The sequence below is a fragment of the Mixophyes fleayi genome, chromosome 7 (genome assembly GCF_038048845.1).
Source record: "Mixophyes fleayi isolate aMixFle1 chromosome 7, aMixFle1.hap1, whole genome shotgun sequence".
Lineage (NCBI taxonomy): Eukaryota > Metazoa > Chordata > Amphibia > Anura > Limnodynastidae > Mixophyes > Mixophyes fleayi.
The window spans coordinates 7,313,271-7,385,359 of record NC_134408.1 but is presented as its reverse complement, the minus strand read 5'-3'; the positions used below and the strand labels follow the sequence as shown (position 1 = coordinate 7,385,359).

At 40.9% G+C, this 72,089-nt stretch overlaps 2 protein-coding genes and 1 long non-coding RNA gene across 5 annotated transcripts; 2 read left to right on the top strand and 1 right to left on the bottom strand.

Annotated features, from left to right (window-relative positions):
- Positions 1-13,010: 13,010 nt before the first annotated feature.
- FUS (FUS RNA binding protein) lies at positions 13,011-19,810 on the bottom strand. Of its 2 annotated transcripts, none has more exons than XM_075178854.1 (15): positions 19,694-19,810; positions 18,902-18,926; positions 18,318-18,475; positions 18,010-18,160; positions 17,647-17,909; positions 17,372-17,549; positions 16,071-16,105; positions 15,131-15,169; positions 14,925-15,031; positions 14,518-14,647; positions 14,179-14,289; positions 13,781-13,922; positions 13,594-13,691; positions 13,366-13,513; positions 13,011-13,249 (listed from the first exon to the last, which is right to left on the bottom strand). In XM_075178854.1, exons 1-15 carry the CDS (start codon positions 19,704-19,706, stop codon positions 13,210-13,212), a joined length of 1,638 nt encoding a protein of 545 aa, XP_075034955.1. In that variant the 5' UTR covers positions 19,707-19,810; the 3' UTR covers positions 13,011-13,209. The 2 variants fall into 2 exon arrangements, with proteins under 2 accessions (XP_075034955.1, XP_075034956.1); XM_075178855.1 differs by having other exon boundaries at positions 17,647-17,903.
- A 10,006-nt stretch (positions 19,811-29,816) lies between these two features.
- On the top strand, positions 29,817-32,459 carry LOC142097204 (uncharacterized). Its single transcript, XR_012678143.1, has 2 exons — positions 29,817-30,455; positions 31,997-32,459. It is a non-coding gene; the product is annotated as an uncharacterized LOC142097204 (long non-coding RNA).
- A 17,225-nt stretch (positions 32,460-49,684) lies between these two features.
- LOC142097203 (up-regulator of cell proliferation-like) lies at positions 49,685-60,854 on the top strand. Of its 2 annotated transcripts, none has more exons than XM_075178853.1 (2): positions 49,685-49,782; positions 54,300-60,854. In XM_075178853.1, exon 2 carries the CDS (start codon positions 54,313-54,315, stop codon positions 59,008-59,010), a length of 4,698 nt encoding a protein of 1,565 aa, XP_075034954.1. In that variant the 5' UTR covers positions 49,685-49,782; positions 54,300-54,312; the 3' UTR covers positions 59,011-60,854. The 2 variants fall into 2 exon arrangements, with proteins under 2 accessions (XP_075034954.1, XP_075034953.1); XM_075178852.1 differs by lacking the exon at positions 49,685-49,782 and adding an exon at positions 51,268-51,348.
- The last annotated feature ends 11,235 nt before the right edge of the window (positions 60,855-72,089 follow it).

Below are 72,089 nucleotides of genomic sequence, written 5' to 3'. Positions count from 1 at the left end.
TACGGGTCTAGTGAGCCTGGAGCTGAGAATTATGATGGACCTGTTGTGCGCTTCGCCTGCATATGGGGTTGGCTGTCTGGAAGTGGTACACGATAGTGGTAGATACAAAACCTGGCAGATTTTTCTGCCGTTTGGGCTGATCCGCGGTTTCTACCATTACTCGTCTAATTAGCCCGATGACTGTGCAAAATTCACACAGGTTTGCTCACGTCACGCTTCACGTTTGGAACATCGCACAAGCAAATGTCTAATCTCCTTTATAACGTGTCTGCTTCTAATGCTCCCCGTAGTATGTTATCCGTGGAAAGCACTTAGGGGTAGATTTATCAAACCTTCTGAAAAAAAGGAAAAGTGGAAGTGTTGCCCCTAATAAGAACAGAACTTTTGTCCTTGGAAGAGCAAATAAGAAGACAAAAATAACCTATATTTAGATTAACTGCTCAGTGCTACTTCTCTTGTTCTGTACGCTGGTGGGGAAACAAAGCGACGCCGGGGAGGGAGGATAGTCCAATTTGGGTGACAGGTGGACCTCTCCTTAGAAAAATGCAAATCAAAGTCAGGCTATATAGGTAATTACAGAGTCCTAGTAACATCCATGGCAGAAATTCCCCTCTGGTAAGCTGGATGTCAGTCTCTGTATCTGTGTTATTCTGTACAGATGCATAATGTCGCTTTTCTTGTTTTGTTAGCTGGATGTCAGTAAGGGTTTTACACTAGATGTATAGACAACCGCACAGTACCACTTCTGCTTTCCTGGCTGTAACGCCCATCTATGTATTTAGGGTAAGGGTCATTTAAACTAGTTGTGTGCCCATTCAGCACAAGCCTTCTCCAGCACCAGAAGAGGAAGGAGATTGGGCTGTGATAAATGGTGAAGAACAATCAGGGTCGCCAACAGCTGCCAGTCTTGCGGCTAATGACTGGCTCATACTTACCATCTTCTAAAACCTCCCCTCCAGGAGCAACGGGATGGCCAGGGGCCGAAATGGCACAATGTGCAGCAAATGCCACCTTTGAAACCGCTGTCTGTTTGGGCTGCCCTGCGGTATCTACCATTACTCGTCTAATTATCCCGCAGAGGATTGCTCACGTCATGTTTGGAACATCGCAGGAGCACATGGCTAATGTCCTTTATAACGTATACTTATAATGCTCCTCCGTGGTATGTTATCTGTGGAAAGCACTTAGGGGTAGATTTATCAAGCCTTCAAAAAAAAGGAAAAGTGGAAGTGTTGCCCATAGCAACCAATCGGATTATATCTATCATGTTCTAGAATGTACTAGATAAACAATAACTAGAATCTGATTGGTTGCTATAGGCAACACCTCAACAGACCAAACCTCATCATTGACAACAATGACAACAGCTCCACCTACAGGTTATAAGTGAAAGAACATCCAGGACCCCCGATGAGAGGGTGCATCAAAGTAAACCCCACAGACTTAAATATGCAAGAATAGTAAACCAAGTTTAATTCAGCCAAAATAGTGTCTAAATCAGGTCTGTGGACGATACGTATGTCATCAGCACGTTGCACATGAGAAATGTATTCTGTGTCATGGGCAGGATGCAAATCATCCCTGCTATCCTCAGCAAGACTCAGCACACATCACATACAGGGAGACATTAGTAGAAAATATATGAATAATATTGCTATATATACATCACAGTTTCAGCAGTTTAGCTGAATTGATATTTGAGCTGTGATGGGGGGGGGGGGGGATATTTTCCCTATGCAGAGCAGACATACTGTCAGTATTTACATTTACATTAGACTGTTGTCAGTTTCCTTGTCTGAAATGGCTGATAACAGAGAATGACAGAGAACAATAGCTTGCACTATGCACAGCCCGTACATGATTGCTAATAACTGATTTAGGTTCAATTAATTCATAATACATCCCACACACAGCCCTGTAGTCTGGATATCTCAGAATAGATCCCATTTAACCCCTGTGCTCCCCGGCAGGCAGTAACACTGGCCTCAGTGTGTGCAGTGGTTGTGTATATTTCTCTTTGACAATGTTCTCTGTGTTCTTTGGCTGAATGACAAAGCAAAGTGACACATAATCCTCATTATCGGTGCACACACAATGCTGGCAAACAGCAACCGTCAGATGCCTTTCTAGGACAACAGTATTCATCCAGAATGTCCAGCACAGACCATTCCACCTGCTCCACACTATCATGTGTTTTATATTACTGTAAGCACTGAGTATCGGCTGTATGTCACTGCAATAACCCATCCACTGCATTACTGAGTATCAGCTGTATGTCACTGTAATAACCCATCCAGTGCATTACTGAGTATCATCTGTATGTCACTGTAATACCCCATCCACTGCATTACTGAGTAACAGCTGTATGACACTGCAATAACCCATCCACTGCATTACTGAGTATCAGCTGCATGTCACTGTAATACCCCATCCACTGCATTACTGAGTATCAGCTGTATGTCACTGTAATACACCAACCACTGCATTACTGAGTATCAGCTGTATGTCACTGTAATAACACATCCACTGCATTACTGGGTATCAGCTGTATGTCACTGTAATAACCCATCCAGTGCATTACTGAGTATCAGCTGTATGACACTGCAATACCCCAACCACTGCATTACTGAGTATCAGCTGTATGTCACTGTAATAACACATCCACTGCATTACTGGGTATCAGCTGTATGTCACTGTAATAACCCATCCAGTGCATTACTGAGTATCAGCTGTATGTCACTGTAATAACCCATCCAGTGCATTACTGAGTATCAGCTGTATGACACTGCAATACCCCAACCACTGCATTACTGAGTATCAGCTGTATGACACTGTAATACCCATCCACTGCATTACTGAGTATCAGCTGTATGTCACTGCAATAACTCATCCAGTGCATTACTGAGTATCAGCTGTATGTCCCTGCAATAACCTATCCACTACATTACTGAGTATCAGCTGTATGTCACTGTAATAACCCATCCAGTGCATTACTGAGTATCAGCTGTATGTCCCTGCAATAACCTATCCACTACATTACTGAGTATCAGCTGTATGTCACTGCAATAACTCATCCAGTGCATTACTGAGTATCAGCTGTATGTCCCTGCAATAACCTATCCACTACATTACTGAGTATCAGCTGTATGTCACTGCAATACCCAAACCACTGCATTACTGAGTATCAGCTGTATGTCACTGCAATAACTCATCCAGTGCATTACTGAGTATCAGCTGTATGTCCCTGCAATAACCTATCCACTACATTACTGAGTATCATCTGTATGTCACTGTAATAACCCATCCAGTGCATTACTGAGTATCAGCTGTATGTCACTGCAATAACCCATCCACTGCATTACTGAGTATCAGCTGTATGTCACTGCAATAACCCATCCACTGCATTACTGAGTATCAGCTGTATGTCACTGCAATAACCCATCCACTGCATTACTGACAATCAGCTGTATGACACTGCAATACCCCAACCACTGCATTACTGAGTATCAGCTGTATGTCACTGTAATACCCCATCCACTGCATTACTGAGTATCAGCTGTATGTCACTGTAATACCCCATCCACTGCATTACTGAGTATCAGCTGTATGTCACTGTAATACCCCATCCACTGCATTACTGAGTATCAGCTGTATGTCACTGTAATACCCCATCCACTGCATTACTGGGTATCAGCTGTATGTCACTGTAATACCCCATCCACTGCATTACTGAGTATCAGCTGTATGTCACTGTAATACCCCATCCACTGCATTACTGAGTATCAGCTGTATGTCACTGTAATACCCATCCACTGCATTACTGAGTATCAGCTGTATGTCACTGTAATACCCCATCCACTGCATTACTGGGTATCAGCTGTATGTCACTGTAATACCCCATCCACTGCATTACTGAGTATCAGCTGTATGTCCCTGCAATAACCCATCCACTGCATTACTGAGTATCAGCTGTATGTCACTGTAATACCCCATCCACTGCATTACTGAGTATCAGCTGTATGTCCCTGCAATAACCCATCCACTGCATTACTGAGTATCAGCTGTATGTCACTGTAATACCCCATCCACTGCATTACTGAGTATCATCTGTATGTCACTGTAATAACCCATCCAGTGCATTACTGAGTATCAGCTGTATGTCACTGTAATACCCCAACCACTGCATTACTGAGTATCAGCTGTATGTCACTGTAATACCCCAACCACTGCATTACTGAGTATCAGCTGTATGTCACTGCAATAACCCATCCAGTGCATCACCGAGTATCGGCTGCATGTCACTGTAATACCCCATCCACTGCATTACTGAGTATCAGCTGTATGTCACTGCAATAACCCATCCACTGCATTACTGAGTATCAGCTGTATGTCACTGTAATACCCAATCCACTGCATTACTGAGTATCAGCTGTATGTCACTGTAATACCCCAACCACTGCATTACTGAGTATCAGCTGTATGTCACTGCAATAACCCATCCACTGCATTACTGAGTATCAGCTGTATGTCACTGTAATACCCAATCCACTGCATTACTGAGTATCAGCTGTATGTCACTGTAATACCCCAACCACTGCATTACTGAGAATCAGCTGTATGTCACTGTAATACCCCAACCACTGCATTACTGAGTATCAGCTGTATGTCACTGTAATAACCCAATCCACTGCATTACTGAGTATCAGCTGTATGTCACTGTAATACCCAATCCACTGCATTACTGACAATCAGCTGTATGTCACTGTAATACCCCATCCACTGCATTACTGAGTATCAGCTGTATGTCACTGTAAGAACCTGCCTGGTGCTTTACTGGATATCAGCTCTGCTTGACCTGATGTAACCTATTCCAAAGAGCTTCTTATAAAGTTGCTTTATTAACCCTTTCCTGTCCTTTTCTGGAGGACTCCTGTGTATGTGCAGTGTACAGTTCGCCCACAGTACTGCAGCACATATGTATCTGTGTACAAGTATTAGTTACAGTGCATTACACAACTCACACCCACAATGTTATATCACAAGCTCGCGCCAGCTGGATTTAATGGTATTTCAGAAGTCACAAACATTTCTGCAGAAATCTCCGCTGTCAGACTGACACAAGGTCCCAGCACCAGCTCATACATGTATCCCAGGCCGCTCCCATGTAAAGTCATTGTTATATCATCATCATCGTCCACGTATGACGTCTGCACATAATTGCAACAGTCAAACTCGAATCACTGAACCCAGAAACCGACACACCTTCTGGTTACACAACTCCTGAGTGCCATCCTGACGGCATTCCTGAGCCGTGAGCACTGCTGGAGGTGACACATGGCTCCTACATCAGTGCAAGCTTAGGCATTCCACCTGTTGTAGAACTACAAATCCCAGCATGCCCTGCCAGAAGATGGCTGACTGACTAAAGGACCTGCACACTTGAGATTACAGCAGACCTTGCCATCACTGCAGCGAGCCACAGTCAACTATACTAATTCCACTAATTGTGCATGTGACCCTAACGGGTTCTGTACACTTCAACGATGACGAGAAATCCGACACAGAGAAGACCTACCAAAAAAAAAACCATTTCAGGAAAAAACGACTGCAATATACACAGACTTACCTGAAAACCGACTCCGCAGATATCCGATGGCAGCGGAAGGCTGACCGGACCTCCTTCCGAATGGCCAGCTCTCCGGCTGACCTGAATGAATTTTAATTTAAAGCAGCAATGTCGGGACAAACAGTTTAAACAGTTAAACTGCGGGGAGTGAAAGGAGTAAGGAGGGGAAATAGTCTGTGCCACTGTTAATTAGAGGGTCCTGGGCATGGATGTAAATGACCAGAGGGTCCCTGCACATGCAGGTTTTCGGCAACATCTCTTTAAGGTGTTGGGACGCCGGTGAGGTAATGTAGAGTGCAGTGCAAACAGATGCCTCAATGATTTGGGCACCAGACCATCTCTATAGAAATAAACTATTTACACTTCTCTTCACTCCTGCATGATACTTAAGTTGGAAACAATAGTAAAATAAATATGTACATCTCCTTTCTACTCCAACAAGGATCTTAATTGATTAGCAAGAATATCGTTGCATCAGAAATACTTCTCCTATAACTCCTAATTCACAAACTCTTAAACATGTGATTAGATGATAATAGGACAGTCACATATTTTAAACTAGTGGTTACATTTGACTTGTAGTTTACAGGTAGGTTGCATGTAGGTTGCATGTAGGTTACATGTAGGTTGCATGTAGGTTACATGTAGGTTGCATGGTTTTACTCCATTACTCCATTGCCAACCGTTAAACATTTCCCACATCCAGGGACAGCTTCTGACACACACACTGTGGTCTCTTGCTTCTCATACAGGCCAGCTCACTTTTCCTCTAGTGATCGTGGTTACTGAACCCTCCTCTGGGGAGATGACATCACATGACTGGACTCTACGCAGACTCTGACCCCCTCTCTGTGCAGTGCACTCTCAGCCTTACCTGGGAGGTCTGACGCTCTCACTAGTGTCCACTTGTAGCTTCTTCACTAACACCTTGGACTATAACACCCTCTCTGGTGTCCTCTCTGCCCCTCTGGGTCACATTAAATACTGCAGCAACCCTCTCCATAGGGTCTCTTCATGCTCTCCCTTCTCTGTACATAGGGACTCTATATGACAGATCCTCAATTCAGCCACTATTAATTGTTTCCTCCGGGTGCTCCGGTTTCCTCCCGTACTCCAATAAAATACCAGTAGGTTATTTGGCTGCTATCAAAAATTGACCCTAGTGTCTATCTGTGTGTGTATATATTAGGGAATTTAGACTGTAAGCTCCAATGCGGCAGGGACTGATGTGAGTTCTCTGTACAGCGCTGCGGAATCAGTGGCGCTATATAAATAAATGGTGATGATGATGATACTTTGGCAATGACCCCCTAACTTTATTGAGGTCCCCCTTTTTTTGTCAGGGGCTCTTCTTTATTATTATTTGAACTCATTTCCTCCTTGTGTCTCTCTGAACCTGGGGACCCCTTCCCCTTTTTATATGCAGCCACGTTCTGAGGTCATTTCTCCCTCAAATCTGTGCCATGTCATTCATATTCTCCCAGTTATGATGTACTTTGCCCCCTAGTGGCAGCGAGCCACAGATACAGTCCCACATTTCCTGGGGGTCCCGGGACCTTCTCCCCTCCGTCACAGGTCCCTGGCTGTCACTGTTCCTGGTGTGTCTTCTCTGGGTCGTAGTGCTGGGCCTACACAGTCAGTCACCAGGAGGTGTGAATAACCACACTGAAGGGGGCGTTACAAATATAGAAACAGGTAGATAAAGGGCAACTTTTTTATTGAATAAAGTGATGTGTAATGTTGAACTTATAAATTAATACATTAAGTGGTAGTGTGCTTTGTGCGATCTTTGCCTAGGACTATAGTTTTATGATTAAAAACAAGGACACCCATGCAATCTAGTGTGCCTTCAAGCCATAAAATTCCCCTAAACCTTAAGTTTACCTTTGCTACAACATGTTAAAACATTTTTCATTTTTAGTGCAACTTTAAAACAGCAATCCTATGAAAATTAAATCACTGTGGCAGGGTATAAGCTTGGTAATAACCCTTTTCCTTTGCTTGTTTTTTTCAGGCTGCTATCAATACTTTAGAATTCTGCAGTTTCCACAGTGTAATGTGGCTATCATGGCAACCACAGTCGTATGGCACATGATGTAGTATGATGATTTGAAATACCCGTCTGAGTTCTGTCTGCACCCCCCTTTGTCTTCACATGAGATGCTGAAAGCCTGAGTCTATGTTTGACTGGAAGCCTTCCACATAGATTTTGAAAACAAGCTAATTTGTAACTAAAAAATAAATCAGATGTTTTCTTAAAAGGTACTTAAACAGCTCTTTATAAAAAAAAATACTATAATCATCATCATTTATTTATATAGTGCCACTAATTCCGCAGCACTCTACAGAGAACACCCTTGCGCTTTTCCATTTGTAGAACTCCCCCCTTCAATGTCGATAACCGACATCAACAGTATATAGTGTGGGCTGGTTTCCAATAAAATAGGGGGGAATGCCTTAATCTCAATTGACCAGGAGGGTTAAGAGCCACTCATCAACCATTTTCCTACACTAGCTACGCATGACTGGGTGGCACGCGGGCTGGTTATAGATTTTTAAAGGGGGCTGTTCCCCTGTTTTTAAATGAAAAGAAGCGCAAGTTCTCACCATCAACATGCAAAGTTATACAAGCCTTATGGAAGCAAAAAAAGATATACCTCTTGGTGTATGTAAAGATACTATCAAAATAGGACATAACTCTAATGGGCACCTTTTATGTACTCTACTTGCAGATGAAGGCTCTCAATCCGCCTTTCCACGCACAAGGGGTAGCAAGGTCTAGACAGCTAACTTTAAATATGAATATAAGTCTTGGTGTTGTGAGACCCTGAGCTCAGGACAACACTTGGGGGGGGTGGGGGGGGGGGGTGGGGGTAGATTTACTAAACTGCGGGTTTGAAAAAGTGGAGATGTTGTCTATAGCAACCAATCAGATTCTAGCTGTCATTTTGTAGAATGTACTAAATAAGTGATAGCTAGAATCTGATTGGTTGCTATAGACAACATCTCCATTTTTTTCAAACCCGCCGTTTAGTAAATATGCCCCATGGTCTAAAACGATGGACTTGATTTTCTGAATCCGCTTCTCATAAATCTCACTGCTAGAGGGATGGCTGGTACTATTTCTGGAAGAAATATCTCAATTCTGTATAGAGTCTTGAGATTGAATCCTTACTGGAATACAGTAGCATTGTTAAGATTCTGGGGAGCTTAGTAGGATCTTGTCAGCTTCCGAAATATCAGTTTCAGCCAGTCCAGATGTTCACAATACTGGCTGCTTGGGAGCATCAAATAGTTGGGCCAGATGGGCAATGCATGCAGAGTAAAAGGGTAATGCTCCGTAGACAGGGAGCAGGACATATGCACCTTGGACTTCTATTGGGCCAGCATCAAATCTGAATGAAAACCTGATTGTTGAAGATCACTCACCTGTATATTAGTTGCATGCCGAATTTGTTAGTCAATGTGTTGTTGTTCCCCTTGATAAAAACAGCTAGATCCTGACAGTGTTCCAAGAAGTCTACAATCACAATAGCTGATTTTCTGAGCACAACCGACATCAGTTAAGGTCAGTAGAAATAGTATTAGGACAAAGCTCAGATAGATTTCAGGTAATACCACCAGTATCGATACACAATGTTTTTCCTCTTCACTTTTGTGAAGACTGGTGGCACTAATGAAATTCCAAATTGTAGTGTAGGAAATTTGTGTTATAAATACAATTTGGATAAATAAAAACATTGAGAAACTCATTCTTCAAGGAAAATGTTGCCAGATAATCCTCTTTACTTGTATCTACTGAAACGTTTTGAAGTCTATGTTCCTGAACATTCTGTCCACCTTGGGAAATTGGATGTATGACCCGTGAACCATATAGAGGTGATTTTATACCACAAACTTCCTGCATTCATTTGACAGGAGCTTCAAGACCCCATTCTCTACCTCTATAACTCTACCTCTAATCTCCTGATCTTTCCCTTCCCTCCTCTCTGGGGTGTCCAGTTGCCTCTCCGCCATCTCCTCCTGGATGTCCTTATGCTTTCTCAAACTTAACATGGCCAAATCTGAACTCATTGTCTCCCCCCACCTGACCTATCACTGTTGACAACACCACTATCTCCTCAGTTCCCCAACTCCGCTGCCTGGGTGTCATTCTTGACTCCTTCCTTTCCTTTGCCCCTCACAGTCAATCTCTTGCCCAATCGCTTCCAGGTCTGAAGCATCAACCGTATCAGACCCTACCTCTCCCAGGATGCCACCAAAACGCTTATCCACTCACTGATCATTTCTCGTCTTGGCTACTGCAACCTTCTCCTTACTGACCTCCCGAGGTCCCATCTCACTACTCTTTGATCTATACTTGATGCTGCAGCTAGACTTATCTTCCTCTCTCTCACACTTAGCTGCTTTCTCCTTTGCTTGACTACTGCTTGTTTTCCGGATTTGGTATTTATCTCGACCTGCCGTGATCTTGGCCCGATTATCAGATTTGCAATTGAACTCCACCAGCTCTGACCTTAGCTTGATTTCCGGTATTGCAATTGAACTAACTTTAACATAATTACCAGTACTGCGACTGATCTCTGCTCTTCCTGGACTTGTCCTTTCTGTTCCTTCACATTCTGACTTCAGCCTGTGAACATTTATCACAGCCTCCCTCCATATCCTGTCCACCCCATTCAACATTATTGTGATTTATTAAGCCTCTACCACAAGCTAAGACCTGGAGGCTACCAAGTACTCTGGACCACATCAAGTTTCTTGGCAAGGGATTGCTATAGGCGAATACCTCATGAAGAGGTTCTATTATCTAATCACATACTGTTATAACATTATCACCAGCCATACCTTTTGGACCAGATACCCATGGAGGATGTCCACCTTTGTCTGCTCAAATCTTGGCAAATTAGCTGTAAGCCTTCTCAAAGATCGTCCAGGATTTATCTCTTCAGCTCAGTGACTGCAAACTATTCCGGAACTTCCAGAAAAACAGCAAGCTATATTTCAAACTCATGCCAACCTAGTCTGGTTCAGAGGAACACAAGTTGGAATTATGACATCACTACTGCAAGATGATCCACAGACTTGGGCCTTTGGACAGAACACAAGTACTCCAGTTCCTTCTGTAGTGAGCCATTTTATTTTTAACCTCAGGCCACCTTTATGTTGGCCCTTAAAGGGTGTCCTCAGCAGAGTCACGTTTGATCCCTCAAACAAGGGCGTAGTTCAGCGGAGGAATAATGTAGTTTCAGAGGTAGTGCTCTGAATGTAAGTGGTGGGGGGCTTCATTCAAATTAAACATGCGCAAGTTCGATACTCGGTGTTAGAAACATTGGAAGCTCGGATACATTTATCAAAATTGATAACTGCTATAAAGGAACAGCACCAAGAACAGGATTCTACTCCAGTGGGCTCTTTACCCTTCTAGCACAGCCTAACAAAGACGTTTCTGATCCATTGCAAATTGGTACCTTCCGCCTTACCCCTTGAGACAACCAGGAGACGTAGTTCTTGGGAAAGTTGTGTCATCTATTTAGATGATATACTTATTAAGTCATCTCTCCCACACCTCGGGAGCATGTCCATTCAGTCCTCCAGAAAGCGAGAGAAAACCAACTATTTGCAAAAGTGAGTTTGAGGTAGGTAACCCAGGTGTCATTCTTGGGATACAAAACTGCTGCAGAAGGGTTTACCATGGATCTGGCCAAACTCCAAGCTATACAAAATTAGCGCAAAGCCACAAAATTTCAAAGCCCTTTTAAAGGTCTATAAATAAATGGTAATGATGAAAGGTTCCTTGGTTTCTGAAATTACTAGTAAAGAGTTCTGTCCCTCTTACTGGCAGGACCCATAAAGGAGATCAATTTATTGCATATTGTTGGAAGTCATTCTGTTCTATCCTAGGTATCATCTTGTCTTTTTCTTCAGCAAACCTTCCACAAACCAACAAGCAGACATCACTACCTGCCCTCAGATCTCCCTGTCAACACCACCACAATATTTTCCTCAGTCACCCAAACCCACTGCCTTGGTGTCACACTTGACACCGCTATCTGCTTTATTCCTCACATCCAAACACTCTCCTGGTCCTGTCAACTCCACCTTAAAACATTGCCAAAATACACTCTTTTCTTACTCAACATGCTACCAAAACTCATCCATTCTCTCATCATCTCCCATCTTGACTGTTTTAACATCCTGCTAGCTGGCATTCCTGTCACCCATATATCCACCCTAAATTCTGCTGCAAGACTGATCTTCCTCTCTCACCGCTCCACCACTTTGCAAAACCCTACACTGGCTCCGCGTCCTCCAGAATCAAATTCAAATTAATTACTCACCCTTACCTACAATGCCCTCAACAACACCCCTTCATACATCTCAAATCTCATCAAAATACTCTCCCTCCTGTTCTTAGATCTACCTCTGACCTTCACCTTGTCTTGGTCTTTGATCACCACCTGACTCCCACCTACATAACTTCTCCTGTGCTGCTCCCCACTTATAGATTCCCTACCACTGACTTTCCCACAGCCTGCAAATCTTTAGCCCTTTGAAAACCCCATCACTTTTTTAGGTGACCTTACCCTCAATAACACTATTCACACTAATGCACCCTCACAACTCCCCCAATCTCCACTCTAACTCCTCATTTCAGCTGTGCCCTCTTCCATTTAGAAGATACACTCTAATTAGGAGGGTTCTCCATACCCTTTGTTTTCATATCTGTATTTATTTTGTGTACCATGTCAGTTCTGTGGTTCCCATCATTCATGTACAGCGAGGTGCAAAACATCTTCATTTAAACTTTTGTTCGGAGGAAATTTGAGCAAATAATTTATATGGAAAACTAACTCCCCTATTCTAGGCATTATTATCACTTACTTTTCTTTTGATGGCCAGTTTACTTCATAATCTAGTAATCCCTAGTTTAATCATCCCAAGAATCAGTCTGCATCTGAGGAACCAGTCACTCAGCTTACAAAACAGATCAGTGCAACGTAATACCCCAGTGACGCTCAGATTATACATTGGAATCTGTACACAACATATGACTAATGCGCTGTCACCTCCAGTCAGTCACTGAGGACAGTAACAAGTACCTGTGTACAAGGACAATGCAGACTGACGACCAATAAACTCCAGCAGTGTTTTACATACACTTGTAAACAGATTACACATTAGATTATTCATAAATTAATGGAGCTTAAGGCATTCTATTTGTATTTTTACAACACATGTTGAAAATATTATTTAGTTTACATTTAAGAATTTATATTTAAATTAAATCCATGAAGTGAACGTTTGATGCAAATGGAGATTGTAAATGGCCTCATTCCCAAACCAGATAGACATTAGTACAAACACTGCATATCACACCATGTAAGAAATTTACACACAAGGTCATTGTTTAATGAGCAAGGACTTTACAAAGACGGGTAAAATTCACAGCGCACTGCGGAGGTAATACAAAGTGTACATAAATTTAGAACAATTCAGCAAGAATCCATAGGACACATCTTCATATGTATAAAAAACAAAAGAAACAAACAAAAACCGTAGAAATAATGTGCGTATCACAGCTAGTATGGCCGCTCACGTCTGTCCTGCCGATGGTCACCCCTGAAACAAGCGATAAGACATTACATACAAGGACTTGACCCTGCTGCCACATACAGTCCCTTCAGAGGGAGACACAGACTATGTACACATCACTACATTCATTAACTTCAACTCACCGGGAATCCATTTTGCCTGGTCCAAAGCCCCCACGGTCACCCCCTCTTCCGCCCCGGAATCCTCCTCTGTCGCCTCCTCTTCCTCTGAAGCCGCCTCGATCAAAGCCACCACGTCCTCCACCCCTCCTGTCATCACCGAAACCTCCCCCTGAAAGAGTGATGTACGATTTAGTACAGTGATCAGAGGTACGACCATTACACATTAAAGGGTTAAGAAGGAATCCTCACCCATGTGAGCACCGCCCGGCCCTCCGGGGCCGTCAGGCTTAGGAGCCTTGCACTGGTTACACTCGTTTCGCCAGGAGAAATTCATGTTCTCACAAGTCCTGCAGGAAGGAGTCAGAACATGGGGTGAGACAACACCCTACAGGGAAAACATGACTCCACATGGAAACCCTGAACGGCTACAACTTACGGGTTTGGGCACTTCCAGTCTCCGGCTCTCTGCTGTCCTCCACCACCACTGGGGTAGCCACCACCGCCGCCACCACCACCACCAGCTCCACGGCTATTGTTACCTCCACTAGGACCACCAAACCCACCACGTACCATGGGTCCTTTCAGACAAAACAAGCCGATTAGAAACTGTACAGTGTCATTATGCAAAGCACTAAACCATTTCCAAGAAGCACACAGTACACTACACTACAGACTCCGATTTAAAGGGCATGAACACCAAATATTCACTTATCCCTCCTAAGGCTATATAAACATATAAAGACATCAGAGAACCTGTCACAAACATTGTATTGTACAAGGACCATTACATATGCTACATATTTTCTATGAGACTGAACATTGACCACTACACACCTCCACGCCCTCTGCCGGCAGCCCTGCCATTAGCTCCACCTCCACGGCTGGTGAAGTCAGCCCTCCGTGTGGCAAAAGAGACCTTAATTGGGTTACCAGAGAACTCTTTCCCTAAAAAAAGAAGGCAGAGGTTAGTAACCAAACAGAAGATAGGAGCACCTAGGCTGGTGAAAGGCAATCTGACACTTCAGGGGCCGCAAGGGCCAAATATGACTGTCAAATTAAAAAATACCACAAAAGACATGATTAACATTAGCAGACATTGTAAACAAGTGTTCAAAGTTATAATGAGCAAACCTGACAAAGCAGGAAGGAGCTGGGGCAGTCTGCTGTACTCACCATCAAACCAATCAATAGCAGCCTTCGCAGACGGGGGGTCATCGAAGGACACGGTAGCTTCTCCCTTCAGCTTGCCAGTCTCCCGGTCTGTGTACAGGTTGATCATTGGCTGACCAGTTTTTTTGTTAGTCTGTTTTCAAACAAAAACATTGTCATTCTAAATCTCAGGATGCCTAAAGTGGGTGCAGAATGTTTTCCAACCTCTTACCAACTGTACAGAACAATGTACAGCAATGCAGCAAGTAATAAGTCATTTATTCAATAGTTTGTACCAAGCAACTCCATGGGCTCTATACTTATTTACTTCTCCATGAACACTGCATTAGACTGTTCCCATACTGGGATATATATGCAGAGCACACGAGAATAGCCACCCACTAAGGACCCATAATACTGAACACACCAACCTTAATGATTCCAATCTGCTTGAAGTACTCAGCGACTGACTCCACCGTTACATTCTCGCCCAGGCCTTGCACAAAGATTGTGTTGTTGTCGGAGTTGTCTTGCTCAGCTGTAACACAACATCAGGGTCTTATTGATTGAACACAGCACCAGGTTGGGGGGGGGGGGGGGGGGTGAGATAGACAAACGAGCACTGAGTAACACTTACCATCCATGTCGTGTCTGGGAGGGCCGCCTTCACGGGGTCCTTTAAGAGCAGAGAACAGCCATATCAAAGGTGTGCCATTGACAACACAGTAATACATACACACCCACAGCCCTCCATACGCAACACCTATGTTATTCATTCTCAGTGCCTGGGCAACACATGGACACTTTCCAGTCTGTTGCTAATTATGAGCCTGTTGGACCAAACAAGCCCTTTCCTGGAGCAGACAACCAACCTTACAAAGCACACCAAGTGTTGTACCCTACGACACACTATGGACGTACAATGTCAGACATTTGTAATGTTATACCATGAAAGTACTGGAGTCTTTTGCCCTGTTTAGCCCAATCATCACACCTTAGACCCATGTCAGGTTTCTGTAATGACACTTGCATTTTTTTTTTCCAGGTTCCAGTGGATTTTCCTTAATACATTATACCAGTGTTTTAAATGTGACAAACTACCCGATGACAAAGTATAACCACCATACCATGTAATTTTGTGCCGTACACTTTTTAATAGCCGTGGATTTGGTCAAACATGACTACTTCGTTTTAAACCTTTGTCAGTCTTACACTCTTGCAAGAGGTTATTTTTTTTTTTATACCATGTTGAGGTTTAATGGACCTGTCAGTACCAACAATACACATGCATTTACCAAATTCTGCTGCCCAAACCTTAACCAGAGTTCCCCTGAGGGTTACTGTAACACTTCAAACCAAATGAGCAATTGCATTGTAAATTGTGTTTACTTGACCAAAACAAAAAAAAAAAAAGAAAAGACTGAACATAAAATAAAGTGCACGGGCACCGCCAGTGGAATGGAGCCGGCCTCACCCCCCACACAGGACCCCCTCCCATCCAGCTCTTGGTATGAATGACCGTAAATAAAATGAACAGTACAAGAATTTGTGTTGGAGATTTTCAACTCTTCACTTACCAAGAAATTTACCGAATGTTCCCCGTTCACCACCGCTGAGAAGACAATTAGGAGAAATTGAAGTGTTTGATTTGAGATTCCCGAGGCTACAGAAGATCTTATTCCGCGACAACACACAAGGTCTAAGTGTGCGAGTTACTCTCTTACAACTAACACACTTGCGTCTTGTTTGTACATGAAGCTTCTTTCTCACTTTCAGCCACTTTGCGGCATTTTAAGGACACTCGATCTGAACGTTTTGCCTCCTAAGACTAATCACCACTTATCTCACAGCAGTGCAGATACCTTTCTATGAGAGATCTTAGACCAATGTTTTGCATATAATTGTGAGCAGTGTAACCAAGCACCAGAGAGTAAAGTGAGTGCTTCATGCACATCAGTAGTTCTGTAACGCTAAGCTTATGGCTATATTGTGCTGATAAATAGCTAGTGTGAAAGCTGACGACACCTTGAAAACCTGTAGCACATAAAATGCAGAATTTGTTAACACAAAGCAGAGCAACACAGCAAACATGATTTGTCAGTTTATTCCTAAGTCTGTAGCGGCCGCTTCTATACTTACCTCATGCGGCGTATCCAGCACCCCCCCATGTAATAATCACACACTAGCAGTATATACACGTAGTCACACAGACCCCCCCCTCATCTATTACACATGGAGAGACCCCTCTTATCTTATAGTGGAAGCTTATATACCGGCTTCTCAAAACCAAGATATGTTCTAACACAATTTAATACCTTAAGATAATTCCAGACTCTTCATTTACCCCAGATTAGACGTCTTATGTACTTATAGCACCTTTGAGCAATAACTTAAACACTTTATCTTAAACACAGTAATTCATACACATCTATACCAAGTAATGGATATAAAGAGAATCCTACGTATTACACACATATATGCTAAGTTCAGTAATTGTGATACTCCATACAGTAGTTTATTACTCATGTCAACCTTGTCAGAGGTTTTACCCACAATCATGTTTATCCATTGATTGGAAGGAGTTGTGTCGTACAGCGATGTACCCCTACACCTGCCTACCAAGGAGCACATGGCTCTATAGACCCTTGTTGGAGACCCCGTCCTGTCACATACAGCTGGAAACCACATTCCTCTCTTTACAGCCACAGGTCGAGTTGTCAGTGCTTAGGAATCAGTTTGTAACCACCATACATGGCTTGTGCTCAGTCACTCAGCGCTGGTTTATACTGCTCCCCCCCCCCCCCGACTCACATCACCTCACTGCGGCTATATTCCGCCATTCTCCACCCTCGCACACCTCCCAAAGTCAGACACCTACCCCATACCGCCTCTTGCTCCACGGGTTCCTCGTCCACCTCGGTCAAAGCCACCGCCGCGACCACCGAACACTCCACGCCCTCTGCCTCTACCGTCAGGTCCACCATAGCTGCCCTGATCAGAGCCACCATAGCCGCCTCCACCACCTATGGAGGGAGAGTCCTGGTTGTAGCCGCCAGCTACAAAAAAAAAAAACAAGAGGGCAAAATATTATTACTGGGGTCTTTAAATGAAACGTAAAGGAGAAAATCTACAATGAATCTAGGCTGGACTCACCTCCTCCACTGCTGTACTGGGACGACTGCTGCTGGCCGTAGCCCCCCTGAGGAGCGTTGTAGCTGGACTGCTGCCCGTAGGAGCTCGGCTGCTGACCGCCGTAACCACCTTGGCTCTGCTGTCCCCCAAAGCTGGATTGGTGCTGACTTCCGTAGCTGCTCTGTTGGCTCCCATAGCCCCCACCACCACCACCCCCCTGCTGTCCATAGCCGCTGCCCTGCTGTTCTGACTGGTAGGAAGAGGGCTGAGAGCTGCTGCTGTAGCTGGCAAAAAAAAAGACCAGTCAGGGGAGCATCCAATAACCATTAAATGTTATCCTGGAGCAATAAAGATTAATACATATCAGATGGGACTGGAGCTCACCTGCCGGTATTGCTGCTGGCGGGAGGCTGCTGAGAGTAGCTGGAATAAGACGACTGGGATGACTGCTGCTGACCACCGCTGTATGGGGGCTGTGAGCTGCTGTAGTTACTAGCGCCGTAGCTTTGAGGAGCCGACTGGGAGCTGTATCCAGCTGTACAAAACACACAAATCAATGGACTGAAACTGAGAAATCCCACTAACTACACTGAAGACGTACAAGCTGGTAAATAAAGAAGGGTTCGGGTAATTTCTGCAGTGTGAGACTAACAGCATAAACACTTTTACTTGCTAATGAATGGGAAACTTACAGCCCTGCTCCTGTCCATAGGATGACCCATATCCGCCACTCTGGCCATAGGACGAGGAACCAGCAGATTGGCCGTAGCCACTGTAACCCTGCTGGCCATAGGACTGGCTGCCCTGCTGAGAGAAGCTTTGTGCTGGTTGGGAAGGGTATGTGCCATATCTGAAATCAGAGCAAGAACATGAAGATTAAAAGATTATACAACCCTCCCCCACAACATAAACACACCCCTCTACAGAGACACACACATATATATAACCCAACTACACAGATCCATATACACATCCTCATTAAACAGACCCACATATGTATAACATACCTATACAGAACCTCACAACCCATATAACCCCCTATACAAACATATCTACACACATACATATGTAATCCTCAATAAGAACCACACATACTGCCTATAGAGACCAACATACATGTAGAACGCTTCTATAGACCCAGATACCTATACAACTCCGTATACAGACCCACATACATGTTGCTCATCTATATAGACCCACATACATTTAAAACACCACTTTAAAAACACACATACACCTGATACATGCTATAACACATTGATATAGACAAACTTACCCTTGGCTTGCTTGTTGGGTGTAATCTGTAGGAAAAAATACATTAAGATTATTTAAACTGCAATAGTAACTGTGGAGCATCTAATAAAGCAGAGTATACAGTAATATCTAGCTAAATATTACATAAATTTACTTTGTTCTAGTTGTAGCATTTCTAACAGAGCCTCCCTGCAGTATTACCCTATGCAATGTGATGATGGGGCAGATTGTGGTGCATTGCGCCCAGATAGGCACTAATATAACCAGGGGGGATCCAAACAATGGGGAGGGAGATAACCCATCACCAGCATAGGAAAAGGGGAGGAACATTAAATATTCCCTTACGCTTTATTCCCATATAATCATGTTGGTTACATAACCCTATAGCAGGAGATAGGAGCAAGGGGAAAATCAAAGCATCTCGGTTGCCATCACCCCCAGGAGCATCTCACTAGGGGGGGAAATCTCACTATGGGGCATCTATGGAGACTGGTGCAGAGGAAATCTGTGTTGCCCCCAATAAATCCCAATTTGCACCAATGAGTCAAGGTCTGTGATCACCATCTTTCCTCATTGTAACAATTATATATATATATATAAATATATATCCCCTCTCACGGGGGGGGCCTCATCTGAGCCCACCATGCCGCGAAATGGCGCCGCCCTGCACCACAAGATGGCCGCCATGCCGCAGTGTGCATCCAGGACAATGGCAGGAGGTGATCCGGGCACCGGGTGCTCGGCGGACACACCGCCCGGGTCACACACACACAGATAACACCCTCTGGGGGTGCCAGGCCCCGCGCGCTCTTACCGTTGGCCGCCATGTTGTCCCTCGCGCTGACTCTCACAGATTCCCGCTCGCTGACTCCTCGCGCCGCACTGACTGGGGCGGGGCCGCCGCGGCCCTTTTATATGCACTCGGAATGTACCACTGTGCCGGCGTGGCGGGGGTGGAGCTAGGGCGCCGGGGGGGGGGGGGGGCGGCTGTGTGTGATGTGCTGAGTGATACCGGACTGGATAACGATGTAAATGAGATCTAGTAGCGGCAGCGGGACGTAGCCCGGGGTTTTATCGTTATGTTATACACAATAGTGCCATGAACACATGGTATGGCCCGATGTATTATATAACGATGTCTGAGCCGGGTAATATGATATTACATATAAACAATTTCCTTAATTTCCAGTAGAAACCGGCACCATGTCCTGTCCTTGTACTGAGGCTTCAGGGGAGGCGGCTGTGCTGCTGGCAGCCATATTGTGCATTGTTCAAACTCCATTGCACACAGGCCAATAATCTGCATTTAGTTATTCTATTTAATTTATATTCAAGTTTTCTCATTATTGCTTCACTATCTCCATTTGTTATTACTTATCAGTACATGTAATGTTATATATATGTCCATTGTAATCTCTGATGACTGGTACAGATTAGGGACTGCAATGTGAGACGATGGCAATAACATCATCACCATTTATTTATATAGCGCCACTGATTCCGTAGCGCTGTACAGAGAACTCACATCAGTCCCTGCCCCAGTGGAGCTTACAGTCTAAATTCCCTAATATAGACACAGACAACAGAGAGACGGACTAAGAGCAATTTGATAGCAGTCAACTAACCTACTAGTATGTTTTTGGAGTGTGGGAGGAAACCGGAGCACCAGGAGGAAACCCAGGCAAACACGGGGAGAACATACAAACTCCACACAGATAAGCCCATGGTCGCGAATTGAACTCATGACCCCAGTGCTGTGAGGCAGAAGTGCTAACCACTACGCCACCCCGTTGCAATAACATGGTGTCCGTCCCTCACCGTTTACAGACGAGGCTTTGTCCCCCTCCGTCTACACGTTCTATATGTGGTGTCGCTGTGGGTAATTGCAATATGGTAAAACGCGCACAGACAGACCAATGGGCTGTAAGAAAAACATGTCTGTCGGGCAGGCGGCATCGGCCCCCCCCAGTCTTGCCCCATACTGGGCGACCGTGGCCTGGCATACTGAGATATCTGCATTATTTTCCCTTTAAAATATTCCTAATAGGCTCCTGAGCCGAGTTCACCCCCTAAAAATTTGCCAGCCAGCCATTGACATCCGTCCTAAGGTTATATAGGTTTGGATGACTATATATCCTCTGTACAGCGCCACTTGGTGTGATCTGCGTTCTATCAGTGAACTAATAATATGCGTCAAGTTCCGGTGCACCGGGTGGCACCTTTAGCCTGCGGTATAAAGGGTACTTATGGGCATCTGTGGATCACTGGTGAAATATTGAACGTACTGATCACTAATGACAGTCTGCCCCTTAGACGCACTTATTATCGTCTGTTCTCATTTCCTTGGCTTTATCACCGGATGTTTATTGGATTAAAAGGCAGGAAACCTGCTATAATCAGATTGAGAAAGTGTGATATGACGAGGAAGATACGATGGAGGCTGTTTTTACAGGGTCTCTGTCGGTTATGTGATACGTAACCAGCAAATCTGCGCCGTTCGCCGCTTTAAAATTGCGGCGTAGAATGCAGTGCGAGCCTGAGGACCAATCAGAAGCCGCAATCTGTTCATTCAGGAGGCCTGATTTATTAAAAATGCAAAAAAAGGAGTACAATTGATGATGCTGGACAACCCATGTTACAATACAAGGGGTGCAAATTAGGCCTATTGTGTTCACACTGCAAACAGGGGTCATGTTGTAGTTATGGTATTAAAAGTATATAACTCCCAACCATAACTCACTATTAATGCCATCATTCCTCCAATGTATTATATTTTTGATAGCTCTTTTGAGTCTGGTTAACCAGGGAAGATAAGATATTGGAATTTATGTAGTAAAATCTCTGTTGATTTGTATGTTTGCATCTGAGGTTTGTCCTGAGCTGGAAGCTGTTATTGTGGATACACTTTGCACACACCCTCTGTTTACAGTAAGCTGGTGCTTTCTGTTAGGTTGGGGACGTGTTACACACATGTAAATGAGTTTGTAGTATTACAATGGCTGCTAGTGGGGGGGGGGGGTTGTCCCAGCCATTGTACTAGGGGGGGACTCAGGAACTGACTCCAATCTGATATCAGCATAATTTCTGAATGCATCAGGTTATACTGATACTGGAAACCTTTGCAAACAAATGTGACTATATCTCATTTACAACCAAGTGAACCCCAGCTAACTGCTACAAGTATAGTATATGGGTCTCATTTTCGAAGCTAGTTTTACTCAATGCAATTAGCAAATTCGCAGAGACAGAAAATCTTCATATTGGAAGAATATTGTTAAATACACCCTATAATGTAAGAAATAAGATAATGCTCTTTGCATGTGTCCCTGGTATATGCATCCTGCTCTGCAAGTAATTCAGTTACCTCCTAGCTAATTGCTTCATCTGTCTCCCCCTCCGTGTAAATGGTTTCCTCTGTACTGGCTCAGTCCTGTCTAGTCTCCCTTAAAGGACAAAGCCAGGGGGAGGGGGGGGGGGGGATTGTACTGCAGCAGAAGATGTAGGTCAGGGGGTAATAATACAGAAGTGAAAGCACAATACAGGCAGAGAGGGTTCCACTAAATGTCTGGGGTTATTATGTGTGCTCTGTAAATAATCACTGAATGATCAAACATTATTCTAATTATGATTTACTGCTTATTTAGATAGTACCAGCATATTTTGCATCTGTGTAGAATTGGGAGATAAAACACACACTGGTTACTGTATACGGACATAACATGGGACTCACTAGAGCTTACAATCTACACTGCAGGAGATTTACTAGGTGGTCAATGTATCAAGCTGCGAGTTTCCGACGGGTTTGAAAAGTGGAGACGTTACCTATAATTCTCACCTGGGAGAATTATATAAGAAATCATAAATACATCCCTTTGAGCGTAGGGCATTATTTGCGCTGTTCATCCCCCCTCCCCCACGGGTATGGACATGGACCAGGCTTCGACGGACATGCGAGCAGGTTGTGTCCATCACAAATGTAATTTTTAATACTATTTTCCTGTGGATGAGTTCAGGAACAAAGATTCCCTATAGATTTAAGAGTGTATAAGAGGGTTGGGAGTGTTTGCAGTTCCACAAGTTTCAGCATTCCCATGCAGTCAATATCTGCCAGGGCTTGCTGGGACTTGTAGTTCCACAATTTCATTTTTTTTTTTTTACTTATAACTATTACTCTGGCACCCAGCGTACCAGAGCTGCCAGGCAAAACCCCCGTGATATTCATGTTTTTTGAAGGACGGATTCCCTAGCGGTTAGTTTCCTAGTTACAGTGTGACCGGGGCAGTCTGGCAAAGTCTGTTGCTGGTTACCACTTTTGTTTGGTTGCATTTGCTAAATCAGTCCATGATGTCCCAGTTTCACACTTGGGGGGTGGAATTCAATTCTCGGCTGTCATTTTTTAACGCCGCGTTAAGGGATTTTAACACCATTAACATAGGCAAACCGAGGGTGGGGGGGGGGGGGGTTGCTAGTGCCTGGAAACCCCCTCCAAGCCTTGGCACTATATAATTGAGGTGGCTGGACCCTGCACCCGCTTCACACGGCTCTGCTTGAAAAGGGAAATCTGCGTGCACCTAACAGTAGTGCACACAGCATTGCCCATGTATATTATTAGGGATAGGAAGAGTTGGAGAGCAGCCAAGCACTGTCTAATATTATAGCCACGCCCCCATGTATGCTGGTCACGCCCACTGGTGGAGTGGTGTGGAAAGCTCCCTCTACAAATCCTGCCTTTGCCCCTGGTTAAATTTGCCCAGTGTTCAATTCAGCTTTTAATGCACCGTTTTTTTCCTCGCTATAACGCTCTCATCGCAGTCAAGTAGAAGCTCCTAGTGAAAGTATAGAGAGAAGCGTTAAAAGCGATTCAATATTGTTTTTTAACACGGCGCTGTAAACTGTCAAAATCAGCAGTTTTATCTCGCACCTCTTCCTGGCCATGATAAAAATTGGAAACATAAAAAAAATTATGAAATCATGTAATAATGATATAAAAAAAACATACAAATGATGTTTCTCATTAATGCATTACATGGAAAAGAGCAAAAAATATTGCAAAAGCATAGAAAAAAAAAAGGCAAAAGTTTAGTTATCCCCCTATGATAAAGAGCATAATGGTGCAGTCCATTGCTTGCTATAGAACAGGGAGTTGTTTTTGTGTTCTGTTCACTCCCTGGATCTAGCGAAGGAGAGAACTTTTGCAAAGAGCTGTTTCCGTCCTTTACTTGAAAGGAATTCTGCCGGACTATCGAGTAGTCACAAGGAAACGTATCGTTACTGTTTGTTTTGTCTTGTCTGTCTTTTAATTGCATTAAATACATATAAAATTAGTCACTGCCACTAAACTAATATCCTAAGTAAACTAGTGCTGCTCACAGATCCGTTCTTCCCCTGCACCCACACACCCGGCACACACATTGCCTTAAAGGAATAGTTAATCTTTTAGTTTAGTTAAATTATCCCAAATCTTTTTTTGTTAGTGTCTCTTTTGCACTGGAGCCGTGCGTGGACACTGTGTTGCTGTACACGTAAGCTGCATGCATGGAGGAGACTGCTTTGGATGCAATGCAAGGCCGTGCACATGTGGGGGTGGCTGGAGGGAATGTTGATGCATCTGTGGATGTGAGGACGGAAGAGGGCGAGAATGAGGGAGAGAATGGTGGACAGGCGTTGGCGATTGAGGCAAGTAGGACTAGAATCCCCAGGCCGCGTCTGTACCGCAACAGGCGTTTGCTTGATGGATTGTCCGAGGAGGAGGTGATAAAACTGTATCGCCTATCCTCCTCAGCAATTTACGATCTGTATGAGATTGTAAAAGAGGACCTGGAACCTCGTGCCCCTACTAACCGAGCAGTCCCTGGACTTGCCAAACTGCTGGGTGCTTTGCATTTTTTAGCTTCAGGCACATTCCAGTCCACCTTGGCACTTACTGCCGGGTTTTCCCAACCCACCTTTTCTAGGATCCTGTTCCAGGTCCTAAAAGCCCTCAAAAAGCACACTGCACGTTTTATTAATTTCCCGCGATGCGCCAGTGAGTGGCGTGAGCTGAAAGCAGATTTTTATGCTTTGGCTCAGATGCCCCATGTGCTGGGGGTAATTGATTGCACCCACATTGCACTCACATCGCCCCGCACCAGGGAAGAAAGTTTTCGTAACCGAAAAGACTTCCATTCCCTGAATGTGCAGATGGTCTGTGATGCCAAACAAAAAATCACCAATGTTTTCGTTGGTTTTCCAGGTTCATCACATGACTCCTTCGTCCTGCAGAAGTCGGCGTTGTCAAGAAAATTTGAGTACAGAGCTTTCCCTTATGGCTGGCTGCTTGGTAAGTGAAATGGTGATCGTTTTATTAAAATGTAATAATTATCGTATAAAAGTAAAAATAGAGAATGATAAAATCAAAAGGTAAGATCACAGTGTTAACACAATATATATTAACGTGTAATATATGTTTTTTTTAGGAGACGCCGGATATGGAAGCCGTCCCTGGTTGCTGACTCCGTTAAGTAACCCCGTGTCTGCCGCAGAGAGGAGGTTCCAAGCGGCACACATTGGCACCAGGGGGGTTATAGAAAAAACCTTTGGTGCCCTAAAGAGCCGGTTTCGCTGTTTAGACAGGGCCGGCGGTGCGCTTCAATATTCACCCTCGAGAGTTTGTGATATAGTTATTGGTTGCGCTATTCTGCACAATATCTGTATCGCAAACAGCTTGGAGGTTGATATAGATCCGGAGATTTCTTTGGATTTGGACCTTTCTACTGAGGTAGTAGAGACGGTGGAGCTCGGTACCCCGTTACGCCAGCGCGTTATATCGGAATTCTTTTCATGTAAGTTATAATTATTGTGACATACATCCTTATATGTGATTTATAGATGAAAGTAATACCAATATATAATGTCCTCTCACCACAGGAATGATGGACAGCAGGATATCCGTGGACAAGGATGATATTAGAAGATGATCACTGGATATGGGGAAGAAATGAAGAAATCGCAGCGCAGTCTATACACACGGGTGAGTTTGTTCCTTTTTTATTTTTACATAATGTACATTTTTCCTAGGAAGTGGAGTCCGATATATGGAAGGGAATGATGTCACCCCGTTTGTCAAATGATTTGTATTGTGTTTGACAATATAACTGACCCTTTCGTAATTTGTTTTTTTGGTATATTTGAAAAAATATGTAACGCAAAAGCATCTATTACCGACATGTTTATTTTCTCTTTTCTATGAGATACTCAACAATCAAAACGATCAGGACGGAGCCGAACAGTGAGGAAGATACACAGATATGAGAAGAGTAAACTAATAAACATATAATAACTGTATAAGAAGAAAAAAACCAGTAAAATAATCATATTTAATGACTCGACTCAACAGCAGAAAAAAAAAAGATTTTTTACTGAGACAGACACTGAAGATGGGACGGGGAAAAATAAATGGGGAAAAGAGAAAGGCTGCGCTGTGGAGAAGCCGTAACAAAAAACTAATTGATGCGTTATTATTTATTTGGAATTGTTTTGATCTAAATACAAGGTTCTGTTTTTGCTTGGTGTTTTGTTTCTATATGGAGAATAATCTAATAATGAAATAATAATAATGAGATCATTTGTATACATTTGATGAAAGGTTTCACCTGTGCTCATTGAGCTCTATTTAATGGATACTCTCAGACCCATCATTAGCTTTGGAAAAGTGCTTAGTAGAGCACGAAACGCGTCAGCTGGTTCTGCTCCACTGTTGTGCCACTATCATCTATGGATTGAATTTTCCTTATACTGACCGATTAGACGGAACGCACTTATTGTGAACTTTGTTTCGTCAAACCTCAAAGGAGGTCACACATTATCGGGAGCAGTGAGACTTGTGAACGGATGTCCTGACGAAGCAGTGACACCGCTTAAGTGATCGTCCCTTTGGAATCCCCTCCGGAGGGTAGCGCCGGTACCGGTAGGAGTTATACTATTCGTGTTAAAGTCTGGAGTATATCGGGGGAATTTTCCTAGCAGCTGAACAACAGGCAACAAACGGGGATTTGGCGAAACGCCGGATTATCATTACTTGTATCAAGTTGAGCCTCGGATGCTTGTGGAATTTATATGATCTCCGCACTCCCTCACTATGATCATCAGTTGGAACAATTATTCAATATATGGAAGGTGTTCGATGGACATTTCTTTTTACCGCATACTAATTGGTCAGAGCTTTATTCGGAGCATCACTATATATTTTTTAATAATTTTGGTCTAGTGGGTATGTTACCTCGATACTAAAGGTTTTTTATGTGTTTATGTTGATGTTTAGGTACATTTTATGTACATTTTTGACTATTATATGTTATTCATTTTACTAATTTACCTATAGAGTTTAACCTCTTGGGAGGTTCTCCAGTTTTTTGTTACCACTTCTCCACAGCGCAGACTTTCTCTTTTTCTCTTTTTCGCTTTTATTGCTTTTGTCAGCTTTGCAACAGGCCACAGGCTTGCTGCAGGGGAGTCTGTTGGTTAATTATATTTTGCATATTTTTGTTTATTTGGAGAATTATTCTTCCTCTTTAACTTTGATCTCTGTGAGCGCCGGTTAACCCTCTTGGGGTACTTTTTTGTTTTGTCTGTTTTGGAGAAAAATAAATGAAAAATAAATATTAAAGAAGAAATGCAATTTTTTTTTAAATGATTTTTACCACCTTTGACAGACACACAATTTGTGATGGAGAAATAGGTTTAGTCTTCTGTCTCCATCAAGAATCTGATGGGTTGTAAAGTGTTGATATTAACATTTTTTTTCCCACTGGTGAAATAGCTTTACATATCTACTACACCTCCAATCAGATTCTAGCTGAAGATAGAGGGGGTTATGCAAGAAAGCGAGGGGCTAGCCAGTATTAGAAGCTGTCGGCTGTGTAATGAAAAAAAACATGCAGAAGAAGTAAAACACAATTGTGTTTGAGAATGGTGAAACAGAGAATAAAAAATTGGGGTTCCCCCATATGTCAACACCACCAGCACTAGGCCAACCAGCCGGGGTGGGTGGCACCATACCAGAGGGACATGTGGTAGGGGGTTCCCCTGCCATAATGACAAACCAACCACCAGGCTGTTCAGCACTGGGCTGGATTCCCTAGGGCAGTGTTGTCTAACCTGTGACACTCCAGGTGTTGTGAAACTACAAGTCCCAGCATACCCTTCCAGCAATAAGCTACTATATATTGGCAAAGCATGCTGGGACTTGTAGTTCCTCAAACACCTGAAGTGTCACAGGTTAGCCAACACTGGCCTAGGGAGTGGGGTCTGCAAAAATAACAAATTGTGCAAACCCCCCACTAGGAATAACCAGCCCAGTGCTGAAAGCACTAGCGCTCTTCCTGCACCTCTGGAGCAGTGGGGGTAGGGTAATAACGGCGCTAGAGTGTTTAAAAAAAAGAAAACACCATTATTGTTTGTGGAACTACAAATCCCAACCAGGAAGGGCTGCCGTTAACAGTCTGGGTATGCTGATGCTTGTAGAACTACAAGCACCAGCATACCCATGGCAGCCAGGGCATGCTGGTACTCGGAGAACCACAAGTGTCAACATACCCTGACACCCATGGCTGGCTGCGACCTGTAGTACCACAAAGAAAAATGTTAAATAAACCACAACATCCTCATTGATACCACATTTAATAAAAATAATACGACCCCTAAAATTACAAGCAACACCCTCTTTAAAACCACATCTATTTATTTCAAATAAAAACATCCCAGATACCCACCAATCTGATGTGTTCATCTGTACTGCAAAGCTTGCACTCCAATGCTTGAAACCATGTCCCAAATAAAACCATATCATAGGATACTGGAACAGTCCCAAAATAGTTTGTAATACCACATTGGATCATTGAATATAAATTTTCATGTTTTCTTCTTTTCTTCGGTCAAAAGACCCCATTGTGTAATTCCGATGTGCTTGAATCTTCTTCCTCCCATAAGGACCCCATATTAATCCACCGTAACATGCCTGAATAATAAAATAAACCAATAACAGTCGACGTGACTTGTGCTTCCTTCTGCACCGCAACGCTAATGAAAATATAAACAGACGCTATTTCTATTTATAGTATAAGGGGTTTCTTGTGACTACTTGGGGGGTCTCCTATGACTATATGAGAAACCCCTTATACATAAAGGAACAAACTCACCGTGTATATATTGCTGTATAGATCCTTTGTATTCTTCCCCTGTGATGGGTCTTCACCTCCAGCAAAACAAATGTATTTCTTTACATATATTTGGTTATATCTGTTGTCATTACATTATATAAATAGTAAAATATTTATTACCTTCTTATTAACGGTCTCTTGTGATTTGTTAACGTTAATGCTATGATCAATCTAACGGTCCATGCAGGGTTGGGTCATCTTTATGACAAGTCTCAGAGGGAAATAAAATAAAGAAATATATTGGCAAGTTTTCCTCTGGCTTAATTTACAAACATATATCATGTTTCCTTAGTCTTCATTTCTTCAGGGACAGCCTTCTTCTTCTTCTGACACTGATTGGATGTCTTCCTCTTCTTCCTCTTCTCCCAGTTATCTTCTTCTTGCTCCTTCAGATCTTCTTACTTCCATAACTGGAGTGTTCAGTCCCGTTGACTTCCTCAGCAGTGGTGTTGGGGGAACCAGTCCAGAAATATTCCATTCGGGGAAAAAGAGTGAAACATTCCCCAGGGGCTCGCCGACCCCTCAACTTTTCCAAAATTGATTGCAGAGTCATTGATATTACTTGGAAATTGGCTGTTTGTGCGAGGAGAGATGAGAGGAGATTTTTACCGTAGTAACGGTAAAAATGCGCAGCCGCGATGTTCTGAGGAACAAGGCGCCTAATTGAATCCCCCCAATGTGTTTCTGCACAGCATGTCTGCAAAACTGTCACTCAAACTCTGCCTGCTTAATGGGAGAAGCTCCTCCCTCCTAGTATGGCGGCAGAGGAGTAAAAGAGAGTGTGGTGGACTTATTTAGTTATATATAAACACTCCAGTTATTTCATGTCTTTTATTCTGCTCAATACTACACAGACCTTAATCTATAGTAATGTCAAATAGTGGCTTTAAATGTTATTTACGAGACACCAGTCTGTTCCCAGCACTGAAATATAAACAATATAGTGAGATCTATTCAGCTTCTGTCGTTGGTAAGTGTTACACTTGGTCATATTTGGTGTAGTTGCTGCTGTAGTGGAGATGCTGGAGGTCTTCTACAGGAAAGATACTGTCTGGCCTGACCAGCTCTCCTCTCTATGGTGAGCGGAATTCTCATTGTTGTGTCACAGACCCCTATGATGTGGTCATCACATGGACAGGTATAAAGATCGGAGAACCAGCTGCTGCCTCACTTCATCCCAGCTCTTCATACTGAGCAGAGTGTGGCTGGGTCAGTACAGCCGGATATCACATCTCCATCGCATCTGGTGCTGGTGGACTTGGTGAGAAATGGATCGTCCTCAGCCTAATGTAGGACAAATACTGGATATATCCCAGCTAGGACTATATCTGCCATTAGTGGGACAGACTGTAGATGGCGCTGAGCTGGCCAGGAGCCAAGGTAAGTCACATTTAATACATTTGTAGAAGATGTGATTTTTTTTAATGTGTTTTAAAAAAATTTAAACCAAACATCGTATTGGTTGCTATGACAACACCACATTTTTATTGGCAGTTGCAGCATTAGTAGTTCAGCAATGGTTTTGACTTTTACCTGACCATATAGATGCAATGTGTATATCCCCAGATAGATTAACAGGGGCAGGGGTGTCAGTGTAGCCATGAGACCTTTCATTTTGAGGCGTGACATTATTATAATGAGATAAAGGGGAAGACGGGCATTTTTAGGGGCGTTCCTTCTGTATTTGTCCTTTTAAAGGGACACATTGAGCTCCCCCTCGTCTCACTACGGCGATCAAGCGTATTTCCAGATGCACTCCCCAGCAGTGTAATAAGATATTACACACACTCACTCAACACGTGTCATAAGGATAGTGCTGATGTCTGCACCAAGTGGATCATCAAGGCGTTTTGTTCTGTGCAGCGGGTGTTCTTCTTAAATGACCATACACAGCACGGTGGCTCAGTGGTTAGCACTTCTGCCTCTCAGCACTGGGGTCATGAGGTCAATTCCAGACCATGGCCTTATCTGTGAGGAGTTTGTATGTTCTCCCCGTGTTTGCGTGGGTTTCCTCCGGGTGCTCTGGTTTCCTCCCACACTCCAAAAACATACTGGTAGGTTAACTGGCTGCAATCAAATTGACCCTAGTGTCTCTCTCTCTCTCTCTGTCTCTGTCTGTGTCTGTCTCTGTGTGTGTGTGTATATTAGGGAATTTAGACTGTAAGCTCCAGTGGGGCAGGGACTGATGTGAGTGAGTTCTCTGTACAGCGCTGCGGAATTAGTACCGCTATATAAATAAATGGTAATAATAATAAATACAATCAGAATGTGTGTATTTTACCTGACAGTAACAATCTTATTTTACAAATTAGTGTAGAGGAGAGAAGGGACAAGAGGTGACATGATAGAAACATTCCAGTATATGAAGGGTATTTTTAGAGTCCGGGAAGGAAGTGCATAAGAAGCACAAGGCGATCGCTAGAACTCGAGTCGATGTACTGGAACTGGAGGAAGATGGAAACACAATATGTCCCACACCTTCCCCAGGTCATAAAAAATACAAGTATACAAAGCTGAAACACATATAAAGTAGGCATTTAAATGGGAACACTGCATCATACCTTTTGGAGGTCCAAGGGGGAGTGCAGGGGTTGTATTGACGCATTTCGCCTGTTTATGGCCTCCACTACGCAATGATGTGATTGGCACCACCGTACCGGTGGAGGTGCTGGTTCATGGTGACATTCATATCCCCCGTCACCACTGCTTGATAATGCCGATCACAGCGGAGGCTTTGCTCCCATTACAAGAAAGAGAAGCGGGATCCTGGAGGGCGGCCTATTCTCGCAGGAGTCTGGGAGGAATCTCCAAAATTCAGGGGTCTCCTGGACATCAGGAGAGTTGGCAGCATGCGTGCACGGAACAATCAATTATTTTCTGTTCTTTATTTAACCTCTTGACTCTTTCTCTCTACATATCAGGTAGAAGACAGAATAATGTTCGGAAAGTAGAGACTGTCGATCATTTTGGCACAGCACCTTCCACCATGCTAGACATCGACCACCAAAAAGTGATAGAGAACAGAGGACAACACACTCCTCCTATGTCACCTAAGTCTTCTGCGTTGTCCCCTCCTCGAACACCAGAGGGTCAAAGAACCAGCCCATCTATGGGTCTCAAACCTTTAAAAAGATTATATAATTCAAGGCATCGTATAGCATTGGCTCAGGAGAGAACCAAAAGCAAATCAGAAGGTAATCGCCATTACCAAGAAGAATACAGAACCTGGAAGATTGTGGTCACCAACCCTTACCTCAACCCGAAAACTATTTCCAATCTCCAGAGCGTTGAAAACAAGATGACAATTGAAAAGAGGACATCTGCAAAACATTCTTAGAATAATAACTCATCCCACCAATCACCAAATAAAATATTACAATCATCTTTCAGTCTAAATTATTTTTGGCAAGTCTAAACTACCTTAACACAATGTTTACTATGTACACGTTTTATTCATAGGACTTATAGATGATTTAGAGTCAAGTACTGAATAATACACCTGTAGTCCCTCCTGAAAGGGGATTTGTGAAATATTCACTGTTGGCGATGCCTAAGGACAGGGTAAGGAACCACTGGTGAGAAGTGTAGATTTTATACCACACATGCTACTTACATGCCGGTGATATATCTGGGGAAAATTGTTGTTAAATACATATGGTACAGTACACCAGCAAAATCTGCGTGGGGCTGTTGTGGTTTTCAGGGGAGCTCTGGTAATATTTTGATTGAGATTCAAGCACAAGTAAGTGATAAGATAATACCGCAAACCGTTTATAATAACAGGCTAGTCAGGGGCAAACACAGGATTTGTAGAGGGGGGTTTCCACACCGCTTGTATGGGGAGGGTTGTAGCAATTCAATATGAGCGACTCACTGGCACCTCCTGCTGGACAATCATGGCTATGACTATTCCTCTGAAGCTTTGGGGAGATTTTGGGCCTCATTCATCTTCTGTAAGTCCTTTTATGTGCCGTATCTTGTGTAAAATAGCTCAGAAATGGACCTTGCGCCAATAAACGCAATTGTGGGCAATTCATGCCCCGAACGGAAATGACATGACTGACTACGACTTGAAGGGCACGGTGGCCTAGTGGTTAGCACTTCTGCCTCACAGCACTGGGGTCATGAGTTCAATTCCCGACCATGGCCTTATCTGTGTGGAGTTTGTATGTTCTCCCCATGTTTGCGTGGGTTTCCTCCGGGTGCTCCGGTTTCCTTCCACACTCCAAAAACATACTGGTAGATTAATTGGCTGCTATCAAAATTGACCCTAGTCTCTGTCTCTCTGTCTGTGTGTATGTTAGGGAATTTAGACTGTAAGCCCCAATGGGGTAGGGACTGATGTGAGTGAGTTCACTGTACAGCGCTGCGGAATTAGCGGTCGCTATATAAATAAATGGTGATGATGATGAAGGGACGGATGAACCTACACAATGTACAGTAATGCCATACTGAGGGTGCACCAATATAGATGCGGCTGATTAAGTCCTGAGTTTCTTTTCAGTTTTTTAGCCGTATCATTTGCACCAGCTACAAGGCAGGTGTCAGTGCTGACGGATAGTGATGACTAACTTGGCATATAGTGTTTTAAGAACTAGACGTATATGTGCCACTCGCTAGCACAAACCATGTGTATGCAAGTAAGATAGACCATACAAATGCATTGTACGTACAGCACACATTAAGAACATCTTGATTTATGTATTTGCTATTAGAAAAAAATTAAATAAATGTAATTTTTTTTACAAATATTTTTTCATTAATGAATATAGTCTTAAGAGTTATGCGTTTATTTTATAAAATATTTTTTTGTCATGCTGTCTGATAGAACCTTATATTGCACATATTCATGTCCATATTCTGCTGCCTGTTCTGCCTGTCTGCATACGGCAAATAACATTTAGCCAGCGCGTACTTACACTAGAGATGCTCTGGCTCGGTTTCCCGAGAACCAAATAAACCCGAACTTAGCAGATCAGAGTACCACTTCGTGCTTTTTCGGATTTGAAAACGAGACAAAACGTCATCGTGACGTTGTCAGATCTCGTGATTTTTGTATTCCTTTTTAAGATCCAACATCACCGTGGGTGGGAGGAAGGGCAGACCCCATTTTACATTTCTGCCACTGCTGTGTACCAATGTGTCCTAGATGGGGTAGGAACTGCCGTGTGTTTGTGTCATTGCTCTGTCGCTTACCATCCAGCCAGGTCGCTGCAGTATTTGTCTGAATGTGTATGAAAACAATATTGTGACCTGTGAGGTGGTCAAAATTTACTTGAAATTACTGGAAATTAGTGTTATTGAGGTTAATAATAATAATAATAATAATGTAGGCACAAAAAAGAGCAAAATGATGTGATTTTAGCATATTTTGGGATTTTTTCTAAAAAATCCAAAACCAAAACACACGAGGGCGGTTTTGCCAAAACCAAAACACGAAGCTAATCCAGATCCAAAACCAGTTCACGGGGGTCAATGTGCATCTCTAACTTACACCCAGACTTAAATGGAAATGTATATTGAGATGAACTTGTACTTTAATATATTTGGAACTATGTTCAAGTTACGTGCTCGTTTTGTAAACACAAGTTGCGTGCAGATTATGTACAGCCCAGCCGGAGGCCTGCAGCCAATCAGCAGGACGGAGAATCCTGATGTCATAAGCCTTAACATCTATAATCATCATCATCAACATCATCATCCATTTATATCGATGCCGGGTAGCGTTGCCTGGGCAACCTCTAACAACAATAGAATACTGTGAACAAACGGTGGTGATTATGATCAGAGGGTCGGAGAGCCCATCAGACCAAATATGAACAGAAAACTATGTATCAATAATGTAAATGAATGATAACCTAAAAGTGACCTAAGAACGTGTGTATATAATGTACGTAATTAAACCAGTCTATTTACAAACCACTCGACCATCTCAGAACGGCCCAGGTACAAGTTAAATGAAAACAAACAGTAATGTTTGAACATATGGGGGGGACCGAGGTAATGAAAGCTCTATCTAAATATTAAGAGGCATGTATAAAAATTTAATAAATATATCAGAGCTTTTTAAGCAGCACTAGCCAAAATAGTGACAAAGTAGCCAAATGCCTACACCAGAATTAGAGTAACCCTGGTAACACCCCCTACGCAGGGATATATATTGTGTATGAGCTACTAATGACATCAGTGGACTATTAGGACACATAAATCAGAAATAAAAAGAAGTAACCTGTCCCTTCTAAATTAAATATATCTATTCAAATTACCACCATTAATCACAATAATTGTTATATAAAAGTGTATTATTCCAATGTAAATTATTAGCCCAAACTTAATAAAGCAATAAGAAATAGGTAAAGAATAACCAAAGTATATATACACAAACTAGACGGTCCGGAGACACTTCATGGGTAATTGAATCTTCCCCTAAGGTTGATAATTAACACCGCCACCTGGTGGTGAATCTGTGGAACAGACATTCATGACTACAAATAATGAACTGAAAAATATTGTTTGCATATGATTTTAAAGACAATGACCATTGAGTCTAATCTGTCAATTAAACCTAATGGGAGGTATGCACCCTATTTGCATATATATATATATATATATATATATATATATATATAAATATTTCTAGTTTGTATTAATATATTTTGGTGTTTTTTTTTTAACTATTTGTTATTGTTTTATTGGGTTTGGGCTAATAATTTACATTGGATTCATAAACTTTTATATAATAATTATTGTGATAAGTAATGGTAATTTGGATGGCTATATCTCAATTTAGAAGGTGCAGTTTATGCTTTTTTATTTCTGATTTGTTTATTATTATTTATCTTTTGGGATTATTGCACAATAATCCTACAGGAGGAGCATTTTTTGTCCTGTTACGACGTGAGAGTTCTTGATATAATTTGTGGATTGATATGCTGATATTTTATAGACATTATATCATTACATACAAAGGTGTAATCTTTAGTGGCTATTTGTTGGCCCCTGAGTATTATCCTTATGGATAAGAATTATATAGAGAGGTATTATAACACACCACATCATACAATTCCCTACTGGAAAAAGTAGGTCTCACCAAAAAAATGGGTTTGTCTGAAAATGATTGAATGTCAAATATAGAGGATGATGTTGAATCCTATATAATGATCTATTTTGACAAATATGGGTAATTAAATAGAGTTTTATACAATGCTATACAAAAACTTCATACACGTAGTAGTTGGCATATATTGAGATCAACAAACCACGACCATCTACTGAGTACTACTAGATGTAAGCAAATAATTGATCTTATATTGCTTTCCAAAGCGTGGATGTTTCAGGTACTTCCAGTTTCAAGGTATCTGCATGTGATGCAGTTTAAACATCTGAAACATCCTTTTCTAACCTTCATAAACATACTGTTACTTGCTTCATCTTTAATGTTTCGTCCTCTCTTATACCACGGTGAGATAGGCCTGTGTTTCCAAAAAGATAATTTAGGATAAGGCCCTGGTCGATTTAGCAATATATTGACTGTTGGTTCTGTAGGATTGAACCCATGGTAATCTTTTTAGTATTGTCCTTTTATCTTTTTTATCTAGGGTTTCAGCTTTTGGGTATTTTCAAAACCTTTGCCTTGATTTTTTTCCAAAAGCTGTTTAGAAGATCCTGGTCAGACAAACTTATTAATCATCAAAGTTATGACTACTTCAGATTCCTCCGTTGAACTTGTTATACGATGAACATGTAATAACTGTGAATATGGTAAACCTTGCTTAAGGGCAAGAGGGTGATGGCTGTTAGCTTGAAGAATAATATTTCTATCAGTGGACTTATGGTATATACTGTCTATTCACACGTACATCTAGATAATTAATTTCTTCCATTTCCCATTCATGGTTGAATTTGATGGTAGTACTGGAGGCATTTATGGAATTAAATAGCGCCATAAAATCAGGTTGCCCAGACAACGCTACCCGACGTAGACGTTGAGTCTTATAACACTAGGAGCCTCCGTCCTCCTGATTGGTTGCATGCATCCGGCTGGGCTTGGCCAGAGCTGCTGCGTATGCCGAGTGTGTCTTCGAGGGAAGCGGGACACCAGGGTACATACATGTGCAGGGTAAGTAATTTACTACACTATATAAAGCGGGCACTTTGATTATAGAGTATCATGTCCTTGAGGGAAGTTATACTTTTGTAACTGAAACGTTGGAATCTTCCAATAAACATCTATTGCTGAAAATACTGTGTAAGAAAATCCTTGAGTGCCACCTCTTACGGACTATTTTCACATGGGCAGCACGGTGGCTCAGTGGTTAGCACTTCTGCCTCACAGCACTGGGGTCATGAGTTCGATTCCCGACCATAGCCTCATTTGGGTTTCATCCAGGTGCTCCGTTTTCTCCCACACTCCAAGAACATACTGGTAGGTTAATTGGCTGCTATTGCATTGACCCTAGTCTATCTTTCTCTCTGTGTGTATGTTTGTGTGTGTATGTTAGGGAATTTAGACTATAAACTCCAATGGTGCAGGGACTGATGTGACTGAGTTCTCTGTACAGAGCTGCGGAATTAGTGACGCTATATAAATAGATGATGATGATGATGATTCTTCTACTTCCCTGCCACCCACTGCATTACTCTGGCCCCAGTCAGTCAACTATAGTGACATCTATTCGTCTGTCATTGGTAAGTGTTACACTCGGTCATATTTGGTGTAGCTGCTGCTGTAGTGGAGATGCTGGAGGTCTTCTACAGGAAAGATACTGTCTGGCCTGACCAGCTCTCCTCTCTATGGTGAGCGGAATTCTCATTGTTGTGTCACAGACCCCTATGATGTGGTCATCACATGGACAGGTATAAAGATCGGAGAACCAGCTGCGGCCTCACTTCATCCCAGCTCTTCATACTGAGCAGAGTGTGGCTGGGTCAGTACAGCCGGATATCACATCTCCATCGCATCTGGTGCTGGTGGACTTAGTGAGAAATGGATCGTCCTCAGCCTAATGTAGGACAAATACTGGATATTTCCCAGCTTGGACTATATCTACCGTCAGTGGGGCAGACTGTAGATGGCGCTGAGCTGGCCAGGAGCCAAGGTAAGTCCTTTATTGGTAGAACTGTATGACATCATCAGTGCCGCAGAGCCGAGGCAGTAACTGTTTGTGATATCACTTTCATTATCTCAGTAGATAGATATATGTGATGAGAAGCAGATGGTTTGGTGATTAGTTGGGACCATTTACAAATAATTGGCAGAGGAGGGTGATATTTTTCCAGTAAAGTGTAAAACTATGAAAACAAACGTCTTATTGGTTGCTATGATAATACCACCTTGTTTCTTTGCACTAGTTTTAGAGGTAGTAAATCAGAAACAGTTTGACTTTCACCTGTTGAAATCTGTATGTCCCCAGTTAGATTGAGCAGGACAGGGGCGTCAGTTTTTCTCACAGGTGCAATATCTGTTCTAATAAAATTACATTTAGTAAGTAACCAGTTGGATATCACTTAATTCTCTGAGTCTCATGCTGATGTCACACAGGCTGTGATGTCACACATTCTGTGATGTCACAATACACTCTAGATGCTGACATACAGATAGGGAAACAGACAATATACAGGTCTGGTTGAGGCGCACAGATCTATGTAACAAGAAGGTGACTCTCCCGGAGGGGCTGATATTTGTGCAGACAGAGGAGAGGAATCGGGGGAAGTGAGGATGTTAATAGCAGAGTATGGAGTAAGGATGCTCCTTGTTTTGTGCATCAGGCAGAAATGAGATTTCGTTTTCAGGTGTGAGATTATTATAATAAAATAAAGGGTGGAGATGGAGCATATTTAGGGGTGTTCGTTACCCTGTGAGAGTCCTTCGTCCATTTCCACTCCACAAAAGGACTTCACGTTTGCACCAGCTCAGAGCCCGGGGTGTTCCGTATTTGTCCTACTCTTTTAAAAGGACCCATTGAGCTTCTCCATGTTGCACTTCAGCAGACAAGCGTATTTCCAGACACACTCCCCAGAGGTGTAATAAGACGTTTCGCACACAATCAACACATGTAATGAAGACAGCCCTGATGTCTAAACCAAGCAGTATTTAAGGTGAAAAATAGAAAAGTAGAATGAAGAGTGTTGGTAGTAAAGTGGTTTGATATTGGATGTTCGTATAACGTTTTGCCCAGTGAGCTTCTTCAGAATGTTCCTGTGCACACTTCTAAGCTGGGAAAACGTCTAGCGAGAGCAGAGGGGTAACTATGGACCTTGAAATGCGTGGGGGGAACATGAAGGAATTTTGTTATGCACAATGGGTTCTTAAATGACCTTCAGTTAAGCATTGAAATACTAGGGGCAGTACAATTAGAATATGTGGCATTAGAAGGGACAAGAGGTGACATGATAGAAACATTCCAATATATGAAGGGTATTTACTAGAGACCAGGAAGGAAGTGTATAAGAAGCACAAGGCGATCGGTAGAACATAGAACGGCGTACTGGAACTGGAGGAAGATGGAAAGATAACACATCTCACACCTCCCCCAGCCCATAACAAAATTACATTTATACAAAGCTGAAACACAGAACAAGTAGGCATTTAAATGAGAACACTGCATCATTCTTACCTACATTTCCGACCTTCACTCAGGTAGATCCTGGAGGGAAGATACAAGGGGCAAGTGCAGGGGGATCTAGTCATCACAACCACACCCTCCTCTGTGGAATGATGGGAATCTCAACACTGCACTGGAAAGGGTGCTAATTCATGAAGACCACCTTACGATGATGTGAATCTCAGTGGAGACCTTGCCCCCTTTACAAGAAAGATGGTGATGGTAGCCTACTCTACTGGCAGACCGAGGGGACTCCCTGAAATTCTTCATGACATCTCGGGAGAGTCGGCAAGTGTACATGCATGGACCTTTATTGTCTGTTCTGTATTTAACCTCTGGACTTTTTGTCTCTACTTATCAGGTAGAAGATTTAATAATGTTCGGAAAGTAGAGATCGTCGATTACTTCTTCTCAACACCTTCCAGCGCGTCAGCCATCGACCACAACAAAGTGATAGAGAACGGAGGACAAAGTACTCCTCCTAAATCTTTTGCGTTGGTCCCTCTTCGTACACCAGATGGTCAAAGAACCAGCCCATCGATGGGTCTCAAACCTTTAAAAAGATTATGTAAGTCAAAGCATCGTATAGCATTGGCTCAGGAGAGAACCAAAAACAAAGAAGAAGGTAACTGCCACACCCAAGAAGAATACCGAACCTGGAAGATAGTTGTCACCAACCCTTACCTCAACCCAAACACTGTTTCCCATTTCCAGATGGAGGAAGGCAAAAAGACAATTGAGAAGAGGACATCTTCAAAACAATCCTAGAATAATAACTCTTCCCACCCATAACCAAATAAAATATTATACTCATCCTTCAGTCAAATTTTCTTTTTGGTAAATGACCTTAAAATATTGGTTATTATGTACCAGTTTTATTCATAGGACTTATAGATGTTTTACAGTCGAATATCGATTAATACACCCGTACGCCTTCCTGGAAGAAACAATCTGACAAATGTGCACTGTTGGGGATGTCTATGTGTAAGGACAGGGATAAGAACCACTGGTGAAAAGTATATGTTGTATACCACACATGCTAAATATATGCTGGTGATATATCTGGGACAAATTGTTTTTAAATACGTGAAGAACATTGGATACGCTTAAAGGTTTTTTTTAATGTGGCTGCATAAAAGAATGTATTGTGTGCAAGGGGGTTCCTCTATATCTCCCCTATGTCTTCCATTCCTCCCAATTTTTAATTCTCCCTTCTTATTTTCTGTACCCCTTATCCTTGTAAAAATTTCTCAATAAAAATATATTGATGGAAAAAGACTGTATTTTGAGTTGCACACATCTTAAGATATTATAATGTGTTTTGAATGTTACACACTCTTTTACCCAATTATTAATCTATCACGTCACGTCTGTGTCTGGTCGTCTATATCCTTTAAATTCTGCATTGTGCCGTCTTCCGTTACTTCCCAATATACCATCATAAATTTTATTTGCAAACAACAAGGTTTCTAGAAAAGGAATAAACACTTTTGGTAACAATCAGAACCGAAATGAAAGGACCTGGGCAGATCGTTTGCCCCTTAGGTCCCAGTTCATATGGTCATGGTCTTGATGGTCTTGGCACATTGTTCATTCATTGCACACTGCAGTCTGAGACCAGCATGTGCTTAAAGAGGTCCCAACCGGCCGGCATAAGTGGTGGTAATCATTAAAACGATGACTGGATCGCTGATACCAGATACGCCGACAGGAATACACCAAAGGTGTATTTTCCGGCACACTGGTAATGCTGACAGCTGGAAATGGTGACCAGAAACCTTGCCGACGAATTAAGAAGCCGTCAGGTACCGATGATGTCAGTTTTAAGCTGCACATTATGTTTGCTGTTCTTAACCTGCTATTTTAAGGAGGTGCGACCTGTACAATGTTATTTAGAAAGCCTAATACATTGTACAGGTCGCGTCTCCTTAAAATACAAGGTATCGGCGAGCCGCTCATTGTAAAAAGATACCCCACCTGGCATAAGTCCCTCAATGTTCTGACATGTCCTAGGACGTCAGTCGGCCTCATCCACCAGCCTCAACTGCTCCATGACGTAACCTGGTCCATAATCATCATTACCTCCAGTTTCGGACTGGGGCATGAGAAACCCACAGGGGGAATGCAATGATAGGGATCCCCCAAAACAATGCACCACTGAAGGTGTGTGGCCAGCCACCAGGGGGGTGTAGCCAGCCACCAGAGAGCTGTGGACAGCCACTAGAGAGGCCACTAGAGAGGTGTGGACAGCCACCAGAGAGGTGTGGACAGCCACTAGAGAGGCCACTAGAGAGGTGTGGACAGCCACTAGAGAGGCCACTAGAGAGGTGTGGACAGCCACTAGAGAGGTGTGGACAGCCACTAGAGAGGTGTGGACAGCCACCAGAGAGGTATGGCCAGCCACCAGAGAGCTGTGGACAGCCACTAGAGAGGCCACTAGAGAGGTGTGGACAGCCACCAGAGAGGTGTGGACAGCCACTAGAGAGGTGTGGCCAGCCACTAGAGAGGTGTGGACAGCCACTAGAGAGGTGTGGACAGCCACTAGAGAGGTGTGGACAGCCACTAGAGAGGTGTGGACAGCCACCAGAGAGGTGTGGACAGCCACTAGAGAGGTGTGGACAGCCACCAGAGAGGTGTGGACAGCCACTAGAGAGGTGTGGACAGCCACCAGAGAGGTGTGGACAGCCACTAGAGAGGTGTGGACAGCCACCAGAGAGGTGTGGACAGCCACTAGAGAGGCCACTAGAGAGGTGTGGACAGCCACCAGAGAGGTGTGGACAGCCACTAGAGAGGTGTGGACAGCCACCAGAGAGCTGTGGCTAGCCACTAGAGAGGTGTGGACAGCCACTAGAGAGGCCACTAGAGAGGTGTGGACAGCCACTAGAGAGGCCACCAGAGAGGTGTGGACAGCCACTAGAGAGGCCACCAGAGAGGTGTGGACAGCCACTAGAGAGGCCACTAGAGAGGTGTGGACAGCCACTAGAGAGGTGTGGCCAGCCACTAGAGAGGTGTGGACAGCCACTAGAGAGGTGTGGACAGCCACCAGTGAGGTGTGGCCAGCCACTAGAGAGGTGTGGACAGCCACTAGAGAGGTGTGGACAGCCACCAGAGAGGCCACTAGAGGGTGTGAAAGCAAAAAAGAATAACTGCCCCGGTAACCTAACAGTGATTCTGAGGACAAAGCAGACAATCACCTATAATCGGGTTGTCCCTTCGAATCTTTCTTATAACATACGGAGAAACTTAGCTGCAAAATTATACTGACTGCTTCTTACAGACTCCTATTGTCTGATAAATGTACAGTTCAATATATAACAAAACAGCAGTTGAAGATTTGCTTAAACATTTGTTGTATGTACACTGTATATTCAGCCACAAAGTATCAGTCAGCCTTAAAGGGCCTCAGGCAGGAGTGGTGCAGTTTGGGCCCCTCTCCTCTAAGGTACAGGGCGGGAACCTCGGACAGGGGGGCTCACTGGGGATTTCTCCAGGCAGTCCGACCCTGATTACCACCCCTGCCTACATTGTTACTAATGAAGAATAAGCTTTATTGCTCTTTTATTTCCATTTTGTCTTATTCCGCAGTAAGAATTCCTAAATAACTCCAAGTTTATTCTATGATGTAACAAATTAAAAAGAAGTGAATTCTTATCATTTATGAATCTTTAAAGGGAAACATTTTAAAAATGAGCTAAATTAGCCAGGTGTTGTTTCCCAGCAGCTACAAACAATGATCTAAACATCAAAAAGGACAATGAAACATAATCAAATGGTAGCACTAATGAGTTAATCAGGCTGCTTGATACAGATATAATAAAAATATCCTGATAGATTAAGCAACATAATAAAAACTATAAACAACATCAAAATACGAATAATATTAAAATAACAATATAAAAGCTTATAGTTTCTTAAGCAGGAATCCAACAGAAGTAAAACAAATTTATCCCACAACGCACATATGTAACATGTATTCTGTAAATGGATTAATCAAAAATAATGTACAAGATAATTTTGCATATTTAACCAGGTCTCGTGACTCCTTTAATAAATGCTATGTTGTGATGGGAACTCACAGTCTCCATCTAACTAATAATACGTTTAAAAATAGACATTCAAATGAAGTACCTTATATAAGATTCACAGACAATCTGTCAGTAAAATAATCCTTGTAGAGATTCCTATATCCCTCAAAGCAACTTGATTACAGGTAATCTCCCTTATACTTCCTCACTTAGAGGGTAATAAGAAACGTTCATAAGTAGAAAAATTCAGCAAACTGCATGCAAAGAAAAAATGTTGAAGTACACAAGTTCTGGCATACACACCATACTAGCTTCCTGATGAAGCCCTAAATGTGGGGTGAAACGCGTAGAAAAGGCTATACCACATGTACACACGTATGGGACCTTAAAGACACAGCTACGAGGACCATTACCATCCAGTGGATGTAACATACACAGTTACAAGGTTTTGTATCACCTCGTTCCTACTGAACTGCTCGAGAACGGAAGAGAGTGTATGCGTTCCAAGCCGAAACTGAAAGTTCGGCTTTTGGAACACATCTTGAGTTCCAGAGAAAGGAAGCCCTCTACACTTTGGTCGGATGCCAGGGCTTATGCATGTATTGGAGATGTGACTAGATGCTTAATCTACCGGCACCTGTAAGCGATCCTGCACTGCAAAATGAATATAAAGAACTTGTGTACAGCGTGAGTATCATCACATGGCACATGATGTAGTGAGCAGAGAGGCTTTGGAACGGCCCTCTGAACTCTGCCTGCACTTTTTCTCCCACCTCTGCCATCACATGGCTTTTTGAGAACCGAGAACCTGTGTCTGTGTTTCAGGCTGACTATTCCTGCGTCTGGCAGCCATTTTTGTTTACCAACTGGAGAGCTTTTAAAAAGGAGATATTGATTTGTAGGAGGATATCTAAGAAATATGACTCTAAAATGCCTGCTTAAAGGTACTCAACTTGCTATTTTTAAAAAATATATGTGGGGTTACTGCTCTAATGTCAATGTATTCACCAGCAATAACAAAGTAATAAGTTGGGATATTTGCTTGAGGCGTTTCTGCGCTTGTGACTTATGAGATATGTTGTAAAATTAAGCCAGACAATTCCATTGATACTTCTGAATACCACCTGTCCAGGGCACTCACACAAGACGACTCCCTTCTTAGCATGTGGCGTTATACAGACTTTGCTGTTGTTCCAGATTGGATGTATTTGCCTTACTTTGTGAACAATAAGTAAGCAGTCAGCACTGAATCATTACATAGTTCAACAAAACAAAATGTTTTTTAGTTGTTATGGATATGTGAACGAATTTAGGGTATTTTTCAGGTGCTGAATGAAAATAAAAGTATTTTTTTCGAATTGGCTCCAGTTCTTGAGATCATGGATACCCTCCATTAATAGGGAACTTAGCCTTAACACGTGCGAATATTGTATGTGTTTATTCCGCAATCATTCTCGAATATCCCCCCCACCATATATAAGTGATCGGTCGCCCAACCAGCGGTCAGTTGGCAGTTGAGTGGTTTGCGTTATCTGTTGTGTTTTCTTGTTTCTCGTCCGTGTAATATATTGGTATAAAGGGAATTAGTGTAAATAAGTCAAGTTGTATACGGGGTGGTTGTAGTGATAATTTGTATAGAGTATTTCAAGTAAGAATAAAGTAAATTACCGATAAAACTGTTTTATCTACAACGCCCACGTTACAATATCATATTAAATCAACTTTATTTTTATTGGTGTTAATTTTTCCCCAGAGAAATACGAGTTCTTCACGAAGAGGCTGCTTAAACAATCCTAATGCATTCTGCTACATTTGTGATGGATACTCTGCCGAAACAACGAAAAAATATCACAGACTTTGTAAAGCTTATCTTGTGTATTATGTCTTACTATGTTTTTCTTTTATTGTATTGAATAAAATGCCATTATGTATTTCATGTGTTTACTTTTGTATGATTTGAGACAATTTCAATGTGATTTGTAAGTAGGCTCTGCCGTATCATTAAATGTTTTCCAACCTCCGTCCACCTTAGCGCCACCACTTTCATTGCATTAAACTTTTCTGTTTTTACCTTGTTTTAGGGCTAGATTTACTAAGCTGCGGGTTTGAAAAAGTGGGGATGTTGCCTATAGCAACCAATCAGATTCTATCTGTCATTTATTTAGTGCACTCTACAAAATGACAGCTAGAATCTGATTGGTTGCTATAGGCAACATCCCCACTTTTTCAAACCCGCAGCTTAGTAAATCTAGCCCATAGTCTCATTTATGGCTTCCATTAATCAGGAGAGGAAACATCTGGGCTCTTCTTATTACGTGTGTTCTTTCTTTTTACATTAGACAAAGTAAGTGGAAATGGAAGGTTAGAAATGCGTCACATGAAATGTTTTGGATGGGATCGGTTATCTGTCATCTTAGAGCTGCTGTATTGCGCTATGGAAATGACTGTGCGCTCTCCCCACCTCCCGTCTCCACCTCTAGAAATACACCCCCCTTATCTCATTTCAATAATCTCACTGCGCAAGTTAAAATCTTGTTTTCGTCTTGCTCTGGAAAACCATGTTCACTGCTACTCCATATCTAGAAATGCCCTCACTCTTCCCGCTTTCTCCCAGCGGCTGGAGCAGTCCGCTGCTCCTTCTCTGCAAATCCATGCGCTTTGGAAGAAATCTGGCTGCACGTGGGAGAATTGCCACAGACGTTATGGGGGGTATTCAATTGTCCACGGGTTCGAGCGCGGAAAAACTAATACCGTTAATACGGTAATCTCTCGCTGGATTTCAGCTTGCAGCTCCCTGAGCTGCGAGCGGAAATCCAGCGAGTAAATTACCGTATTAATGGTTTTTCCACGCAGGATTACCGTTATTACGGTAATTTTCGAATTTCGGCAATCCCGCGGACAATTGAATATGCCCTTATGTGTATCATGAATGGGACCCATTTTTTTAAAGAAAAAAAGCAGATATTGACCCTGTCTGCAGTTTATTCAAGTGCTCCATTCAGGTAGCTGCACTGAAGGGTTCAAATACCCCCACAGATGACCGACAGCTATTTAGCAGACAGTAGTGAAGAAGCAGCAGGTGGAAGTAGTGGTCTCAAAATATCTAAAATTGTGATAAGCAGGTGAGAATCATGGTTTATCTTGTGGGAAGATCACAATATTGGATACTATATAGCAATGTAGTGTGATGTCTATTATAATGTAGTCTGGAGAATAATGTCAATCTGCCTCTGATGTCTAACTACCTACTGATACATATGAAACATGAATGACGTTATGTTATTCTGTAGTTCATACTTTGTATCTAATGCACCAAAGATAGATACTTTGTTGACAGCCCGGCTTTCAAATAAAAAGAAACAGTCTGAATAATGTTAGTCAGTTTTGAAGCCTGTAATGTAAATTTCAGTATAAAATAAATACTACAGAAGTGTGGATTATAAATAGCTGCTGCTGCTGATGGATTAGACTTATATTGACATAGATATTGTTACCACAATAAGTGTCACCACAAGCGCACAAGTGAATAATTAAAAAGTTTCCTTTATTGTTAGAGAAACACCTATATTAGTGACACAAACGTATATACTGACTGAAATATGTAACTCAATTGAGGGGAATTTAATTAATTGTTTTGGACTGAGAAACTCATTTTATCTAGTTTGTAATATATGAAGCCACCAGCAGAGGGAGCTCCAACTCCAAACAGAAAGAGCGAAAGTGAAAGTTCCTCAGTTGTCATTATTCTCTTTCAAATATAAATAAAAACAGAAAAAACTGTCAGCGCTCAAATATCATGGATAGTTGAAATATTCAGATAAACAGCGCTAAATTGTACCCGGGGATCTCTTGAAAAATATTCATCATATGGATCAAGAATAAACAATAAGAAAATAAAATAAAATTGATGAAGTATGTTACATTTATATTGAAACAAAAATGTCCAAGTAGCACAATAACCATCTATATTCAGTTCATCATATATAATCCCTTCAATGCTGGCTATGCAACAAATGTTCACTCATGGGACAAAAGTAGTTGTGACGTCCACCTCACCGTCACCTCCGTATAAAAAAGTAAGAAATCAATTCCTACCAGAGGATGCTAGATAATGAGCATGTAGCAGGTTCTTTATCGCTCTTCTCCGTTTCCTCTTGAATAAAAATATCTTGCTAGTATATGTTTCCTTCCTCGTGGTGTCTTTCAAACATTAGAATCATGGAAACAAAAAATAATATAGATCTAGCGTGATATAGTTTAAAAGGAACGGTTTTATTTATGTCCCCTGAAACATGTGACAGAAAAGGCATAAACATTCCGACAATGAAAAAAATCTCAATAGCGTTTATGTAGAAATACTACTACCATATAGCCAATGTATAAGCGCATATCATATATCCAGTGGATTCGAATTTACTCTCTATCATCGGCAAAATATTGAGGTTAATTCATAGATCAGTCTAGGCTTCAACGCGTTTCGACCGTTAATATGGTCTTTATCAAGAAGGTCAGACTGATAAATAAGCAGAACGTGGGGCGTGACAGGATGGACTGCCTAGGCAGTCCATCCTGTCACAGGAAGAATTTAAATTTTCTTGCTAAAGGCTAAAGTAGTTGTTTGTAATGTGTTGGTCGATCTAGCAATGATGAAATACTTCCTGAGCACCCACTATATATAAACAGAGGCTCAGACATCACCAAAGCCTGCGCCACTGTTTAGTACAGTGGACTGGAGACCCCTTTTCTTTTAGTACCGGGACCAGGCCAGGGCTCTTATAACTTTAAAATGAAAAATTGTGTGGCCTTGAACCCCAGTCTTCATTAAAGGTCCCAGATAAGGTGAAACAGTCAGAGGTTTGAACTACGCACCGAACCTGCGCTGTTTTTTAAAATGCAATTTACGTTTGTGGCGATTAAGTATTGCACCTAATCATTGATTATTACTTTCCCCTTAATATTCATGTATGACAATGTTTATATATTGTACGTAACCTTGTAATGTAAAGTGTGCTTTGCTGACTGACACCAGTGACCTATGCAAGTATCTAGAGTCTTTTGAAAGCAACCTAGCTAGACAGATAACATCTCTGAGACGCTTCAGATTTGTGTAAATAGTCCGGCCAGTCAAGCAGAGCAGAGGTGAGAGCTGAGATGTCAGACATATATCTCAGGGATAGATAACTCACTTAAAATGCCAAGTGTCATTCTGGGAATCAACCTGCCTGACAAAGAGCTAAGTTCCAAAGGTGAGGGTGAGAACAGTGTTAGAAGTTAAATCCGTTGCCTGACCTGGTAATGTTGTTCATTTCTTTGAGGACCTAAGTGTCTAGGTTGAAGTGTGCCATCCTTCTTAAAGTGTACTCCTCTCACGCCAAGTCTTAAACTAGTAAGTTAGTGACTTTGGTTTTATTTCTTATTTTATTTCTAAAACTTATTTGTGCAACTTATTTTGTATGTCTTGTTATCAACTGTTTTGTAATTAAGCCTTGGAAACATTTTTCGGATTAAATGCATTTAATCCAGCATATTCTCTGTGATTCTTTGTGAATTTACAAAGGCAAGTGAGGCTCTTGCTACATGTGTATGTGATTTAAGTGTGTAATATTAATAAGTGTTTTTTGGTGAACATAAGGACTCCATAGTACATCCTTTGTGGTGGCAGAAAAGGTGTATTCATTGATAAGTGACCAAGGTAACTCCAGTCACGGCCAACTGTTTCAGATTGCTGTATCTGAGACAGGCTGGGCATTCGTGACAACGTGCAAGTTGTGTTCGGACTTGAATCAGGCCCATTGTCTGTAATTATTTCTATTGTTGTTTATTTATATGAAATGATGGCAAGTTTCAAACTGCTAGACCTGTCTAAGTATAAGAGCCACTGCTATAAAGAACAGTGCAAGGCTGTGATATGTGAAGCCACCAGCAGAGGGAGTTCCACTTCCAAGCAGAAGAGAAAGTGAAACTTATTTGGCTGTCTGTGTTCTCTTTCAGTTTATAGGACGACAACAAGTCGATATTTCATCGCATTAATCTTCTCGTACAATAAAAGAAATGCAATCAGCGAGCCAGACAATCCAGGTAAGCAGCTTCACATCACTATACTGACCCGTCATGATTATAGATAATCATAATAATTATGAAAGTAATATATTGCTGTTGTCATGATCTATCCTAATATCTGAACTGACTTAGTCACAATGGTTTCCAGCTAATCACTTTGTGTAAGCAAACAAGGGGTTAATGCGTTTGATGAAGGTAACAGACATACTTCAGAGACTGCTATCTGTCACCTCCCCCGGGTTAGTTACTCAGAGACGCCCGTTGTCACAGAAGAACCATCAAGCGATATAAAAAGTTTTGACAAAACAGGAAGAATATCTATTAAAGGGAACAAAGCATTTCTACAATGACAGCAGCAAGCAAAGGGTTACATGTAACTACTGTCATTTATAGAATAATTGACACACTTTACTCAAGTAATAATTTGCTCGTATACTAAAAATCTGAATATAACGAATTATATGTCGGACCCGATAACAATAATATCATATTATTATGTCTCCATATAAAACTGATGGAAATAGATAAAAATGTGTAAACATAAATAAACACCATGAGATTGATTCAAGTCCGGACGCAAATTGACTGTAATTTATATGTTTATAAAGAGCATAGAACTTGTGCGTAGCTCCACCGGGATTCAAATCAAAGTGTTCCTGAAGATGCCGCACGATTTGAATTTGCTCTGTATAAACAGTACTTTCTGTACATACACACACATGACAGACTGGAGTATACACAATGCGCATGTACAATAATTGCACATCAGAACGCATAAAACATTTATATGATCATAATTTAAAATAACAACTGCTAACAATATAATTAATTTTTTTTCCTAAATAATCCGCCCTTCGTTCCCTTTTTATGGCTCTCAAGTCGTAACTTGAATCAGTTATTGGGTGGCTATGCATAATTAGACACCATCTAGCCTTCCCTCAAGTGAGAAATTATGTGAAAAAGTATATGAGTGTAGTTCTTGCATTTTTATTTCTGTATGTCAGTTTGTTATAACTATTTTTATTCAATAAGTATCATATTAAATCCAATTTAATGATGTTCTGTCTTTGTGTTCTTAAAGAGTTTTTTTTTATAATGCTACATTTATGCAGGGAATTTTTGGCTTGGTGGTAGGATTTTGTGTGTGACAGATTTTTGTTTTTTTTCAGCCTACTTTAGACATACTTTCACACCCAAATCACATGCATGCCCAGATGGGTCTTGCCATAACATAACCCCTTAGCTAGAGCACAATGTGTGTGTCTGGCAGAAAATATGATGCATAGTTGAAACTGTGCACTTTGCCTTATTCATTACAGGGTTACTACTATGTCCCTTTACTCCTCCGTGGTTAATATATTAGTGGCATTTATACTATATTCAGGTTTGGTTTTTTTTAAAACCCTACTGCATGATTTTGCATTTTTTCACATTAAACTGTAGTTTCCACACTGACCTGTCCTGTAGCCCATCCATATCATCAATAATTTTTGTTTATTCAAGGGAAAAATACAACAGCAAGACTTGTCTGTAAAATGTGCAAGCAGAGAAACAAGAAGGAGCATAACTAACACAGGGTGACAGGTAAAGCACGAGCTCACATTGCCTAGAAAACATTATCCCTCCCACCTGGTCTCTTTGGTCTTGTGTTCCTTTGATCTGGATGTAGGTTGGCAGGACTGAAATATCAGGCCAGCAAAAGATAAAGTGGAAATGATTTATTGTAAATTAAAATAACTAAATTGCATGATCTCAAGCCACACATTAGGGAGTCGAATGAGTAGAATGTAGGTAACCTGAATTCCATATGTTCCCTGCAATGCGTTTCGAAGTTAGACTTCTTCCTTAAGCACTGGGTCCATGAGGAGGAATTGGTATAGAGATTGTATCTGGAATCAGGGTTCTCTCATTGAACAAGTGGATCATTCATTTTTTGAACTAATATTTGTCTATATATTGATACTCATTCTTGTTTGTTGTCATGGGTAACAATGGCTTTATAACACTATATGAAATATTTATTTAACTGTGACTGTTACTAAGTATGTTTTTGTGAGATTGGGAGGCCCATTATGTCTGCCAGACACACACAATCAGGACACATGAATGCTGGTGTTTCCCTCTAACTTTGATACAGGCTTTATATACTAACACATAAACATACATCAATAGAGGAATGTCACCCACACCAGCGTCTTGTCCGTCCCGGTTTGACGAATGTTCCACTGTTGTGCTATAGGCCTTCTCCATAACAGAGTTAAAATAAAGAGAATCAAATGAAAGAATGGAGACAAGTTCAAAAGGGGACGAAAAGCTTTCATAATATGTCAAGGTCTTTTCTGCTCATTTCATAGTTCTGTCTGTTTCTTAAGACAAGTATGCAAATTGCACTTAATAGCAGGCCAGGCAGTATAACTGCAGCAGTAGTGGGACCAAGGTATCCCTCCTTGAACAGATAAATCAACAAATGAAAAAAGTCCCAATTGCGCTCGCAGCAAATGAAAACCATCTAATGCAAAAATAATATACTGAATGTTGATAGCTTGGACAATAAAAATAACAAGATGATAAGAACCAGTCTACTTACAAGAGTGTGGCACAGCTAAGGGCAAACCTGAAGCTCTAGAAGAGATATTTCGACGATATTCTCTTCAATTGGGATGGTACTGATAACACTTTACATGTGTTTCTCCAATACATGAACAATAACGACGATGGCCTCAGGTTCACCTCCAGTTATAGTCAGACACATGTAGAATTCTTGGATCTGGAGATCTTTATTACTAATCAGACTCTGGCAACAAGGACATATAGGAAGAGCGTAGATGTTAATAGCTACATCCTGGCCGACAGTCACCATCATCCCAACTGGATCAATAATATCCCTTTAGGTCAGTTCACTAGGGTCAGACATAATTGTACCTTTATAGATAACTACAGAGTGCAAGGGACTATCACTAAACAATGGTTTCTTGCTAAAAGCTACGACCCATTGTTTGTAGAGAGAGATTTAAAGAAGGTTGAGGTCACTAGCAGAGAGAGTTTATTGGATTATAGGACCAAACCATCATCTCACAACAATTCAAATAAAGTATATTTTATTTCGGAATACTCAGAACAATCCAAAAAATTACATCAGATAATCAAAAAACATTGGTATCTATTACAGAAAGATGATATATTAAATGATTACTTACCAGAGAAGCCAGACATTGTCTTTAGGAAGGCACCATATTTTAAGAAGAAAGATACCATAATTTGTTGATTTATCTGTCTGTTTCTTAACTCCATTGAAATTAGAACCTCAGGAAATGTGTCCACATCTCTCCGTTGATGGGGCCATCCAGTACCTGGTCATTAAATCCATCCTCATTCGCCCACTACATAAATAACTCATAGGTTTGACATAATTACACTTTAATAAACTTACTTATGTCATAATAACACATTTTAATTGGCAGAACTAGGTTATTTTTGTCTGTGCCATTATGATCTGGATCTATGTCTATATTATAGTCGTATATTTACTCAGGGATCTTTAAAAATTTGTTCATCCAAGTCAAAACAATTTAACCTCATAAGAGGAAACTTCTTCCAGACCCACTGAACTGCAATTTGATTATTTTCAATGGATCAATGCCCCATCAGTAAACTTTAAGTATTAATATAATTGCTTTTGAAAATGCCGTCCAATCCAATTTTAAACCCATCCAGTGACTCCACCATCAGCAGCTCTTCCCATGATTGGGGATTCCACAGATAATCCTTAAAGTGAAAAATCCTTTTCTTGGATTATTGAATATGATAAGTGTTACAACACCGTCCCTAGTACCGAATATTGCATTGATCGCTACAAATATAACAGTATAATTTACAATACATTTTATTGTTATTATCTTTTATTTATAAGGAGGCACAACAGGTCTGCAGTGCCGTACATAGTATATACAGTGGTACACAATAACAGACAGCAACAATCCATAACACATTACATAATACATAAAAAACAAAACACGAACACCAGACATACTGATTAAACAAAAAAATACATAGATAACATAGTAATAAAGATTAATTACGGGACAGTGAGTAAGAGTGATGGTAATGTCCAACGTGAAGAAGGTTTGGGCTAAGAAAACAGGACTAGGGGAGCAGCCTAGAGGTACAGAGGATGAGGAAATAGTAGAAGGAGAACACGAGGAAAGAGGGCCCTGCTCCTGAGAGCTTACATCCTAAAGGGAGGGGACAAAGTAGGGAAGAGGAGGGGAAAAATGAGACAATGGAGCCTGTTAAATTCACCAAATACTTTCTTTAATTACAAACACTTTCCTTTCTTATTAGGATCCTTTTTTAATGACTTAATGCAATAACTGCTGCAAACTCTTGTGTGACTGCTTTGTATTAATGCCCAACTCTTCTGCTTGTTTTGTACAGCACTTTGAAATATGTTAGTGCTATGTAACATGTAACAATGGTGTAATACTATAAAGCTATTTATAAATGATGAAACTAATTGTTGTTATTATTTTTTTAAGCCATAGAAAACCAATGGACGCTCTACTGTCAGAGCTACAACTGGAGGAGGAGTACAGGAGCTCCAAGCTCACTCTAGAAGATGCGTTGTGTATCACAAAGGAGAATGAGGGTGGACCTTCTGTGCCGCCTTCATCTGCATGGCACTTCCTGAGAAAAATTATTGCACTTGATGCAACTGCGCGAAATACACTGTTGGGTCACTCTGAAGACGCCACATGTGGCTTTAGTGTTGACAATGATCTCCACGGGTCGTTTGATAGGACATCCACATTTACGTCACATTCTATGCACCCTCTAGATGTTCTGTGTGTTCTTCTGCATTGTTCAGACAGTTTTCTACAACAAGAGATTATATCAAAAATGTCCACGTGCCAGTTTGCTGTCCCTCTGCTGCTCCCTGCTGTCGATGACAAGCAGTGCACCCTGTTGCTATGGACCATGCGAGACATTGTGAAGAAGTGGAGACCACCTTCATTGCAAAGTACTAAAGGATTTATAGAGGAAAGCTTGGTGAATATTTCTATGCCTATTTTCTCATTTATGAGATTAGGCAATTGCAGGTTATCAAAGTCTAACATCCTCAATAAAGTCCTGAGCTCCACTTACAATCATCATGACTTTTTTGTGCACCAGGGCATGGAGCATGGCTACCGTCCCAGAATTATCTCAGAAGGTCTGCTGGAAATGTCCTGGTTCTTTCCAGGAGGGAGTGAAAATGCTAATATTTTCCATGAACCCATTGGAGTCATAAATCTACGTGGAGACCTGGAATCTAACAAGACACACTTTAGCTTTTTAACAAAGATTTCTTCCGCTATTTTTATTTTTGTGGAAAACATACAAGAGAAGCAGTGCAGGTTGTTAGCAAGTTCGCAATTAGACAGTCCAAACTATTACTTTATTATTTGTCCACCTAATGGCAACTGTGACAGCAAAGAAACAAAGGAGTCACTAAAAACGTTATCAACATTGCTAAACTTGAAGAAGAATAATGTCTTAGTGAAAGATTCAAGAATGAACGAAGCTGAAATGGTGAAACAAATACAAAACGTAATGAGGAATGTACCAAAGACTTTTCCCAAATCAGTGACCCTGGAGGAAATTGGGAATGTGGCCAATGAACTTAGGATCCGTTTAGACGAGAGCTCAGAACAGTGCCAGAAGGCCAAGCAGCTTGCCTTGAAAATCACCCAAAAAATAACAAATGTGACACAGTATAAGAAAGAAACATTGACCCGGCAGGGGGAAATCTGGAAAAAAATCACTAAAAACGAAAAAGAACTTTGTAGGATGAGGAAACAAGGAGACGTTAATGGGGAGAATTACAGGTCAGAACTAAGAAGACAAAATTTAGAGTTGCGTAAACAGCAGAGTCAGAAGGAACTTCATAGAGACATGACAACATTCCTGTCTGTACTAACTGATCTGTCTCAAATTGAGAAACGTTATTTCTTGAAGTGGCTGAAGTTGTTTCTTGATAATATTGCTCATTCAAACTTGAAAGAATTGCATACTCAGTACATGAAACATTCCACCAATGCACATTTCTTAAAACAAATAGATCAGAGAATGTCAGATATTTCCCTTGGAATTGAACATTTCATACGTGAACTAGGACAGTTGCATGAGGCATATTTTTTTACACTGCATCAGACAGAACTGGAAGGAAAATTGAGTAACCTCCCAGGAATAGCTGCTGATCTCCTGCTGGATGGGTTCCCATTGGAGCTGATTGATGGAGACGTCTCCAACATCCCCCTGCAGTGGATAACTGATGTCCTGACTGAGCTGGACAACAAGACAGGAGGACACTGCAGGATGAGAGTAATAACTGTGCTGGGAGTGCAGAGTACGGGGAAATCCACCCTTCTGAACACCATGTTTGGTTTACAGTTCCCTGTGGCCAGTGGACGATGTACACGAGGAGCCTTCATGACTCTTATTAAAGTGAAAGAGACCTTCCAGGAGGAGCTGGGCTGTGACTTTATTCTTGTGATTGATACTGAAGGGTTAAAAGCCCCTGAGTTGGCTTCTCTGGAGGACAGTCATGAACATGACAATGAGCTGGCAACACTAGTGGTTGGTCTGAGTGATATCACTATAATTAACATATCCATGGAAAATTCATCTGAAATGAAAGATACTTTACAGATCGTGGTTCATGCATTTCTTCGTATGAAAAAAATAGGAAAGAAACCCAACTGTCAATTTATACATCACAACGTGAGCGATGTGTCCGCTCATGTTAAGAATATAAGAGACAGAAACAAACTTCTGGAACATCTGAACGAAATCACAAAAACTGCTGCAAAAATGGAAAAGTTGGAGGGGATTACGTTCAGCGATATCATGGTTTATGATCTTAATAAACACACATGGTACATTCCTGGCCTTTGGCATGGAGTCCCACCAATGTCACCAATAAACACTGGATATAGTGAAGAAGTTATTTCCCTGAAAAGATATTTGCTTGAGTACATGAAACAGGAACAAAAGAAGCCGCAGAATATCCCAGATTTTATCGAGTGGGTAAAAAGTTTATGGAATGCAGTGAAACATGAAAAATTCATCTTCAGTTTTAGAAATAGTCTGGTAGCTGATGCCTATGTCCACGTGTCAGTAAAATATTCACAGCTGGAATGGACCTTCCGTAAAAAGATATACAACTGGATGACTGAGACGTTGACCTCTATCAAGAATGCGCATAAAAAAGAACTGACAGTGAAAGCAATAACTTATTATATGTCTGAAATACTCAACAAAGAGGGGAAACAAATGCAGGATTTATTGAACACATACTTTGAATGTAAATTGGAAAATGCACATCTGGTGGAAAGATATAGAGAAGATTTCTTCAAAAGTATAAAAAGTCTTCAGACAGAGCTCTGTGAAGAATGGAAAGGGAAGTGCAAGCAAGCCATTCGTATCCAAGAGGTGCAGTGTAAGATACAAGAGTTGAAGGATGGCTATGCTGCGAAGATAGAAGATAAAGTGAGTTCACTTCTTGAATTGTGCAAATGTAAAACACAGAAGATTGGTGATAAAGAGCTGGAAGAAGAATTTGAGGCCATGTGGCCAGACACAATAAAAGACCTTCAGGTCAGCTGCATAACAAAAGAAGATATTGACCAAAACATGCTCCAACACCTGCGGAAAGAGATGAGCCACAGGTCAGGGGCTATTACTAAGAAGTTGCTCGGAATTAAGCAGATCTCTCAATTTACAGATGATTCTTTTAAACTGAAAGATGAGTATATTGATCTTGAATGGTATAAAAAGTGTCAAGACCAATTATGGTACAAAGTATCAGATGTTAAAGATTTCTACAAAAATGAATACTGCTTCAAAACAGAGCAGATAGCTGAAAGCTTATTAGAGAAAAGTTCTCAATATGTAGATCAACAGGTTAAGGAGAAAGAAAATTATCATGATACATTTTGTCAAGAGTTGCTGAACATGGTCAATGAAAGAATAAGGCAGAAAGATGTGAAGAATCTTCACACCACAGATCATTTTGAGTTGGACCTCAAGCTTCTTCTTCTGGGCAGAGCAGCTCCAAAGTTTCAGAAAATGCATGACAATTTTATCCAGATGAATGACCCATACTTGTGTTTAGAGGCCTTAAAATCTCAGTATTATTCTATTTTCAGAAGTATATTCCAGAAGAAGGATGAATGCAAGAACAGGGCAAAACTTTTCTGCGAAAAGTGCCTCAAGCCAGCAATAGTTGAGTACCTGAGGAGTCATCTTGGAAAGGAAATAGTGAACCAAATTCTGAACAGTGGTGACAACAGGAAATACATGAGTCGTTCTTTCTTTCAGTGGCATGTACTCTGCAAACTGCTGGAAGACAATTCATTTGACCAGTATGTACAATACATTAATAACTATGAACGTTTCGTCAAGAAGTCTATTTTGGAGTTCATTAAAGACAAGTATGAAAAATCCAGTGATTTTGAAACTTTACAATCAAATATCATATTGTCCATTATTAAGAAATTAAAAGAAACTCTAGAAAACCCCCAAATACTGGACAGTGCAAACATTTCAGAATTCCTAAAAAACTTCTGTAAGATGCTACATAAGGATCTGGTAATTTCACAAGATGATATTAAAGTTATAATTTTTCATAATTCTGCATCTGTCACTCAGTTTTCTGCTGACATTGAGTCCTTCCTCTCCGAAACTGGAGATGACATCATGTCAGAAATGAGATCTTTAAGCATAGAGTCTGTCCTTGCAGAAGTGGCCCTGAAACCTGAGGATGAATTGTTTAAGAAGGTTATTGGATGCGGGAAGCAGTGTCCATTCTGTAAAGTGCCCTGTGAGGCAGGATGTGCCGACCATACAGAGCACTTTGCTACTATCCATCGCCCTCAAGGTCTAGGTAGATACAGATTTGTGAACACAAATGTTCTATGTTCCTCACTATGTTCTACAGATGTTGTCACTGAAAAATCATTCAGGAACTCAGATACAGATTGGAAATTTCATCCATATAAAGATTATCGCACATTTTATCCAGACTGGATGATTCAGCCTGATGCCAGCATCAATGCCTCCGACTACTGGAAATTCATTTTCAAAGAGTTTAATGATCAGTTTGCAAGAGAATACCAGGCTAAGGCGGCTGAGCTACCGGTAGATTGGTATAAAATAACCAAAGACCAGGCTCGTCAAAGCCTTGTGGAATCATTTCACATGAAATAATGTCAGGTCTTCGGAAGGTCTCAAGGATATGTGAGATTTATTTCTGAAAGACACTTACTCATGTTATTTTCTAATCTTTAAGATTCATTCCAAAATCAATATTTTAATATTCTCAAGAACTGTGCCGGGGAAAGATTTGGAGAGATTAAACCCCTGAGGGTCTCATTTAGAGTTAGATGCATTTGCATTTTTACGTGCATACATGTTCAGTAAAATGCATCTCAATATGGGTCCAGTTCAAGAAAACAGTAGCATCTGTGCTTGGTGTACATCATGTGCATAGATATGGCTTGACAGCTTTAGTAATAAAGGCTAAAGTCACATTACCTTATTTGTACACAATATAATAAAAGTGAATATTTTCTTGACAGTTATAAATGCATGCCACAGTTTCAATGTAAAATTTAGTTAAATGCAAATACAAATTAAATTAAATGCAAACATCTATTGTTTTCCCTTTTAAAGAATCAAATGGTAATCTGCTTTCCTGCAGTAGTCCAAATGGAAAAGTAAGTAATGCGAATAGACGACCACAACTTGATATAACTGCTGCGTTAATGATGGCGGGGGGTCAGTACACAACCAGCCAATCAGAAGTGGATAGATAATGCTGCTGATAGTCATCGTCATCATTGTGTATAGTGCAAGAGATACGCCTCCCAAAATATATGGGTATGTGTCCATGTTTAATTGTATCGCGATTATGTTAACATGCCTTTGATGTACTCAGCCATTGTTTGCCTGCCCCAGTATGGCCCCATTCTGCCCCTCAAGGTGTAGGGAGACCCAAGTCATTGAAGTGTAAAAAATAAATAAATCAATATGCATGTAGGTGTATGTATTTTTAGTGCACATACGCACTAAGGAAATGCATATTTTATGAAAAAAAACCATCTCTAAATTATCCTCTTTATGTTTAGTTAATATGATTCCCATGGTCTGCTCACTGAAAATACATAGTTTTGTGTCATCTTCACATTTTCACACCTTACCTCCTAGGCTATTTACTTAGTAATACTAATTTCTGTAGCGTTCTACTAAAACTATAACCTAAATATTTTCCATTTATAACCTCTTCTACATTTTATTCCTGGGATAGTTATTTACCCATGTGCATTATTTTACCCTAATCTTATTATCTTATGTACTAACGTATTATATTGAACTGCAACAAAAGCTATGTCAAAATCTGTATAGATCAAATTATGTGAACTATCTTGCCAAGGGCAAATAAATTATGCAGGGGAGGCTGGCAACCACAGATGGACAAACACCCTGTCACAAGCGTGTCAGAGAAACGTTTCAGAATGTTCAAGGAAAAGTTTACTTAGCTTCGATTATTATGATACTACAAAAACAGTAGGGGACATACCAAGCTTCTATAGTCCATTTTTGACTCAATGGGAAGAGAAGGATATTATGACAGTCCAGGTGAAATCTCTGCCCAGAATGGCAGGTCTTTATGCCCTGTATCTTCATCATCATCATTATCATCATCATTTATTTATATAGTGCCACTAATTCCGCTTATATATCTACTCATAATATATCCTGGCACTGAGCAACTAAAATGAAGTGTTTCTATTGAAATACAGTTATATTAATATATATTATACAATATAACCAATAAAATTTGTTTGGGATGAAACCCTTTGTTATTGGCTTATTTTCAACAAAATTCATTGTCATTTGGCGTTGAGCACCTCCAGGTACATGTTACTCTAAAGCGGGACCAATAAACTAGGGAGCACTACTGACAGATGATAGAGGAAACTCTCAGTTGCTTATCATTTCCTGTATGGACTATTATTATTTGTTGTCTCATTAAACTGATTCTGAAACTATCTTCGCTGCCTGGTTGATGTGTTTTATGATAACTCTTTCCTTCTACCTGTATCCTATGGGTAACCAATGGGTAAAACCTCTACTTAGCAGTAAAGAACAGAACTGCCCATATCCTGGAACACAATATTCAGGCTTGGGCAGATGTTTAAAGGCCACTGGGGTCAATACTCAATGTAAAACTCAAACATGTAAAAAGTTACAAAAACATTAGTAGTTTCACATTTTATTTAACATATACTTCATGTTATTTTACTTGAAAAAAATATATAATATTTTTGTATGTTCTGTATCATGGAGAGAATCCTACAATGTAAAAGGTAAAGAGCAGGTCAAGTTTGATTTATATTCTTAAAAATAGGTTTATGAAATCACACCCTGTGGAAATGTTTTACGAAATGGGGAAGGTTGATGGACTTGTAGCCATTTATAGCTGTGGAGCTCTGGGATGAATTCCTGGATGTCCTAAATATGGATGTTCAGAGTTTCATGGTAGAAGATTTTAGGGTCTATTGGTGGTTGGTGAAACAAGAGCAGGACAGTGAAGATTGATAATATTAACTGCTATTAGGTATGATAATAAACATAGGGTAATTAATAATTAATGAAATAATAACAATAATAAATCTTGGTGAGATGGACTGTGAATTGAAGAAGGGTGTAAATATAGGGTGTAAATATAGGGTGTAAATATAGGATTATCACTGAATCCACTGAGGAAGCCACTTCCGGTGGTGAAACGTGTTGGGTTCTACTTTTACAGTGCACACCTTCTTTATCTATTTTTCTACATTTTTCCTACTTTATTATTCACTATCTTGTATATTTTTACATTCATATTTATCATCGGTAATAAACTCATATAACTATCTTTGACATAGTATTTTTTTTTATTTTATATTTTATTTCATCTTAACTATATTCTGTGTGATATATTCCCATAGGCTCATTTCTCATTCCCTTATTCACCCTCAGTTATCTATGTTACTGTCTATGTCACCCTCAGTGTACACCTCAATCCTCTATCTACACTCTTCTCTTACCGAAAGTCCATCTCACCAAGAATAACTATATCTTTGTGCTTGATTGCTAATTATCTTATGTTTATTATCACACTTAATGGCAGCTACCATTATAAATCGTCATGTCCTGCCCCCATTTCACCACCAATGGACCTTGATGTCCGCTCCCACCCCACTCTGGACATCCATGTTCAGGAGATCCAGAGATTCCATGGCAGCCAATGGCTAAGTATTATTTTTTTCTAGGTTTACTAGGTACAGGACAATGTGTTTTTATTGCACACATTATTTTCCACAACAGCTAAGCATACACATGGATCTGTTACTTGATGATAATTTGGGCTAGATTTACTGATACTTCTAAAAAGGAAAACTGGAGGTGTTGCTCATAGCAACCAATCAGATTCTAGCTATCATTTAATAGAATGTGCTAGATAAGTAATGGTTAGAATCTGTTTGGTTGCTACGGGCAACTTCTCCACTTTTACTTTTTAAAAGGTTTAGTAAATCTACCCTTTTGTCTGATATGGGATCTGCTTGTAAAAATCAATTGGAAAAGCCTCTTGTAACAACTGGAAACCAAGAGATTCAGACTCCATGGTGTTCTGTCCGGATTACAGGACATCACAATATAGGGATAACAATTTGGAGAAATGTATGACTATAATTAAGTATATTACAGCTAAATACACAAGGATTCCAACCCATCAGACCATATAGCCGCCCCACTCAAGGGGTTGAATAATAATTTTAAACAGAGCACTTTCTGTTTTCACTTTTTTAATCTTTATTTTAATAATTTACCACAATGGACCCGGTATATGTAAAAATGTTATTTTTTTTAAATAAATATTATCAATAACAGAAAAACAGAAAAGGGAGCATATACAGTGTAGTAACTAAACCATTAACTTTAATGTAATAAAAATACATGTACATTGCGTATAAAAGTTATAAACTTATCTGGAGAATATCCTCAGGGGTACTTCCCTATCCTTAGTCCATGAGATCAGTATCCCAATAGCCCATAGTTGTAAAAGATAAATAAAACAGTCATTAATAAAAATGATGACTTCAAATTAGTAAAACATTGTTGTTCTTTATATCGGTACTGTGTGCTCGTTATTATAGACCAATGTATGTGTTATTAATATTATACTCTGGGTGGCTTTATCTTGTCTGGCTGTGTAGCGGAGCAATCCACACGTATGTAGCGGAGCAATCCACGTATGTGCTTTTACCTTTGGTAGATTGTGAGTTGTTGATGAGTGCACATTTGGTTTATATTTGCAGCTGACGCATGAATGTTAATCATGGATTTATCTCTCTAGGTAATACAGACCATCATGGCAAATGACGTAGGTGCATATATGTGGTTAACCTATCGGGCCACTAACCTTTCACTACAGGATAATATTATTAAGACCTTACGCATCTGTTTGTACATATGTACTCATTTAATGGACTATATATATGGTAATGAGGTATCATTTACTATATCCCCCAGTGAGATGGATGCGGGAACAATCTTTTGTGCTACATAGTTGCTTAGACCTTTTCGCTCTGTACTGTGTTTATGACATGTATCATCATCATAATTTATTTATATAGCGTCACTAATTCCGCAGCGTTGTACAGAGAACTCATTCACATCAGTCCCTTTGGAGCTTACAGTCTAAACCTACCAGTATGTTTTTGGAGTGTGGGAGGAAACCGGAGCACCCGGAGGAAACCCACGCAAACTCAGGGAGAACATAGAAACTCCACACAGATAAGGTTATGGTCGGGAATCGAACTCATGACCCCAGTGCTGTGAGGCAGAAGTGCTAACCACTAGGCCACTGTGCTGCCCGTATATCACTTTTGTGTTTTTGATAGTTGTATTAAATTGCTTTAAGTACACCTAGAATTTTATTTTTCCCACTAAAGTACAACTGGAAGGTGCAAAATGTGTCCCTTTATAATTATAGGATGAAACCTTATACATAACCAGAACAGGTAAGAACAATCAGGTTCTTTTGGTGGGAGAAAAATGCTACTTTGAAAGCTTTCCTAAATTGTGCCCGCTCCACCCCTACCAGCTCATTTACATAATTATGTCCCGCAAAATGAACTCTCCATATCCCACATGGGAATCCGTATTTGGCATTGTCAAGAGCAAACGTTTGCGCTCCTATAACTAAAAGTCTGAACTATTTGTGGATGTGTGTAACCCCCCTCCCCTCTATGTGAGGTGAAGTCCATACATCTAGCTTGTTTTTATATTTGGTGTGGTTTAGCAGATTTACATACCTCCCAACCATCCTAAATTAGGCAGCACAGTCCCAATTTGAGGGAAAGTTGTCTTTGTCCAGATTGGTGGGAAAATGTGGAAGTATTCTCTACACTGCATGGCAGGGCTGTGGAGAATGGATGCCCTGCATGCTAGTACGCCCGGCAATGAATGTGTTTCAGAAGCACTAGGCACAGCTCCGGGGTGAGGCCACACCCTCATTGTGAGTGTGACATGTTCATTCTCCCTGTCTTGTTGCTGCCTACCCAAATGTTGGGAGGAATAGAGTTAGATTGTTCCTTTGTCTCCGAAGACAGTTCATTACTTAGTGTGGTTTAGTCTGCACTTCAACCTATACAATTTTTTTTGTTTTTGGACTGAGCTTCTGTGTAGGTTTGTGAATAACTTTATTCACTGCTTAATATTCTCATGTGTAAGGTAAAGTTGGAGAAAAAGAAACTTCAGTTTCATTTTCTTATCTTTTTTTTTTTCTTATCTTTTGTTTTTAATATTATGAGTTGTCATAAATGCTACTCCCCACCGCCCTTTCAGGATTGTAAAGCTGGGTACACACTACAAAATTTTCCACCAACTTTTTATGCCGATCAATGTTCCGATCGCTCGGTCCATGGACTGCATACACACTAGCCTTGTTTAGGACGATAAAGGGAAGAGCGAACCTGCCTTTAGCGACTTTTTACAGCCATGTTGTCATGAGCAATGACTGTAATTTCATACTCACTGTTGTGGATCGGTCGGAAGTTTATACACACTACACAATGGAAACGAGATTGGAACGAAAATATTAAACGGTACGACCAACCAAATGAGATGACAATCGTCCATTTGGCCAGACTTTCGACCATCGTGTCACTACACACTCTGACCCGACTTTTGAAAGAGCAGTCGTATGTTGGCTGTTTGAGCCGATTATTGGATGAAAACCGTGTAGTGTGTACCTAGCTTAAGAAACTGTGAGACAGTCAGATAGATCTGTAACTCCACAGTGCAGCTGCTTTTCTGCCTTATTACATAACAGATAACATTTCAAAGAATTTTCCATGAACACTCTGTTGCCGAGAAGATACATGGAAGCACGTCCCTCCTGTACTGTCTGATGGATCTTGGAGCACTAGTTCTCATCATGTTGTATTACTGAATGTAATAATAGTGCACTGATTTGCATTTTATATTCTCCTATTAAATAACTGTTATATAAAGGCCAAAGAATAAGAATACATGCTGAAAACTGCTGAAAAATTGGGACATTTTCAGGGGCAAATCTTTAAAATCTGGACAGTTATTAACCAATAATGTCAGAAATGAGACAGCCGAGAAGAATCTTCCAATCATCTCTGGTTTTTACATTTCTCAGAATCATTGAGCGGGTGAACGGTGGGGTGGTACATAGGCCTACATATGTGTAAAAGCTGCATGGTTTCTTTACCTTGAGAAAACTGCATTTTTCCATCGTGCATTTTCCCATTGTGCTCACTCTGTGTAGCATGCATAATTAAATTACGCCTCTTTTGATAATTGTATAATAACAAACACAGTATTCTATGTATAATTAAAGCCGGGGTGGTCCCTTAGAGCTGAGTTGAACTCATCACAATCTGTGTATGTATCCACTTTTTCTCTCCAGCCGGCTGATAACAGGAGCAGAAATACTCAGGCCTTGTTACCGGGGTCAGACCTCAAGTACCCCGACAGGGGGGGCTTTTTGCTTACTTTCCATGTTGTTGTTTTCTATGTTGTACATTATTAAATGTACTGTTTGCTCATAGTTAACATTTGACTTCAGCTAAATTATTTTATTTGCTTTACTTTCAAACTTGTAATGTTGTAGAAGTTTGGGCAATGGAGATCTACAGTGATGGATGACATGGAAAGAGTGGACAAGGGTGGTAGAAAATGTAAATTTGGGACTAACTGCATACATATGTATAAATGCTAAACATAACAATAATAGTGAAATGTATAGTATGAAAATGCTCAAAGGTTATTTCCATGTTTGAGTAAAACTAAGCTGTCCTTTAATTTGTGCAACAAGGGTTTTGTTTCATGTGGAGAATATCGGTATGTGTATGCGTATGTGTTAAAGTTCTGCCAATATTCCAAAATAAAAGGAAGAATGATCCTAACTTAAGAAATACTGCAGTGGCCAGATCATCATATTCTGGGGTACACAGATGTCATCTGGTTCCTAGATCATCTGTGTGATGTCATCTGGACCCTAGAGTCCTGGCCAGAAACCTTCCTAGTTGGGGATGTATGGATGTAAGACTTTTTCATAAGACCGTTTCATAATCTGCTGTTGTATGATCTGCTGACAGTAAGGACTCAATCCTACTGACTTGATATTTAGTAGGGGGCTATAAGATCAAAAGATTGACAGCCTTGTACTGACATGAGTCAGATTGTGATCATCTCATAGGGACTCAGACTTACGTACAAGCTCCTCTTGGCAGGGTATTCCTCTTTGCTCTCACATACTTGCTAGTTTAGGTTTTAGATTCAGATTCATTATTACAGAGGATTGTGAGTGATACAGACAATGTTGATTCCTCTTAATATTGATTACTTTCACTGACTCCTTAATGATGTTATAATCTCTGACCTCTGGTCTACCCTAGTTCTCTGGTATCCCCAAAGGAGGAATGGAATCTTTAAGCTAAAGTTCACAAAACTGTTTGGGAGTCATTTAACTCAATTGGTTGGTCTCAATCCAGTTAATACAGCTGTTTACTATGTCCAAACAATATATGATCATGAAACTTGAATAAAGCCAGTTTGGTCTGGACAAAGAGACCGCATTGAGGTTTTTCTTGGGTTGGTTCTAACGGTTATGGCCACATTATGTTGCTGACATAAAGAGCAGTTGAATAGAAAGTTCCAACAATTTTACCAAATGTTTTTCCCCATCTTTGTCAGCGGTGGTAATCCTTTTCATGATGCTGACAAATCCGACAGCCTTGAGTCCTACAAAAGAAAACCGATTTGTGAAAAATGCGAATGCAATCTAAACAGACTTACCTGAACACCGATTCTGCAGCTTTCCGAGGGAAACACCATGATGACTGACAGGGATTCCGAAGACACAGGACCCCGGCACTTCAGTTTCACGTCGGTGCGACTGACATCAATGTTAATTTAAAGTGGCAATGTGTGAAGCCTGCAGACTCCACACGGTTATTGATATAATGCATGATCATAACCACACCGTTTCCCCTGGCTCAAATCTTTTACCCCACCTCTCTCTCTCTTCATTTCACTTTGTCTCCCTCACCCCCCTACTCGTTTCACTTTCCATCTCCCCTTTTTCTAATTTCACATGTATCTTACTGTCTGACGGTTTTCGAGTACCAGATTAAATTGAGCGCGAGGTGTCTCTGGAAGGTCCACAGAGACACATTGCGCCAATGTTACGGCAGGAATCTCTGCTCGGAAAAATGAGTGGAGATTCCTATTGTAATGGCTGGCAATGTGCACAGCTGGTCACTGCAGTGACATCTGCACGGCACATTGCCAGCAATTGAATCTCCCCCTTAAACTTCAAAGTGTTGAAAGACAGTAACAATGAGGTCCGTATTTTATAGGGAGCCCCGTAGTTGTCTTAGCGTGTGTGTCAATTCACAAAAGTCATACTGTTCCGTATTATATATGCAGCCATAGTTAACCCCTCTTGATTTATACAAAACACCTCTTACGTGAATGGAGTGTTCTTTGTAGTATATCAGAGACAGTGGGCCTGATTCATTAGGGATCTTATCTGCTGTTCTTTGCTTATCTTAAACAAATCCACTCTGTGCATGTCCAGAAAAGGGAGATAAGAAGTAAAATCCACTGCTTAACTTGACTCTTATCTCCCCGTTTTTTCTTAAAATAAGCATCTTAACATTTGTACAAGAAAAGATCACTAATGAATCAGGCCCAGTGTGTTCTTGAGTGGACAGCTTCCTTGTTTCAAGTGTAGTGGAAGAGGCGGCATAGCCATGGCACTGGGCTGATGTGAAGAACCATCTAAGCAGAAAGGTAATAATACAAGTGGTTTGTTAATTCTGATACATGAGTAGTGCTCCGGAGCTAGGGTGAAGTCCAGCAGCAGACTCAATATTTTTATACACATTTCTTTATGTCTATCTGTCTGTGGGGCACATTGCTGAAGGTAGAGGGATGTCCTGTGGGCTAACAAAACATTTTGCCTTTGCAAGCTTTTTTTTTTAACATATAGCAGGATATAGGTATGCAGTTTGACGTTCTAAGACAGGGCTACACCCATAGTCGTATCGACAAAAATTCTTCTTGTTTGCTTCATATTTAACTCTATACTGTCCATCTTACTGTTTTGCTCAGTTGTGAGTAATGTTTAAATATCTATAGTGCTAATGTGCCCAAAGTTGACTTTACAAATATATCAATTAGCATTACAATTAACATTATGGATAATTCTAATGTACAAAACAAAATACTGGCAAACGCGCCAAGTAATTATTAATGACTGTGTGTAAATGCTGAGGGGATTTACCAAACTTATGTAGCTCCTGAGTCTGCCGGTGCTGAATTGTAGCAGCTGCTAACAGCAGAGATAACATGTTTGAACTTTGTGTTTATAGCTTTATTAGCTACGTCAGTGGAAGGACGGTGACAAGGGAGAGCTGGTTACTCAAGGCACTAGTGTCACACTGAGAAGAAAGCTACGAGGAGTCACGGTAAGATTCTCATTTCTGTAATTGCTTAAAAGTTGAGAAATCGGAAGAGGGTCTTATGGAGAGAGGTGAAGAGTTGAAGACAAGAGGTGCAGCTCCAGAGAAAGCCCCCAATCTAACAATTTTGGGCTGTTTGACATCTGAAGATACTTCAGGGTTTTCCCCGCTAAAAAAAAGAAAACGTTGGGAGTTATACCTTTTAATAATACTTGTTATAAATTAACCAGTCTAAGTCCACTTAACTCCATCTTGTCCAAGCTTTTATACAAGTATATTTCACTGTGAAACTAACTGTCACATAGTTAAAGTGTAATTTAGCATTGATATGTTACAAACATGTAATCGTCATGTTTTTAATATACTGTGTGTGTGTGTATATATAAATATCTATATCTATACATATATCTATATATCTATAGATGTGAATATATATTATTACTTTGAGGTCCATTAGCAATACTTTTATTGTTCCCCTAAGGAAATGTTGTCATTTATTATATAATAGTCTATTCTTTATGTTGTGTACACTGGACGTATTGCAACATGACGATTATTTGAACTAAGCTAACAGAGATGTGATTGGTTATTACCCACACACACCTCAGCGCTGTGATTGGACAGTTTAAATATGTAAATGATGCCATTAACTTCAGCTCTGGTTCTGCTTATACTGTTACACGTTGATATTGAAATGACGTTTTTGAAATATGTACATAGATCTATTAATGGTTTACATGAATTTTAATTTTAAGATTGGTAACACTGAAGCCGAGTAATGTAATTAAGTGCTGTCAGTGTGATTAAGATACTACATTTACATATATGTACATATATGCTTCATTTCTGTTTTTCTAAGGTCACATATATTAATCATTAATCATTTGGAACTGCTACGTATACTAAAAGTAATGATCTGAGCTTCTGATATTTTTAACAGGCAGATATAATAATAAGTGCAATGAATACATTACAAATGGGTATTATTATTATTATTATTATTATTATTATCAATAAAGATTGGAAGGCACCACAGTGCTCTGCAGCGCTGCACAGTAGGGAAAACAGGACATACATAAAAAAGGGACATACAAGGTAGACAAAATAAAAGTGTGACTCAGTTTGGAGATTGGGATAATTGTGAGGGTGCATTAGTGTGAGTAGTGTTATCATGGATAAGGTCACCTCTAAAGAAGAGATGGGTTTTCAGAGATCATCTAAAGATTTAAAGGCTGTGGGAAAGTCTGATTGGGCGTGGTAAGGAATTCCATAAGTGGGGGGCAGCACGGGAGAAGTCTTGTAGGTGGGATTGAGAGGTGGTTACCAGAGACGAGACAAGGCGCAGGTCAGAGGTAGATCTAAGAAGACGGGAGAGAAATATTTTGACATGAGATTTGAGAAGTATGCAGGGGTAGTGCTGTTGAGAGCTTTGTAGGTAAGGGTGAGTAATTTGAATTTGTTTTTGGAGGACACAGGGAGCCAGTGTAGGGATTTGCAGAGTGGTGCAACAGATGTGGAGCGGTGAGAGAGGAAGATCAGTCTTGCAGCAGCATTGAAGTGTGGATATATGGGTGTCAGGAATGCCAGATAGCAGGAGCTTGCAATAGTCAAGACGGAGATGATAAGAGAATGAATAAGAGTTTTGGTAGCATTTTGGGTAAGAAAATGGCATATTCTGGCAATGTTTTTAATGTGCAGTCGACAGGACTGGGAGAGAGTCTGGATGTGAGGAGTAAAGCAAAGCAGAGGATTAAAGCAAGTGTGACTCCAAGGCAGCGGGCTTGGGAGACTGAGGAAATTGTGGTGTTATTTATAGTGAGGGAGATCTGAGGGGAGGTGGTGACTGACAGGAGGAAAGACAATAAGTTCTGTTTTGGTCATGTTGAGCTTTAGGTATCATGTATATATATCTATGTCACATGGTAGATGTATTAAATACAAATTATATGGTTAATTGACTTTATTCTTACTTCAAACACTCTATATACAAATTGTCTCTACAACCACTCCGTATAAACTCGACTTATTTACACCAATCACATTTATACACATATATTACATGGACGAAGAGCAAGAAAAACACAATACACAACTTGAACCTCTCAAATGTCAACTGACTGCTGGTTGGGTGACCGATCCCTTATATACGGAGGGGGAATATTCTAGAACGATCTTGGAGTGAACACCTAGAATATTTGCGCGTCTCACCTTCTAGAATGTTCCGGATAGATCCCCATATGCACACGTTATTGCTAATTTCCCTATTAATTGAGGGTGTCCATTTTCTCAATTACTGAAGCCAATTCGACACATGTAATACATTTATTCTTGATTTACCGTACTTTCACAAATAACTACATTAACAAATTAAAATAAAAGTGTTTTAGGAGAAAATACGCAAAGTTTAAATTAATGAAGGGGGTGGTCTTAGAATGGTAGTAGGTTGGATTTGTAGTGACCTTCTCACTATTCTTACTATACTATTTGTGGGGTGTCCAAAGATCATGAAGTGGGCGTACATAGTGAATTGCGTCAGTGGAGAAGTAGGAGCACTTGCACTGATAGACAAATATTGCTTGTCCATAGAGTTTGCTGTTTGTAAAATGCCTTACTGTGTTTATTACATACGTTATTCTGTCTAGTTCACTATTTATACTTTAAAACCACAGGAGGCCATCAACAGAGGAGAGAACTTTGAAAGCAAAAAACATAGTTGTAAAGCAGAGTTCCGGAACCTCACAGACCAGAAAAATGCCTCCGAAAAAAACCAACAGCAGCATAGTTAAAAGAAAAGGTAAAGAGTTTTAGGCCATAGAAATAATCTTATGCATAAATCCACTCAACATCTTTTTAAGAATTACTAAATGAACGTCAACTTACTTCAGTCTTCTTAACTATTTGCTGTTTTATTTCATCACAACAACACTTTAACGTAATCATCAAATATTCCACGACTTCCTGACACTAACTAAACTAACCAGGCCTAACTATCATCCGGCTGCTATTGAGCGTTGGAAGCCCCGTCTGCCAGATGCCACAATCCTTTTATTCTCATCAAACACACCCCACCAATCACACCCATGTCATGCACCTGTGAGTAAATTCCTTCTTTAAGAAAACAGCAGGATCCTTAACCCTCTCTGTACCTTTCCCTGGTGGACGGATCCTGTTCTGGTTATCGGACCATGGTAAATAACCCTATTTTCCACAGTATTCATTTACACAGTGCTGTACTTT

Bases quoted from the DNA above. Each gene is read 5' to 3' on its own strand.
- FUS (XM_075178854.1), bottom strand. The intron at 17,910-18,009 runs GTGAGCTCCAGT...TTTTTTTGCCAG, and splicing joins GCCAGCAGCAATACCGGCAG to CTACAGCAGCAGCTCTCAGC. The intron at 13,923-14,178 runs GTGTGTAGTGGT...TTTGTCTGAAAG, and splicing joins TGCCGGCAGAGGGCGTGGAG to GACCCATGGTACGTGGTGGG.
- LOC142097203 (XM_075178853.1), top strand. From the start codon at position 54,313: ATGGACGCTCTACTGTCAGAGCTACAACTGGAGGAGGAGTACAGGAGC.